The sequence below is a fragment of the Quercus lobata genome, chromosome 7 (genome assembly GCF_001633185.2).
Source record: "Quercus lobata isolate SW786 chromosome 7, ValleyOak3.0 Primary Assembly, whole genome shotgun sequence".
NCBI lineage: Eukaryota > Viridiplantae > Streptophyta > Magnoliopsida > Fagales > Fagaceae > Quercus > Quercus lobata.
Genome location: NC_044910.1, coordinates 34,317,494 through 34,374,192, shown reverse-complemented (window position 1 = coordinate 34,374,192; position 56,699 = coordinate 34,317,494). Strand labels below are relative to the sequence as shown.

General features: G+C 38.4%; 1 protein-coding gene and 2 non-coding genes across 4 annotated transcripts; 2 read left to right on the top strand and 1 right to left on the bottom strand.

Annotated features, from left to right (window-relative positions):
• Positions 1-10,797: 10,797 nt before the first annotated feature.
• On the bottom strand, positions 10,798-16,773 carry LOC115952560 (nudix hydrolase 15, mitochondrial-like). Of its 2 annotated transcripts, none has more exons than XM_031069733.1 (4): positions 16,472-16,773; positions 15,173-15,315; positions 14,962-15,081; positions 10,798-11,285 (listed from the first exon to the last, which is right to left on the bottom strand). In XM_031069733.1, the coding sequence occupies exons 1-4, from the start codon at positions 16,707-16,709 to the stop codon at positions 11,064-11,066; spliced, it is 723 nt and encodes a 240-aa protein (XP_030925593.1). In that variant the 5' UTR covers positions 16,710-16,773; the 3' UTR covers positions 10,798-11,063. The 2 variants fall into 2 exon arrangements, with proteins under 2 accessions (XP_030925593.1, XP_030925594.1); XM_031069734.1 differs by lacking the exon at positions 10,798-11,285 and adding an exon at positions 13,277-13,772.
• A 28,300-nt stretch (positions 16,774-45,073) lies between these two features.
• TRNAK-CUU lies at positions 45,074-45,146 on the top strand. The gene has a single exon. It is a non-coding gene; the product is annotated as a tRNA-Lys (tRNA).
• Positions 45,147-45,294: 148 nt separating this feature from the next.
• On the top strand, positions 45,295-45,367 carry TRNAK-CUU. The gene has a single exon. It is a non-coding gene; the product is annotated as a tRNA-Lys (tRNA).
• Positions 45,368-56,699: the final 11,332 nt, after the last annotated feature.

The window sequence follows — 56,699 nt, the reverse complement described above, 5'->3', positions numbered from 1 at the left end:
GGTCGTTTCTACTTAGCTCCCCAAAGAAAGGGTCAAGATAAAGTTGAAGAAATAGGCCATCCCGACAAACTTTTGTTTTAGTTTTGCCTTTTTTTTTTTTTTTTTTTTTATTGGAATCATTGTAATTAAACTTTTAGATTAAATGTATGAAATTCATTCTTCCCTTTTTTTTTTTTACATTATGTGTTTATTGTTATTGTTATTACTGTGAACCTCGTGTCTCATGAGTTGGTTATCCAAATGGGTAAAAATGGCTATGTACATATCATATTTGAAATTAGACCTTTAAATTCTAACTCACCGGCATTAAGGGGACGCTTAGTTTACGTCTGCCCATACTTTTAGGGGGCGAGGGCCGAGTATATGATCCGAGGTACCGAGCGTGTACTTAGACCATATTCGCAACTTTTATGAATCTTGAAATAGCTAGTTTCCCCATAGGTTTGAGTTCGAGGACCATGCAAAACTTTGGTTCTATCTAGTACTTAGATTTTTCTTGAAGTAGCTAGTTCCCTCATAGGTTTGAGTCCAAGGACCATGCAAGACCTTGGTTCTGTCTAGTACTTAAATTTTTCTTGAAGTAGCTAGCTTTCCCATAGGTTTGAGTCTGAAGACCATGTAAGACCTTGGTTCTATCTAATACTAAAACGGTTGCCAAAATATATAAAACATATAATCATGATAGACTTAAAATTTGAATTAGAGAAATGCTTTTGTTAATAATAATACATTCTCAGGTTATTTACATTCCATGGACGAGGTACAGCTTTTTCATCTAAGTCTTCTAAGTAGTATGCACCTATTCCTGCTACTAAAGTAATTCGGTATGGTCCTTCCCAATTGGGTCCCAGCTTTCCCCAAGATGGGTTCTTGGCAGCACCCACAACTTTCCTCATCACTAGGTCCCCTAGTGCTAGTGGTCTCAGCTTCACATTGGCATCATATCCCTGCTTGAGTTTTTGGTGGTAATAGGCCGACTAGATCACTGCCTTTTCTCTTCGTTCATCGATCAGATCTAGGCTATTCCCTAATAGCTTATCCTTACTACTTGGAGTGAAGGAGCTTGTCCTCAGCTTTGGGAAGCTGGCCTCCAGAAGGATAACAGCCTCGACCCCATAGGTCATGGCAAAAGGTGTCTCCCCTGTTGACCGCCGTGGTGTAGTCCGGTAAGTCTATAAGACGTGCGGCAGCTCTTCTACCCATCTTCCCTTGGCGTCATCTAGTCTCTTCTTAAGCCCATTGACTATGACCTTGTTGACAGCCTTGGCCTGCCCATTTCCTTGAGGATAAGCTGGAGTTGAGTACCTGTTAGTGATCCCCAGCTCGCAGCAGTATCTTCTGAAGGCCTTGTTGTCAAACTGGAGTCCATTATCTGAAATGAGGGTACAAGGGACCCCGAATCGTGTAATAATGTTTCTCCAGATGAATTTCTTAGCATCCACATCTCTGATGTTTGCCAATGGCTCAGCTTCGACCAATTTGGTGAAGTAATCTGTGCCAACCAACAGATATCTCTTATTTCCTGCTGCCTTGGGGAAAGGGCCTACAATGTCCAGGCCCCATTGGGCGAATGGCCATGGACTGGACAAAGGGTTGAAGACCCCTCCTAGCTGATGAATATTTGGGGCAAACTTTTGACACTGGTCACATTTCTTGGCATATTCTAGAGCTTCCTTCTACATCCCCGACCACCAATATCCTTGGGTAATGGCTCGATGCGACAGAGATCTTCCTCCTGTGTGACTCCCATAGATCCCTTTGTGCAGCTCTTCAAGCAGTAATTCTGATATTTCAAGGTGAACGCACAGTAAATATGGCCTAGAATAGGAGCGCTTATACAATTTGTGGTCTTCGGATAACTAGAACCGAAGGGCTTTTCTTCGTATTTTTTCAACCTTTAACTTCTCCTCGGGTAGGACACCATCCTTAAGGAACCTCAATATAAGGTCCATCTAGCTAGGACCCACTCTAACCTCATGAATATAGACCATGCCTTTTGCAACCTCATTTACTCTATCCAGATGCTCGACAAGAATAATTCAAGGCAAACCCCCTGCCGAGGAGGTAGCAAGCATGACCAATGAATTTACGTGAGCATTTGACTTGGCTTAAGTACTTTTGCATCGTCGTGTCTCTGGCTTCTAACTCTCCCTTTACTTGGCCCATGACTAGTCTCGAATCCGAGAACATCTTCACTGTTTTTCCTCATATTTTCTGCACCATGGTCATTCCTTGTAACAAGACCTCATACTCGGCTTTGTTATTCATGGCTGAGAACTCAAGTCTCAAGAATTTTTCTATGATAGTCTTCTCAGGAGATATTAGGACTAGCCCTACCTCGAACCCCCTTTGATTTGTTGCGCCATCGACGTACACCTTCCAACATAAGGGTCCTGGTGTAGAGATTACCCCAACCGATTTTTCATCTATGTTGCGCTCCTCTACTACTATTTCTACTGGTGGTTCAGCAAATTCAGCCACCAAGTTAGCTAGGACCTAGCCCTTTATGGAGGTTTGAGGCATGTACTTGATGTCAAAAGCTCCCAGGATTATGCTCCATATGGCAATCCTACCAGTGTAATCAGCGGTCTGAAGTACAGACTTCAAGGGTAGTTGGGTTAGAACAACCACTGTGTGGGCTTGGAAATAATGGGGAAGCTTTCGCGTAGCATGGACCACAACCAGTATGGCTTTCTCCAAGGGTAAGTATCTGACCTCAGCTTCATGTAGCTACTTGCTCACGTAATAGGCTGGTTTTTGAAGGTCATTGTCATCTCATATTAGCACCAAGCTCACAGCATGAGGGGCTACAGCAATATACGCATGTAGGACTTCATCGGCCTCAGGACTGGACATGATAGGTGGCCGTGATAGGTATTCCTTGAGTTACTGGAAGGCCACAATACAGTCCTCGGACCACTCAAATCCTTTCCACTTGTTGATCAAGAGATAGAACTGTCTGCATCTATCCGCCGAACTGGAAATGAATCGATTCAAGGCTGCGATCATTCTAGTAAGCTTTTGGACCTCCTTGGCATTTCACGGTGGTTTTAAATCATTAATAACCTTGATCTGGTCAGGTTTAACCTCAATTCCTCTATGAGTAACCATGTAGCCTAAAAATTTGCTTGACCCACGCCAAATGAGCATTTGGAAGCATTTAGGTGCAACTTGTGCTTCCTTAAGACATCAAAGGTGCTGCCGAGGTCCCCTAAATTCTCGGACACCACTTTACTCTTCACAGCCATATCATCAACATAGATTTCGATGCTCTTGCCCAATTATGGCTCGAACATTCATCATCCTTTGATAAGTGGACCCTGCGTTCTTCAAACCGAATGGCATTACCTTGTAGTGGTAGTTCCCAGTAGATGTCATGAAGGCTATCTTCTCCTAATCCTCCAAGGCTAATGGTATTTAATGATAACCTTGAAAGGCATCTAAGAAGCTCATCCAAGGATGGCCTGCTGTTGCATCCACCAGCTGTTCTATCCGAGGCATGGAGAACGGGTCTTTTGGGCAAGCTTTATTCAGGTCCGTGAAGTCCACACAAACCCGCCACTTTCCATTTTTCTTCTTGACCACCACGGTGTTGGCCAACCATTCGGGGTAAAAAACCTCTTTGATAGCCCCTGCACGCTTAAGCTTTGCCACTTCGTCCCTAATCGCATCGCCGTGCTCTCTGGATGGGCGATGGGATGGCCGCTTCTTGGGAGTGATGGATGGGTTGACATTGAGATGGTGACAGATGAAGGTTGGATCAATCCCAGGAGCATCGCAGGCATCCCATGCAAATACGTCGATATTTCTTTTAAGAAACTCAATCAACTTCTCCTTCTCCTAAAGGGGCAGTTGAGCCCCTACTCGAAAGAACTTCTCCGGGTCACCACCAATAATCACCTCCTCTAGATCTTCGCATTTCGCCTCCTCGACAGCTGTATCAGGAGGCGACACTGGGGCCCTTGATTGCTATAAATTCTTTTCAGCAGAGGCGAGGGCTCCGCATCGAGCCGGTGTGAGATGACAGACACCACGCACTGCCTTGCCGTGGACTGGCAACCTCGAATTTCGAGAACTTGGTCCCCTGACGGGAATTTCACCTTCTAATGCAATGAGGAAGCAACAACCCCTAAGGTATGGAGCCAAGGCCTACCGACGATGGCTGTATAGGGAGAGTAGGTGTCCACCACGATAAAGTTCACCTTCACTATCTTTGGGCCGGTCTGGATGGGTAGCCTGATCATGCCCTTTGGAATGACAAGCTTCCCGTCGAAGCTCATTAAAGGAGAGTTAAAGGGCATCAAATCTTCCGGTTTTAACCTCAGCCCCTTGTAGAGATCGGGGTACATAACCTCAACCCCACTGCCACCATCCACCATCACTCTTTTCACATCGTAGTCCCACATTCTGAGAGTGATCAACAGCGCATCGTCATGGGGCTGGATGGTTCCACTCTTGTCCTTTTCTGAAAAACTCAAGGTTGGGTGAAAACTGATTCTGGCCCTCTTCGACTCTAGCTGGGACTCATCGGTAGGCCGCTGGGCCACAGATAACACTCGCGAGGGGCGCGTGCCTGTTCTTCCTAGCGCAGCCAAGATTACATTGATTGTCCCTACGAGTGGCCTTAGGGCAGTATCTCTCTTGAGTTCCTGATGGGTCTGGCTTTGATGACCACTAGGATGATGCAGAAGATGCTTTAGCTTTCCTTCTCGAACTAGCTGGTCTAGATAGTTCTAGTGGTTCCTGCAGTTCTCCGTGGTATGTCCGTAGTCCTGGTGGTATTGACAATAAAAGTTCTGATTGCACCTCGTGGACTCTCTCGCCATCTTATTCAGCCACTTAAAGTATGGCTCGTTATTGATTTTCTCCAACACTCGATGTACTGGTTCTCGGAATACGGTATTGACAGTCTAGGTGTTGGTTACTCCGAATTGCCCTACGAAATCTCTCCTCGAGCGATTGCTGTTATATCTGCCCGACCTGAAATCCCTTCTCTCCTGAGGGATAACCTTCTCTTTTCTCTTACCATGCAGCTGGTCTTCCTCTACTCGTTTATACTTATCGATCCGATCCATCAGTTGGCGCACACTGGTGGCAGGCTTGCTAGTCAGAGACTTCCTCAAGCCGTGCCCTACTGAGAGACTATTTTTGAAGGTACTAATGGCGACATCGTCAAAATTGTCATCCATTTCATTATACATCTCACAATATCTGTCTAAGTAGGCCTTTAGAGTTTCTCCATCATGCATGGATAACGACAATAAAGCGCTCAAGGGCCGAGGAGCTCTGTTGTTTGTGACAAAATGGGAGCAAAAAGCTTGGGTTAGCTACCTATAAGAATCTATGGAATTCATCTTTAAGCCATTGAACTTCCTCATTGCCACTGGTACCAAGTTAGACGGAAAAATCTTGCACATCAGCGCCTCGTTTTTAGAATGGACAGTCATCCTTTGGTTGAACTAGCTCATATGCTCTATGGGGTCTGTTTTGCCGTTGTAAATGGCGAAAGTTGGCTGCTGGAATCATCGAGGAAGTGTAGCCCCTTCTATGTGGTGCGTGAAAGATGATTTGGAGAGTTGATCCAGTGCCCTGCTAATGGCATTGTTTCCTAAACCCCTAGGAGATGGGCTTTTATGCTTACACCTTTGGTAGTGCTCTTCTTCGTGAGAAAAGGTCTCACTTGGGGGAGTTCTTGATCTTTGCCTATAGTCATCGTCACTTTCATCATCGGAGGGTATGTCGGGCCTGGAATGAGATCGCCTTCATTGTGCATGGCGTAACTTTCTCTTCAAATCGTCTATCTCTCGCTGCATGGCCTGCTTATCGTTCTATCTCTGGGATACATGACTCCTAACTTCTTCTGGTTGCATGGCTCGGTTATTATTTTGTCTCTGGAGCACGTGACTGCCCACACAAGAATAGGTTTTGTTGGTTTGAGTGGTGTGCACACTTCCCTCTCGAAACCTTCCATTCTCTTCATTTCGATCACGCTCAGGGTTAGGAAAGTTACCATGTTGTTGGGATCTAGTCGGTTCAGGCTGATGGGAGCCTGCTTGATAAGGGCCTGATCCTACCATGCTTGATTGTTGCCCTTACTAGCACACAAGTTCTTCTCACAGACAGCGCCAATTGTAGGGACTAGGATTGAGCACTTCTGCTACCAGATGAGTGGACTCAAGCCCAACTAGCCCAATACAATAAATTTATAGAGAGTAGATTTAAGAACTAGGTCTTAGTCAAAATTACAACAACTAGACAAGACTATGAATGAATTGAATAATAAAGATATGGACTAAAGTATGAAATTCTGTACTCGGGCATTTCATCCAAGGAACTTAGTGTTCTTATTATTTCTTCAGTGTTAGGTTACAAAAGTTTTTAAGATCATGCAAATTGCTACCGTATTCTCATTTCCCCCCCCCCCCTCTTTCCTGGAGGATTTCTCACATTATATATCCCCCTCCAGTCGATTTTGGTCCTCCATCTGTTGATCATGCAAGTCACTACTGAGTGCTTGTCCCATCAGCCACCTTCCCAAACCTTCAGTGAGTTGCAACAACCAAGATCGCACTGTTCAGGGATCATTTCCTCATTAATGCGAAGGTGACAGTTTTTCCTTGAACTATTTCTACACCATGCTCCCGTGGTTGTCCTACAGTACTTGTCCTTTTTCTTGGGACACTTTGGGAGGCTGTCGTTGATGGCGAGCCATTCTTCCCTACTAGGATCTAGGTTGGCCGAGGATAGGATTGTCCTCGGCGAAGTTTCTGGGCCATTTGGGCTTTCTTTATTTGTCCTTGGCCATTTCTTCCTCCTCAGCGTGGGTCTTGGGCTTAGTATGAGGTGGGCCGAGGTTGTCAAATTCTTTGATCCCACAATGTTCATTTTCTTTTCTTTTCTTTTCTTTTCTTTTCTTTTCTTTTTTTTTCCATACCAAAAAAAAAAAAAAACCCATATTTGTACTACCAATAATTTACATGAGAATAAATTAATTGTTTTCATCATGGTCTCAGTATGAGATATGATTATAAAAAAATTTAAAGATTATATGAAAATTAAGGGAAATAATGCATAATAATCATAAGGTTTTGGATTCTCAACTTTATAGGATTTATCATTTGAAATGTTTACTGTCTTGTATAATTTTAATGGGGAACAATAATGATAATATCCTGTCAAACAATTGTAAATTGAAAAGATTGGGAAAAAAATGATGGTACTGTTTAAGAGGAAAATATTAATAATTCAACCATGTAAAAGACTTTTCTTTTTCTCTCATTTTCTAGTACCTCTATGATAATAGCACAACCTAATTAAAAACAATTTGTTGTATCAACATAAGATTGGAATCATGGAATAAAAGAAAGAGTTGGGCCAAAGACATATAATTCTATAAATCAATTATTGTACCAGCAAGTACCAAAATCTCCCACATCATCAACACACGCACAATATATAAATCCAAATGCAAATTAAAAATAAAAACAAATAAATTTAAAGATAAAAAATAAATAAAAGTTTCTTAATGTCAAAATCTTTTCTTATTTCTCTGAAGTGAACTTCAGGCCATTATGCTTAGTGGTGGATCAACCATCAAGCATGAAGATCAAGAAAATTACGGCTCTTGTTCTCCGTAGAATGAAGATCGAGGTGATTGCACACTTGCATCACGCCCAAAAAGATTAATCTAAATAAAACAATCAAAACACCAAAGTTTAAGAACAGTAGAAAATAATAATCAATCTTTAACAACATGATCGTTCAACCTTATCATATACAAAGAAAGCAATCTATTAAACACATGCATTAAAATAAATCAAAAATCAAGATTATATAGAAATCAAAATATGAGAGAGAGAGAGAGAGAGAGAGAGAGAGAGGTACCTTTGATAGTAGATATAAAAAACAAACATATAGGGTATGTTTGGTACACTGAATGTGGATTACAACAGGAATGATAATCTTTATTACCAGGAATAAAAGGTGTTGTAATAGAATAACTAAACTTATTCATTAGTTTGGTTGTGAGTAGTAACATTAGAATAAAACTTATGATCTATTTTAAGAAATATCTCATTCATACAAATATATTTCCTAGAAAATAATATATTTTAAATTTTAGAAAGATGAGTTATTTTTTGATGATTTTTTATTTCCATAATTGTTAGGTGGATATGGAAACTTTATTTATTTGGAAATATATTAATGTTAGAAATTATTAAATCTACTAAGGAATAACTATTACAACCCTTTTAGAGAGGAATAGTTATTTCTCATTTTAAAGAATGACTATTCATAAAGAATGACTATTCCCTATAATAAAAACATAACTAAACTATTGAATAGCTAAACCATAGGAATAATTATTACATTACAGTGTCTATTACAGTCTACTAAAAGTGCCCATAGTTATAAAAAGAGAACATATATAAATATATAAGGAAAGAGAAAAATGTATTTATGATTCAGAAGTATTTATGATTCAGATGTATTTATGATTTCAGCAACTCTCACAAATACATATATTCTCATCCAATTCAATGTGGTGGCATAATAGCAAGCCTGAATGGAGGACTTTTGGACTACAATATAGGTTTGTGGAAAATTTGAGACTTTCCATATGCATTATTTAATTTTTTACCAAAAATGCTTATGGAAAAAAAATAATTGCCTTTATAAATGATAATTATGTTTTCTATTCCATTTTTCATATTTATTGTTTAAATAATTGCCTTTAATTATGATAATTGCCTTTATAAATGAAGTTGCTTTTGGTTGATGGGTTTCCAGTTTCCCCGGGTAGTATACTACTACGGAACATGTGGAATGGAAATTTGTACGTTTGCTTATCATCCATGCGGCTCATACTTTTGACTGACTTTATTAACAATCAATTTTTAGTCGAATGTTCTTCCATACAAGATAATGCTATTTTTTTTTTTTTTATAAAGATAACGCTATTTCAATCCTTAATTAGCTAGGAAAGACGCCTTCTCTTCAGCAAGAGTTGTTGAAAACTGCATGATTAAATTATATTTCTAAACAATTTGGTCAAATTTTGAAGGGACCAAACGATGGTTAATTGATTTATTTCTCATAAAATCATTTTATCTTTGCAAATTTCCTTGCAGATACATTATAATTATGTGGAAGAATTGTTACAATGAACTATATATTATTATTTTCTTATGAGAGTGATTAGGGCTGAACTTGAGAAATAAATTAACTCATCCATAAATATATGTATCATTTCTTTTACAGTGTGTAGACTTCATATTTAATTTGGATCTATACAGAGGCGGAGCTACTTTGGCCTCCCCAAAATTTTTAAATTTTCCCTTAAGAGTATATTAAAAAAAGACGTGGGCCCCTCCAAGAATTAAATCTCCCCCCCCCCCCCAAAAAAAATTTATTTTCAACAACCAATCCAATACAACTTCAAATAAAACAAAAATATTTGTCCACATTCAACCCAGCCAGCCAGCCCAAAATCCTTAATCATACAAAATTCTTCTCCTCTAAACTAAAGGTACTTCCAGCCCAGCTCAACCTCAAATTTGAAATCCCTAATCCTAATCAAACAAAGCAAACTCTTCAGTCATCACCTCACGCCTCTGCCTAAATTCCTAGTCTGCACGCAGTCACGCTCTACGCTTTGCTTGATGGCCCCAATTCATGCTGCCTGAATTCTCAGTCCTCACGTCATTCAGTTACGCCTCTCCAGCTCATCGTGACACTGTAGCTCCACTAGCCGCTGAGCTGACCTAGCCTTCATCGCTCAACCTCAAATCCTAAAGCCCTCACCTCAATTCCTCAAGGTATCTCATTCAATCATTCTTATCTCAATTCTCTCTCTTTTTCTCTATAACTAAAACTAAATACTAAATAGCATAATAGAAATATCAAGTATGTGTATGTGATATTTTTTGCCAGTAAAGCAATTTATATTTATTTGACTTTATGTTTTTGTGTTTATTGTTATTGGATTCTTTATTCTTGACCCACTGACTCTATGACTCAGCCTTTTTGGCTTTTGTGTTGTTTGTCTCTTGAGTGGGTCCGGGTCGGGTGAGGGCCATGAGACTGTGTAAGAATGAATTTTATATAATAATTTATTATATCTCTCTTCCAAGTTAGTTTATCATTTTTTGAAATTTTTTTTGGGGGGGGGGGGGGTGGGGGGGATTGAAATTAGGTGCCAAATAATGAGCAAATGACAAAAAATCAATGCATTTTTTAAGAAAAAGTTGTATGTCATTCAAAACTTAGGTAATCTGTAGAAACATATGTTTATACTTCAATGTCTGATGAGCGTCCCTCCAAATGTTCAAGAATTCAATCTAAAGGGATAGACCATGATCCAGGATCATGTAAATAAATATATGAATTTCCTATTAACGAACAAGATGAAATTCAAATTGCTTATCTCATAACAGGTCCATATCAACCTAGAAACATAGAGTATCCATACAAAGGACCAAAAAATTATCGTCGTAGTTTTCAATTTTCGTGGTTTGAATCACATGAAAATTGGTTGAATTATATTTTAGTATACCTCTACTACAACCCGGCCCCCCCAAGTAATTATTCCTAGCTACGCCCTTGGATCTACAAGCTATGGAAGGGAATTTGAAAACATTTTATTTGTGAAAGTTGTTGTATGATTGTGTGTGATGATTGGATGATGAGCAAATAAGTATGAAAAAGAAAAGCACACACAAAAGTTTAACTGGTTCGACCACACACAAAGATTTACGTGGTTCTACCTAATGACCTACATCCACAATAAGAAAGTCATTGACAACTACATATTATATTAAGTACTTGTGTTACAATGAACTCAATGTAGAGTTTATATTTCAGAGTATATTTGACTAACCCTAGGCTAACTATAAACTAACCTGAGATTAATATGTTTGTTCTATAGGTACATAAGCCTACAATTCATGATTTAAGTCATAATATATCTAACAATATATATGAAATACCTTCTCGCTTACTGCATTTCCAGTATCACTTTTTAAGTGACATGCATATTATACTGCAACACATATATGTACATGTTATGCTAGAATATGATGCAGTGATCTTTGCAACTGTTGAAAGTCAGGGAGGTGCCCTTTGAAAAATGGAGACCGCTGGTAGATTACAGATGCGGCATGAATAAGAATGCTTACTGTTAAACCCCATATGAGAAAAACCCCTTGCTCTGATTTGAAATCAAAAAGATGAAGATTGTATTTCTCACCCATCCACTCCATTTCTTCACATCTATGATTATCTTCCTACAAAACATAGGAATACAACATTTTGTAAAATAAAAGTCAACATTTACAGCTTGTGATCAACAGGGGCGTAGCCAGGAATTTGTACATGGGGGGGCCAATTCGAAGGTTGAAATCGATGACGATGAGTATCATTACTGTATGGATAGTCTATATTTTTAAGTTGATATGGACATTTTTTGAAATAAACTCATCGGATTTCATCTTGTTTGTTGATAGGGAATTCACATATTTGTTTACGTGATCCTAGATCACGATCTATCTCTTTAGATTGAATTCTTAAACATTTGGAGGGGTATTCATAAGGCATTAAAATATCAACATTTGTTTTTACAGCCACCGTGTCCTAATTTCTGAATTGCTAACATCTTTTTTCTTAAATAATGCATCAATTGTTTTTCATTTGTTCATAATTCTTTTAGTTTTAAGAATATGACTCAAAAATTAACCTGAAAATAACTTTAAAAAATAAAATTTTAATTAGAAATTTTTACTTAGTTATATGAATGTTATTCATACTTAGGAAAAAACAAAATTTTCACTATAATTTAAACAGTCAACCCATTTTTAATACGATTTTAATTAATAATAACCCCTCAAACAAAAACAAAAATAATTTAATTAATTTGTCTTTTATTATGTATTGGTTAATTTAATTATATAGCTTTGATTATTGTTGTTTAGCGTAACAATAAATGAAGTGGGCCAACAGCTTTTTGTTTTATTTGGAGTACCTAAAACTAGTGGCGACTTTAGGAAATTTTTCTAAGGTATTCCTTACACAGTTTAATAAAAAAAAGAAATTCATATATTGACGCAAACAAAAACCAAAAAACACACAAATTCATATTTGAACGAAGATTTTCTAAGTTAAAGTTAATACAAATCTGCTTAGAAGATGAAAATGAATTTTTCACAAAAAATAAATCTTAGGTACATGGTTTCTTTGTCAAATATTTGTTAATAATAACTAGCAAAATAATAAACAATAAATTATAAATTCATTTGAAATATTAATAAAATTATTAATTATTTTTATTTAATTGTTTAATTATTTTTCTTTACTAACCACTAGTAACCTAGTACACACCTCACTGTTAGTTTTGCACAATGTAAAAAATACAAGTACACTGCATCATGATTCAACCCACTGTCTAACGTAGTTCATTTTTTATTTTTTTTATTTTGTCTTTTAATAATGTGTTGTTCTGGGTGTTGCTTTTAAGTACAGAAATACACAATTACATATTTACATATATACACTTACACAAAAAGCCAATTTAGCCAAAAGAGAACCAGAGGAAAGCCTAAGTCTAAGTCAGAGCAAAGAAAAAGAGAGATTTCAAAAGACAAAAAAATAGTCACAGTGACAAGGCAGAGCAGAGATGAGATAAAAGAAAAAGAGAGAGGGAACGCCGCTCTCAGTGAGGCTCAGAGCAGAGATGAGATAAAGAAAAAGAGACAGAACTGAAATACCTTGATGTTGCCTGAGGTTCTTATCCCGATCTCGCCGTCACGGTGTCGCCAATCTCCGATCTGCGCAACGGAATCTCTGATCTCACCGTCGACTGCTCTGGGTATGGCTGTTGTAGCGTTGCTGAGTCGCTTTTGCAGAGGACCTGAGGTTTCCGTTGCCGTTGGTTGTTGTCGTTGAGCTGTTCTGGTTTTGCTTTTTTTTTTTTTTTTTTTTTGATAAATGGTTTTGCTTTACTTGATGAATCTGTTGCCCATGCTCTGGTTTTTTTAGGTTAGGTTGTATTCGCGTATATTGGGTTTTGATTTCTTATTTTTTATTTTATTTTTATTATTATTATTATTTTTTTTGAGATTCCGTAGGTTTTCTACACTTTACCTTGTTTTTTTTTTCTTTTGATTGGGTTCCTAATATGTTGTTTAAGATTGATGATGGGCTTTTTTTTCCATGGTGGGCTTGTCCTGTTACATCTTTTTTTTTTTAGATTTTAGTTCAAAATTTTTATTTGGGCTTTTTTTTTTTTTTTTTTCGCTTGAAAGTAGAACAAATGAATTTTTTTTTTTCTTTCTGAGGGTGTTAAAGCTGGGGCTGGGCTGGGAGGATAGTTGAGAAGTGGGGAGGGGGGGCCGATTGTCCAATGTTGAGGGGGCCCATTTATTTTTTCTTCATAGTCTAGTGGAATTTTTTTTTTTTTTTTGCAGGGGCCGCGGCCCCCCCAAGCCTCTACGTGGCTCCGCCCCTGGTGATCAAGGCAATGAAGTACTCATCATTAAGATAGATAGCACACATACCTACAGTCCCCCATGGTGGGGTCACGTTCATGTATAAAGAAAAGCTTTAGTGGGAATTGGATATTTTGGTGGTTGGTATAGTATTTAGAATTTTTAAAATCTATTCATTTATTGTGTAATTAGTGTATTAATTTTTTTTTCATAGTTTGTGTGTTGTGTATCTAAGAGTTAAGTCATTTTGAATATACGCCATTATAAGTTTTTTTAAGACTTTCCTTCTCCCTGTGCGTGTGTTAAAAATATTTAGTATTCTAAAAAAAAATGCATATCATTAATATAATATATAAATAAAAACAAAATAATATTGTATTGTACTAATGAATGTCTATATATATGTGTGTGTGTGCACGTGCACCAAAATTATATTCACACATTTTACAGAAAAATAGAATTGAAAAAATTCCACAATAAAATTACCCTAATAACTCTAAAAAAATTATAAATTTATAATCCCTTTGTATAAGAATGTGAACACGTGTGAGGAACATTTTAGCTTCATGTGGAGAATCTACATGCAATTGGTTGGAGTAAATTTCTAATGTAGTGAATAGTTTTAAAGATATGGATACAAGCCCAAGCCTATCATATCATTCTAATCAAGGTCCAAATCCATTGAATTTCCTTGTCTAGATTGTACTCGGAATCCAAGTAAACAATCCTAGGTGGAGGTCATGTGGTTGATCTTTGTTCTCCTTGCCATTAGCGCTCAGGTTTGAGTCACCATTAACACTTGGGACTATGGAATCATACATTTGGAAAGTTTATCTGATTGAATAGAAAGTAACTAGCCTCAAGATCCTAATTTTTTTCAACTATTAAAAAGAATCCTACATTCCTACCTATACTACTATAAGCCTAGGGTTATGTTGCTATATACACTCTTCAATGGGTATGTGAAAGAGAGAGAGAGAGAATGTGTTAAAAATATTTAGTATTCTCAAAAGAAAAAACAATGGGTAAATCCCTCATTGGAAAATGAGTGTGAGTTAAAGAAGTTTAAAGTCTATGCTGTATATTCAAGAGTTAGGCCCTTTTGGATATACACCACTGTAAGTTTCTTTAAGACCTTCTCCCCTCTCCCCGAGTGTGTGTGTTAAAAATATTTAGTATTCTCAAAAAAAAAAAAAAGAGAGAGAGAGAGAGAGTGTCTAATTTATTCTTGCCTTTATTCTTGTATAAGGCTTGTATGACCTATTTGACACTGTTACTAGTGGTATACTATGCTCTTCACACAAAAGTTAGAATAAAACTTTTGTCCAGTATACTAGATAATTGTTTAAGACACAATCTTAACACATATTGTCACTGGGTCCTATCTAGTGCTCCAAAGCATTAGACATAAGTCAAACCCTAAAAGTTAATGACCCAAGATCAAGTAGGAAGTACAAGATTAATGAGAGTTTATAAAAACCTTGAGAAACATCTCTAGTGGAACATCAAAAATAGCATCAACTTCATCAATGTTGAGTGAAGGTTTGAAATCTCCTTTCCTAGCAAGTAGGCCTACCACAGGGACGACCTTGAGCAAGTGCTGCAGCCATATTAAAATAGTAATTAGCTTGTATTGAACATGAGAAATGTAAAATAAAATACCAAATGGGAAAGAGTGAGAATCACAGAACCTGGGAAATAAAAGTCTCCAAAGTGGCAACAACTTGAACTAGATTAGGTTCCAAGCCAATCTCTTCCTTGGCTTCTCTTAAGGCAGTAGTAGAGTCATCTGCATCTCCTTCCTCCACTTTCCCACCTGGTAATGCTACATCCCCTGTTTGCCAAATGGGAACATAAATTAACCATCAATCTTGTTTTCCTCCACATTTTTGCATAAAACAATAGAGACTTAAAGAATACAATCTGTTAAAGAATTATAAAATTATCTGACACATGGTGATGGTGTATTCAGAAAATGCCAATTTTGCCACATCAAAAAAATTTCTTTTCTTTTGGAGGAGACAGGGGAAGGGGGGCAGATCTTGTTAGTCATTACTGTTACTTAACGAGATTTGAAGTTAATCCTGTCTATTCTCATACTCAATTATTTCTCTAATCAAGTAAAGGCTCTAGTATCCTCCGAAATAGAGAAATTCTATTTTATGGTTAATCTGAAAAATGTGTAGAGTGTTACATCATTTAAAATTTTAAATTATGTGGCACTAAACACACTTTTAGATTTGTAATACTATGTAAGGGTAAATTGCTAATTACATCCTAAAGTTTAGGGGTATTTGGATTTTACATCCTAAAATTTCAAAATTTGGATTTTACCCCTTGAAGTTTAGGGGTATTTGAATTTTTATCCTGGCGTTTTAGAATTTGGATTTTACCCCCTAAAGTTTAGAGGTGCTTGAATTTTACATTCCTGAATTTTGAAACTTTATAGTATAAAATCCAAACACCTCTAAAATTCAAATTTTGAAATGTTAGGGTGTAAAATTCTAACACCTCCAAAATTTAGGGAGTAAAATCCAAATTCTAAAATTTTGGGATGTAAAATCCAAATACTCCCAAACTTTAGAGGTGTAATTTATAATTTACCCTACTATCTAATTATTAAATCTCATCAAATTAAATGATTTGTTTCAAATTGAAAGAGTCTATTCTATCATTTCTAAAAAATAGGGGACTATAAGTCATCATTCTCACACGGTCACACCATCAAACTCTCAACATGCTCCATGTGCTAAAGTTTGTATGTAAATTAATTTGTTGGGTTCCAACTACCTTACTGATAAAATCTTTTGTCATCAAATAAAGAGATTTGGAGTTCAAATATCGCTTACACCATAAACCAATAGGTTTTTTGGCCTAATGATAAAGATAAATCATTATAGAGCAGACGCCATAAAATGAAATTCTATATATCTATAAAATAAATAAAAACTAATACACACAAAAAAAAAAAAAAATTGATTTCAATTTACCTGGGTGAGATGACAATTTCATGGATCTCTTTGTAAGAATAACTCGTAATTCACCATCTTGACCTTCAAAGAGGCATATGAAAACCGTTGCTCTTCTCCCCCTCCAATTGACACAAGAAGACTGGTCATTTTTTACTTCTACAGACTTGAAAAGTCCAAAATCTGAGCCAATACCACAACAATCCTTCTCTATTTCTTCATTTACTCTAGGTAATTGGTTAAAATATTGAAGTTGCATCGCAAGTCTTTGGAGCGTTTGGCTTCCCCAGACTGCTTCTGTGAAGCATGGTTGAGTTACAAAATAAGCCATCTAATGGAATATAATTTTTGGCAAGCCATACACATCTTCTGTGACATTTATTAAGAACAACTGTAAAGGGGGAATCAATTTTAAGGGTTACCACTTACCAATTGTGATTTGTGAGAATCATTCTATAGGAATTATTCTGAAGGATTTTGTTGTGAAACCATTGAGTTTATAAGAATCTTTACTTTTCCCCTTATCATTCTTTTTCACAAATCTTTGCATCCTAGAGATTATAGTAATCTATCTCATTAAAAAAAAAAAGATAAAAATGAAAAGAAAAGAAGAGACTATAGTAATTTATTATTAACCGTATTATATAAGGATACAATGAATAGATTCACCAAAACAATAGACTAGTGAAATCTTTTGATTATGTTATATAAATTGTTAAGATAATTAAATATATCTTCTCAAATTCACCTTGAATATCACTTTCTATGTCCAAAAGATATCTATTTGGTATGACTTGATAAAATTACTATTACAATATTTCATGTTGTTTACTTCATTTTCTGGCATACTCATTATTCATTCTCGTCAACTAGGAATGTGTAACTTTTTGTTAATAACAAATGGAAGGGAAGATTTGAACCCAAATTCTTTTAAAAATTAGAGGAATCTAAGTATAACACTAAACTACAAGATTTTTGGGTTCTAAAAATGTAGCTAATTGGTTACTACAACTTAAATGCCTCCCATCACACAAGCATATTGATGGTAACAGAAGAAATTGAAATGTTAAGCCCACGAAAATGACTTGGAATACTATGCAAGTTGGAAAGTATACCATTGCATAAGGAACATGCTTATTTCTTGCTTCACTGCGACTTGTATTATCAAGATGCAGCGCAAATATTTGCAAATCATAAATATCAACGTATTTTCCAAAAGGAATCAAATCCTGTTAAGAAGGTAATAGGAAACAAAATGGTTGAATTGCTTTTCTATTCATGGTGGTGCTTTATATATACTCCAAAGCAATTTGAAAAGAAAGTTTCTTCAACTTACTACTGGCAAATCAAAAGAGCTTCTACATGTATTTTAAGTTACTTGATCTACTAAATGGTCATATTAATCGTGTGATTTAATACACGTGAATGGTCTAATAAACTACCAAGTAAAGAGTTGAAGCTTAGAGGGGATCCTTTCAACTTAGTTTGGAGGAAAATTTTGTTCGTTTATTATTAATCCTTATATAATTTATGTTTAACTTAAGAACTATTGGTAAACTCTTTAAAAAAAAAATTGTTGACAATTTAGAAAACAAAACATCTTTTGATTTTATGGCGGAATCTTCTATTCGCCCCAAAAACTTATTAAGAATCTCCAAGTAGGAGTTTTTTTTAGGTGATTTGGTTCGAAAAGAAAATTGCTAAGAATTTTGATACAAGTTTTGATACTTATTTTTTTTATTTCACTAAAATAGCATTAGTTACAATTTTAACTAGTGTATAATCCCGTGTATATGCACTGATACAATTAAAAACAATCACAATTACACATGTATATAAGTTCAAATTATACTTGGTGTAAAGAGTTACAATTTACACATTTTTTAAGTCATAGATTTTTAAAATATGTAATGGTTTCTCATTACATACATACTGATGATACCGAAAATCGTCAGTAAGCCCAAGGCCAGCTCAACAATTTTGGGGGCCTTAAGCGAAAATTTTAAGTGGGTTTTTTTAATAAATTAGTATTATTATAATACAAATAAGTTGATATGCATCAAATGATTAATTAGTGTGATAATTTATAATAATTGATAAAGTAAAAGTTTGTATTAAAAAAAAAAAAAAAAAACAGATGTGGTAACTTATTCATTGTGGGGCTGGTGGGGGCCAACTTAACTTAGGCCAATAGCCCTTGTGATGTGTTGGGCCTTGTGGACAAGACTGCACAGTGCATATAATACTGTGCAGTCTTGTCCTATCAAGTTATGTGTAGTATTTTGTACTGTGCACGGTTATTATGTAGTATTCTGCATTTTATGATACAATGTGGCCTTTTTAATGCATTTTATTTACCAATAAAAGTACTTAAAATTTTTTTGTTATTAAAATATATAGATAAATATTATATATAATTTTTTTTTTTTTAACAAATGGGGGCCTTTTTTATTTGGGAGCCTTAGGCAATTGCATCTATGATTCAGCCGGCCCTGAGTAAACCACACAATACTCACGTGCTCTAGACAATACCTATGAGACAAAAACAAAGAAAAACCCTAGGAGAGTACGGGTGTGGTACCAGCCAAAGACTCTTCAAATGTTAAGTTAGAGAACTTTTCACAACTCTAGAGTACCAGAGTTGGGAGAATTACGCGTACCTTTTTTCCTGAGGGCCTTGGGTTTTTATAGTAGTGTAAAACCAGCCTCCGTTTCTTACGTAGGAAGGTATTTCCTTACAGGGAAGATTATCATTATTGTGCATATATTAAGGAATCCTCTTCCTGTTAGAATTCTACTGATTATGGTTAATCGTGAGACGCAAGTTGTTTCTATTTAGGATTCCTTGGAGGCCACTTAAGTCATGTGGATGTCACATGGCCTTGGGATCTGTCCACCTCTTGTCCATGTGTCTCAAATCCGTCTATGTATAGAGACTGACCGTCCACTTAGTTTGGTACCGTCAGGTCTATTTAAATGGATTCGTCATCCCTGATTTATATTCTTGCATACATACATACATACATACATACATATATATATATATATATAGAATCTAATTGGATTTAGACTATTCAATTTTTACACTAAATTATTCACTTGCCACACAAAAAAAAAAAAAAAAAAAAAAAAAAATTGATGGAATACGTACAAAATTGAACTCCAGTCGAAATTCAATTTAGAATCTAATTGAATTTGGACTGTTCAATTTTTGCACCAAATAATTCACTTTGCACAAAAAAAAAAAAAAAAAAAAAAAAAAAAAAGTTAGATAGGACACGTGGCGTAAAATTTGACTGCAATTGAAATCTAATTTAGAATCTAATTAGATTTTTTCTTAGTTTTGATTTTACATATATATATATATATATATATATAGATTGGAGATATTTAATTTTTTTTATTTTATTTTATACTTACATAGTACTTTCATGATAATTGATAAAAGAAATAAAAAGTATTTATATTTTTCCTAAGTTTCATTATTAAAAAAAAAAAATTCAAACATAACAATACAACAATTAAAAATTATAAACAATTTAAATCTTAAACATAAAAATATAAATTCAATAACACAACACCGAAAAACATCATATATTTAAAATCTGAAATCTAAAGAATATATATACACACACCATATAAAAAGACTTATAAACAAATTTTAAAAAAAGAATCTTTTACATATAAATTGGGCAGGGTCCCACGACACACACTCTCACCCCAAACTTGTTTCAGGGAATGATTTAACTCCCATCCTCGTCTCATTTGTCATGTTAGGCGGCCTTAATTTTCATTTCGAACCGTAGAACATGATATAGTTCTTTTCTTTCTCTTGAAAATTCCATCACAAATTTTCTACCGTCACATAAATCGTAAATACATGAATGTGATGTACTAAAAAATCCGCGGTTCTAATCGACCAAATAAGTTGAGTTAAATCTCTCTCTCTCTCTCTCTCTCTCTCTCTCACACACACACACACACAAACATATATATATATATATATATATATATATTCCTATTAAAAAAAAGACATATAATATACGTCTATGAAATAACAAATCATGTTTCCAAAAAGAGACCTTTTAAATTGGGCTCTGTTGGAGCAATTTTCAGAAAAATGGTTGGGCCAAGAAGAAGCCTTTGTCAGACGATAAAAATCCAAGAAGATGTCCTTAGCAAAATGGGCCATTCACTGCAATCATTGTACTGCCTTCCCTTTAACATCCATTGTATCATCTTATATGACGTGTCTGGTACCAATTGTGGGCCTATCCATGAAATATCAATTGTGGGCCTGAGATTCCTCTGTCCTTGGCTAGGTGCCAGAGACATAACCAGTCAAATAAGACACATTACCCTGCAAATCCTGTAGTGGTGGAGCCATTCAAAGTAACAGAGAACTTTGAGCTTTAACCTACAGAGGAGTTTTTAATACAGGTTTTTTTTTTTTACATATCAAATATGGATTTTAATTCTCTTTCTCCTATTATTTTGAATTATATACATATATATTATGGTTTATTTTATCATAGAAAAAAAAAGTGTTATTTTTATATTTCATTTAGTACAATTACTTTGAATTAATGGAACTACTTTTTCTCTACTTTTAGCTTTTTCTATGTGATTAGGTTGAGTAAGAGCATTCACATCAAGCATTCTAAAAATTTTAACATTTAGCATTTCAAAAAGTCACTTTATAACATTTAACATCTCAATTTATAATACACTCAACATCAAAACTTCTATTTTTTTTACAACTTCATTTAAATATTATTTCTTTATTATTTTTTATTCCTTTTTTGTTTTTATTTTTTTTCATCCTCTCTCCCTCTCGGTCTCGCATCTAGCCACCATATCCACCCACCCATATCACAACCACCACATCCACCCACCATCGCCGCCACCAGCCAGATCCACCACAACCAAAAACAATAGCAGAGGAAAAAACAAAAAACCTCCACATCCACCCACCATCACCGCCACCAACTAGATCCACCGCAACCACAAACAACAACAGAAAATTTTCACATTGTTTGTACATAGATCTAATAAAATTGAGAAAAACCCAGATCACAGATAGCTCCAAACAATACAAAAATCCATTTAGTTGTGCTAAAAAAAAAAAAACCAGTGGATCAAATTAACTTACCAAATTTCTACAGATCAAGACCAATTTTGTTTAGAAAAGAATAGGCCAGAGAGAAAAAAAGGGAGAGAATAAAATTTTCAGACAAGCAAGAATTGAAATAAATAGCTCACAGAGATTTGGAAGAGAGAGGGAAGGTGAAGGAGAGGTGAGGTATGGTTTGACATACCAGAGGAAAGCTTGAGTCTAATGAGAGAGAGAGAGAGAGAGAGAGAGAGGAAAGCTTGGGGAGAAGAAACACGAGCCGCACGACACACGAGAGAGTGGGAGAGAGAAAAAGAAAAAAATATTAAAAAATTCTAGCATCTTGCTACAGTAGGGTCTCAAAAATGAGATTCTACTATAGCTCAATGCTTAAAATTTTTAAAATTTGACATATTTGATGTAGGTAGGTGGGTTTTTATCATTTGAGGTGCTAAAAATGCTAAAAAATAGCATTTATCATTTTTAGCACATTTTATAAGAATGCTCTAATGGTGTTAGGAGCCTTGTATTTCAACTGATTAAAACCTTCAAATGTTTTCAACAGAGACATTCAAGGTTCAAATCTCTTCACTCTCAATTATTGAATTATCAAAAAAAAAAAAAACAAAAAAAGTTAGGCAATGGCCCCTCATATCCAATCAATTAGACTGCATCTTCCTATTAGGTGAACCCTTCCTATCTCAATTCGACAAATTCTTTATCGCGTTTGCAAACAAAGATGGCATGGTGCCAAACTTTGTGTGTGAATGTGTTTTTTTAATGACGAAGTTATATTTACATGTGGAAAATAAGCAAGACCAAGGTCACCAAATTTTTGCAAAATATTTTACTACTACTGAGGTGGCAAGTTGAGAATGGTAGATTATAAAGTGATGTTACAAATAAGCCCAAATGAGAACCTATAAAACTTGCCAACTAAATTATTGTAAAAATTGTCGTGTCTGTAGTATTACTCTATAGAAAAAGATTTTTATGTGGTTCCACAGCATGCAGCATAAACACAAGATACCAACTTGTACACTTGGGCCTTGAACTATCAACCTCAACATTATTTTTATTTTCACATATGTCACTTAATCTAACATTCATTGGCAAGCATTTTAGTGCCCGTTTGGTTCAGCATTTGAAGCCCAAAAAGCACTTTTTCAAAAAAGCTCAACCCAGTTTTACGTTTGGTAAGCTCAAAACGCAACTTTTTTATAAAAGTTGCGTTTTGAACTTTTAGAAAAAACTGAAGGCAAAACGCGGAAGGAAAATGGTGAGGCAACGGTCCATAAATGAAAACGCGCACTGCGCGTTTTGATAGTTACCGTTGCTAATGATGAAATTCCAGAAATACCCATGAACAAACACAGAACAAACACTACAAATCATAACAATAAACAATCTTTCTCTCAAACATAATCAGATTACCAGAATACAAACTCAAAAACACAGTTTTAAAATTAATCAAATCATAACAATAAAAGCAAAAAAAAAAGACAAAGGACAGAAGCTTGCTGACCCATCTAGACTGGGTTGGGGACGAAGATGAGCAATAGCACGAAGATGAGAGCTCCTTGAAATGTTCTTAAATGACAGAGAAAATGAAATCTTTTTCTTATCGGAGAGAGTTTTGGAATCAAGTTAAAAAAGAAAAAAAAAACAACAGAGACGGAGCTGGAGAAAGAAGACCTCCTGGAATGTTCTGATGAATGAGGAGAATGAGGGAGAAAAGGAGAGTTAAAAAGAGGGGTAGAGATAGTGGAGAACATGTGGAGGAGAAAAAAAAGAAAAAAAATAAAAGAAAAAAAATAAAACTAAACGTATGGTTGGTAACTTGGTATGGGTGAACGTGAAATGGAAAAAGAAACAATAATATAAAAAATAAAAAAATCCAAATTGAGAAATACAGTAATATTTTCATAATATTTTTACAATAAATTTTAAGTAATAGATTGTTATTAGTTAATATTGGTTAGTAAAAAAATAATTTCAGTTGTGGGTTCAAATTAGAACTAGTAACAACTTTCCACATAAATTTTATTGTGAAAATATTGCAAAAAATGTTGTAAACGTAACACTTCTAATAATAAATTTTACACAGTAATTTGTTATTGGTTCTCATTTGAACCTACTAATGACATTATTATTTTTTTTATCTACCATTAACAACTTGTCATATAGACTTTATTGTGAAATTTTTGTAAAAATATTGTGTCCATAATTTGCATTAAGAGAGATAATTAAAACAAAAAATTCACTTATATATATATCTTGTCCTTTTTAGTAATTTATAACTCAAACCTCCACTTTTATAAGTGCTAGCCAAACACTCAACTTTTTCAAAAAGCACTTTTTAACAGTTTTTACCAAACACTCAGCTTTTTAAAAATGCACTTTTTCATTATGCACTTTTTCATTATGCACTTTTTAAAAACTCCACTTTTTCATTATGCACTTTTACAAAAAACTGAACCAAACTCACCCTTAATGGGGAGGGGGGATGGGTAGGGGGAGGGAATTAAAATTTTCTATATTAAAACTTCATCCAATTGATAATCCCCCAAACTATCAATTTGCTTAATTGAATACCCCAATTTGAGAGAATTGTAGCAATATATCCCTTGATGTCTAAATTGAGAGTTCAAGTTAGACATAAATTGTGATCTACCAGTTTTTTTATTGCCACTAATGATGGTAATTTCATAATCGCACTCAATTTCTCTCATTCAACACTATCCTAACCAGTAACCTTGTCATTTTGTATTACATGCATTCGGCTAATTCAAAATCATTCTCACAACATTTGAGCCCTATAATTATGAGACTTACATGTTATGAGACATAATTATGAGGCCCATATATTATGAGAGCAAGGTACATGTTAAATTTTAAACATATGAAATAATTATTCCAAGTAAATGTATAACTTATATTTTTTTACGGGAGTATAACTTATCATTGAAGAAAAATGATTGTTTAGTGTGTGTTTGACAAAAATTAAAAGTCAATTTATTTTACTATTCAATTTATTTTTGCTACTATTTAGGAGTCCTACTGTATTTTTTGGTACTATTCATAGATCCTACCATACTAACTTTTACCTTTATTTACAGTATTTTCAGTAAAAAAATTTTAGTTTCAGTAAAATAAACGGGCCAAACATACCCTTAATTAGCATATACTTACCTAGTTATCTTACTCCATAAGAAGAAATAACGACAAACTTTGAGGTCATGTAAGTGACAGGACCCAGCATACGTAGTCATCAATGATCAAACTGAATTCTAGCCATAGAATTCGTTGTTTTGCTCACAATTCACAGCCTCTGGCCCATCACACATGCTTATTTCAACTATATGAAATGCAGGTCACCCTCATCACTGATGGTTCCTACCTTGGAGTGAGGCTCAAATTCTGACAATCCCTTTGGTGGGGGTACTTTAAATTACAGAGCTGGAGTACAGTGGTTAACGTTGAATTTTTTTGGGTAGATTTAGTAACATATTCTAAGATTTTAGCTAATATCAACTAGGTTCAAGATTTTTCAAAACTTGTCATTTCAGTTCTTAAAGCTTACTTAGTTCTTAAAAACTGTTTCAGTCAGTTATTTTCCTCAAATGTTTTAGGGACTAAGTTGGCCTTAAGGATCAAATTGGTCTACTTTGAAAAGTTTTAAACCTGATTGGTATTAGGTTAAACCTCAAAGTTTGTGAATGGAATTTACCTAATGTTTTATTACAGTCGTTAATGAGAGAGAAGCATTTCGAACCCAAATTATTCTTTGTAGGCAAACTCTCAAGCATGTGGTTCATTTCTCTCCAAAAAAAGGATGTGGGTCAATATATTTTTTGTCCAATGAGGCAGTGATATTAAATTGTGAATGCACATTTATATATACGGTGTCTACAGAATCCTAAAGATTATTGGAGTGTATTTTATCGTTATTCTGAGTACAAAAGCAACTGGAGCAGTGTCTAGTAGCTGCTAACTCAACCATGACGTTGTGCATACATCCATATTCAGACTTATTTAAAAGATCAAAAATCTTAATACGGGGAATTCATTGTGAATACCTATGTTTTGTTTAGGCTAAAATTCAAATTGTACTTTTAAAAAAAATAATTTGAGTAAATTGTCATTTTCGTTCTTTAATTTTAGGTCTAATGCTAACTTGATTCTTCTGTCAAGTACTTTTTAAAATCTGCCACTAAACACCTCAAAAGGATGTAGTTTATGTAGTTTTTTTTTTAATAATTATGTACAATTTTTTTTAATAAAATGTAAGAAATAAGATTTTTTTTAAATCCCAACTTTCCTTATGGAAAAAAAAAAAAATTAATAGGTATATTTTAAGTATAAAAAATATATATTTTTAGGCCCCTCTTTCAAATAGCTTGGCTTCCTCCCCTCCAAAATCATTAGCCTACTCCAGCCTAGTCCAACCAAACCTATGTAAATCCTCAACCCAAAACATAACAAATTTTATTAAAAAACAAAACAAAATAATTAACAAAATAAAAACTAATATATGGTGTTTTGTGTCTTTTGTCTTTGTTGGTAAATAAATGCATCTTAATGTATTAAGAAACAATAATTTTGCATATTTGTTTTGGTTAATAATTTGTTAATATTATAAAAATGCTTATTTGAAGGTTTTTTTTTTTTTTTTTTTTTTCACTCTACCTCCTAACTTGAAATTCTGAGTCTGTCTTTGATATCAGGTTCTCTCACCCTTTATTTGGTTGTAGGATTAGGAGGAGAAGAAATAGTAATATATACTAAAATCAGTACTTATATTTTTAAATTAGTAATTTATACTTTTTTTAGAAGAAAATTAGTAATCTATACTTAAAGAATTTAAATACGACCCAATTTCACTAAAATAGGTGAGGTTTAATTTATTTATTTATTTTAATTTTAGATTTAACTTATTATTTTAAAAATTATAGTATTGAATATATTATTTTTTGAAATATTAATACTTAATTTATTATTTTTGAAACTATAAAATTTAATTTGTTACACCCCTGCACTATAGGGTTTAAAATATAACTTATCCTAAAATTGTACCAAGACTAATAAAATGATAAGACGTTTTTAGTTTTGGAACTACTTCTTAATTATCATCAATCCATGCTTTTGATTATAGAGTGAGGTTTGGGTCCAATGTCCAATTGCACCAAACCCGATGAGATTATAACATGGGTCCACTTTTAAACACATGTTATCATCTCAGTGCACTACATGCACTGAACCTAATCTTTATCCTCAATTATTATATATAATAATTGTATTTTTGTGTGCATTTTGCAAATGTCGGGAATTGATTTGACCCCATAACACAAACCTTTGTCATTTGTCAAACTGTTTCAATACTCAGGTCATTTAAATTGTGAAATTTGTAGAACAAATCTGCTCCAATCATAAGATAAAGCATGGATTGATGACAAGAAGTTGTGCCTAAACTGATAAAAATCCAAAAGTTCTGCCCCATCCCTGATGTCTTTTCATTAAATTATAATAGAAGGACAAATCAATATCTCTCATAATATAATAGTAAAATTAATCATTATTTCATTATTTTAAGCAACATTTATCTGTAGTTTTTCCCCTTTTCTGTGTTCATATTTGCTAAATATGGGGATGGCGGCATCTAATTAAACTGATGCTCTCGTATGAATGGGACGAGACAGACAAACATTATTATCTATCAAGCTTTCTTTTCTTATATAAATCATTTGATTCTTGTAATTATTATAGACACTTATCTGTTCTCATAACTTTATTCAACATTATCATTATTCATTTTATAAATTAAAATTTGACTTTATTAATGAATCCAATTTATTTTTTAGTACAAAGCCTTTACAATAACGGTCAGTTTGGTTCTGTTTTAAAGTGGGGTTAAACGGGTTTAGGAGTTTGCTCTTTTGATAGGAATGATGATTTTGCTGAATAGCTCTAAGTCGGAAGTTGAAGACAAATTTAAAGTTTCTCTTTAATACAATAAAAATTTCAACCTATAGTAAATTTTTTATTTGATGATAGAAGGTTTTACTAATTGAGTTAATTAGAGCATACAAAAACAAATTTAAGATTAAGCACTAATATGTCACCGTTAAAATTCTATATCACAAAATACCTCTCCTTCCAAAATTTTACTGCCAAGACAACAGTTTTGTGACATATTATTGGCGCAACACAGCCGGGTGTTTTCAGTTAAAACATTTCTTAATTAAATCTCATCTCTCCAACTATCGAATTATAAAAAAATAAATAAGTTAAATTCTATAATTAAAAGTTAAAACTCTACTTGTAGTGCCAAACAGACATCGACTCTCCGCATGGTAGAGTCCTTTGGCTAAATGCCAGAATGGTAGCATTGTGTCTTCTTGCAGACCAATATTCGCATAATTGGATGCCAATTTGCAAAACTTAATGGCTTTATGTAGGAAGGACCGCTTTCCAATTTGACTGTTCTAGATTTATAATATGTCACACATCTAAGCTGTATACATCTCTTTCCTTTTCAATTTTCATATTAATGAGCATGAATGAATGTTCTCACTGCATCTTAATTAAGAATAGACATAAAAGCTAGACCGTCATTGATTGTCTTATTCACCCGCCTTGCTCTTTTGATGTCCACGCTACATGTGACTGATTGGGGGCAAGTGGCCCATGTCCTTAGCTATTGGCTGCTACATGTAGAAACATCACATCGAACCAGCAATCATCACCATTTAGCAAGAGAATTATATTACTTTACACAGGCTCAGCTCTTTAAGCAGCTAGCTCCACCATTTTCCCAACAATCACATTTCAATGGCTAGTGCTCAATTATCACCTTTCATGGCACCTAACAATCCTCAGAGGGATGAGCTTCACTTCTCTGAGGACCCCGATTTTGCTCTCCATGGTCAGATAATGATGCTTGTTTTTGTTCTGGTTTTTGCATTGTTTCTTGTCTTTCTACTGTTCCTTCTGTATGTAAAGCGACCTCAGGATGATCTGCCCACCAAGCTTGGCGAGCCAGAGCTCAATCAGTCAGTTCCGATCAAAATTGCAGCAACAACTTGAGGAGTGAAAAGAATTTATTCACCGGTGTTAAGTAATGTTAGGATAACATTTCTCGCAACTGCTGAAATGATCTGTTATGATTGGTGCAACAGTAATCTTCGAACTTGAGAAAAAGCGGCGTTGCTTCAATCACAAGTTTTGTCAGTTGATTGCTGGCTAATTATCATGAAAAAATATTGTGAAGGATGATTTCTTCCTATGCTTACTCACCGGTGTTTAGTTTAGGCATAGCAGTATGTGCACTGTGTTTAGACAATAATTGTTACTTAGGGATGTGTTTTGTGTGTATAAGTTGCTGTGCCATATGCCTATATCTATTAATTCTCGGTAAGTTTTATTGCTTCAAGATTAGTCATATTGCTTCTGCTAGAGACAGGAGAGAGATTTATACTAATATAATTCGAATAATTCTTCCAAAAAAGTGGGGATCCTATCTGGTGTATCTCTCACACTTTGTTTATGACTCCTTAATCTTGTTTTCCCAGTTTCTTTTCTTTTATTTTTGTTGAATAATTTCTTTTCCAAACCTTTTAGTTATTCATGGCGTTTTAATAAGAGTAATCAACATTTTAAAGGAGAATCATCTCTAGAATCCATGTATATATATAGCTTAGATTTCTGGGTTTTTTTTTTTTTTTTTGGTATAAATTTTAATAGCATTGTTTTTTTTTTTTTTTTTACAGTAATCATGATCTCTTTGTCATTCACATCCAATTAATATGCATCTTTATATGTAATCAGCCAACAAGCTAATTGGCATAGCATATTCTTCAGTATTTTGAACTTGTAAGGAAGGATTTTTTTTTTTTTTTTTTTTTTTTTTTTTTTTTTTTTTTTTTTTTTTTTTAATTTCGGGGGTTTCAAATTGAGCCACCTGACCTGCATTCTCATAATACTACTGCTAGTATATACCCAAAACTTTGAACTGCATAATCTAAACCAACAATTTCTAGCAAGTTTTTGCCAGATAACTTAATAGAGTGACAAATTAGGAGTATTATATTTTTTTCTAACTGCTGGTAATGGGGGAATAAACTTAAAAGAGATAAAGCTATAATGGTATAATTTCGAAAGTTCTTACGAGCAAGTCTCCCACAATAATTGAGCAAAGTTCTAGTTTATGGACTGCTTTAGTAAATTCTAGCTTTAAGTATTTTTATTAAAAATGCATATTTTATAATAAAGTAGCCACTTGATACATATGGTAATTTTCACTGTCAAAATTGACGGAACTAAGATGAATGTGTCATTTTTGCATAGTTTAGGAATCAATAACATAAAATTCATAGGACAGAGAATCTATTTGCAATTGACTTAAACCTTGAGGGGCTTCTTCTTCTTTTTTGTACATTTTGACCTATTATAGATGAATTTCTAGTTTTCATACCTAGATTTTGTAAATTCTTATAGCATAAGTGATGATAATATAAAATATTATCATAAGTTTGTAACAAAAATAGCTTGTGTATTTATATATATTTTTTATTTAAATTTTATTAGGAGTTCGCTTATTGTATAATACGTAATATATATATATATGCTAGTTCTTACTAAAACTTCTTTATCTTTCATTTTTTTAGTGGTTTCCCTATTCTCTTATTTGGATTGAAAGAAAGACAAAAATAAAACACAAAACTTCCCTTTCTTTATCTTCTTTCTTTTTTATCCCTTCAATGAATTACGTTTTGCCAAAGATATTTTTTTAGAAAGATTCTCCACTGGATAAAAAATGAAAAAAAATAGAAATAATCTAAATAAATGCATATATACGAAAAGGGAGCCCCACTACTTCACACACTTACATAAGGACGACCTCAGAATTTCAAACAAGGAGGCCGAAGTATAAGTGAAAAAATTAAAAATTTAAAAAAACTTCAAATAAACATCCATATAGAATTAAAATGGCTTGGGTTGGGTTAAGCTAGGCTGACTAATAGGAGGGTTAAGGTTTTGAAAGAGAGGGAGCCCAACTATTAAAATAAAAAATAAAAAGACAAAATATGGCTTCTTCTTTTTTGGCCAAAGGGGCCGGGCTCTCACCTTGGTCCGTTCCTATACCTCCATAAAAAGAAATGAATACATAAAATGATTCTCCTTTTGACAAGTGTATATCTTATGAATAGAACTTAGGATTTTTTTTTTTTTCTCACTTTGGTTGTAATGATTTTACTTTATTTGACTAGAATGGTAGTAAATTATATTAATAATTGAGATATTTGGGTTTGTTTTAAAGTGCACATTTAAGGACTTTTTTTAATTTTTATTTATTGTTGGCATGTGAAAAAAAAAAACATCGAGAGAAAAAGAAAAGGAGAAAAATTGATGAAGTATTTAAAAGAGCTTATAGTGGATATTTATTATAATATAGAATTTATAGTGAATATTTATTACAAAAGATGATATATATCATTGTTTTATGTATTGTTTTATGTATTGCCAAGGGTTACGTGTCACCATTTTGTGTTAAAAAAAAAATAATAAATGATTTAAATCTAATCTAGGTAATGTTTGAACTTGGGTAACATGCTAACAGGTTGCCATTGTAAGCCCATTTTGCGTGAACTTGGGCAACTCTTGATCCAATTAAAGATCTATAATCTCGACTTCCATATGGGCCCAACCCAAAGAAAGAGTTCATTTCGGTTTATGGGATAAAGAAAGAAACGATGAGGAACACCTAAACAACAAACCGTTTATGTAAGCTTTATCCCAATAGTCAAGGGCCGTCAACGACTTGTCATTACTATCAACGGCTAAACGATTTCCTGCTGGTACTAAATGCTCATAGTCACATGAGTTAGGGATAAAAGCCATCCACATTCCAAAAACATGTAACTCAATCCACATCAAAAATTCAAATTCACTCTTTTTCATTGTAACTATCCAAAATAACTAAATAAAGAAAAAACATTGAGGATGATCAACAACTAAAATATAATTAAAGATTGACTTATCCACTCATTTTTCCCCTTAATTAATTACCTACAAAATATATATATGTAAGGACAAAAATTTGGAACCCAGGCCCGCACTATATGGAATCCTGGCTCAAAAAGTCCAAAGCAATGAAATTTGTAGAACATGGGTCAAAGAACTAGATTTGGATAAGTTAAGTAGAAGTTAGCATGAGATCAAGTAACACACAGACAAGAACAAAAACTATTATGATGAAATAACCTCCGGTCCGAGGAGACATAGAATTTCATTTATGAATATAGATCACTACTTTAGGATTCTTTTGCATGCTACAGTATTCTCCTCTCTCTCTCTCTCTCTCTCTCCCTCTCTCTATGGGGCTTCTATACATTATATAGGCTCTTCCTTATCATCTGAGCTTTACACTTGTTAATCATCCAAGTCTCCATTTGAGCACCTATCCCATCACACACCTCTTTTAGTCCTTTGTGAGTTGTAGTAGTCAAGGTAACACTGTTCAAGAATCTTCTCCACATTAATACGGCCAGGTAAGTAGTTGTAGTACATTTAATGTGGTGGTGGCAGTTTTTGCTTAGATATTTTGTATTTTCTTCCTTTTCACGTATTTAGGAGATGCGCTTTAGTGGCTTAGACATACCTCCACTTCGGATTTTCAGTGTCCGAGGAATTCCTCCTCGGACCTTTTCTCTTTGTTTCCCGTGATAAGGCTTAACATAGATCGCCTAAGCCACGTTGCCTCCTCAGACGGGCTAGCGTTCTCGAACGGACCCAAGGCCCAACTTGTTACTTTGGGCCATAGCCCCCACAATAGCCCCTCAAAACTCCGATTTTTATCTCCTTCCGAGGAGAAAAGCGGGGTTTTGACTTTTTAAAGGATAAGACCAATTAGTTTCCGGTTCGTACGTGTGGGGACAGTTGCTTTTGATGCGTTACAAGTTACGAGGCACGGCTTATTACTCTAGGTGGCTTTGTGTCTCCCCTATCCAGCGACGAAACACAGATCTAACGACTGGCATTCTTCCTAGAATTTTGTGCGGGAGTAACCTTTCCTTTTCTCTCTTGCTATATAAGGCTCTAAGGAAACTCTTTCCGCTTTTCTTTTTTATTAACACTCAAGAACGCCAGAGAATTCCAGCGCCCAGTTCCTCATTAACATTCCAGGCCCTCAAATTTCCACGACTACCTCAGTGAGAAACCTTTTCCTGAGGAAATCTATGAGAGCTTTAGAGATTGTTGTAAGGATACTCGTAAGTTCTCCTTCCTCTTCATAACCCAATTTTCACCTCGTCCTTCCTCCTCAGCCCACAAGTTCGCCTAGATGGTTAGATTCAATTGTCTAGTAGATACTCCGGCCACCATGGAGGCCTTTAAGGCAAAGTACCGCATCCTACAAGGGGTGGTTTTGGAGTACTGTCCTCCAAAACGAGTGCTGACCGATAGGGAAGTGGGTCAAGTCGTCATTCTCATGATTCCTTTTATAAAAGGAGGAATGACGCTTCCCATGCATAGGATTACCCAGGACCATTTGCATAACCATAGGTTGACACCACATCAATGCACTCCCAACCTGTTTAGGGTCTTGGGCAGCATAGATATTCTGAACGAGCGGATGGGTTTAGGTCTTACATGGCATGATATAGTTCACATGTACGAGTGCCACCATCTTGACAAAGTGGGGTACTGCCTTAAATCTCGGTCCGAGATCGTTAGGCTAATCTCTTGTCTTCCTAAATCCAATAAGAGTATGAAGAATGACTTCCTTATTGCCTCGGGAGAGTGGAGCGATGGTCTTCATTGTCCAACTCGGGTAGGAGATCCAGGTGTGGTGCCTTTAGGATCAATCCCCTGGGAAGGGGGTTTAGCCCTTTAGTTTTATTTTCCTTTTATTAAAGATTCAAAATTTGTAACTTAACTACAATTTCCTTCTCAGCTGTTTTGCAGATAGAGCACACGTCACTCCTCGGCTGAGCCACGTAAACGTTCAGGCCTTGAACTATCTTTTGAGGTCAGAAATCTATGTTAACGAGGATGGACGTGCGGTTCATTAGATTTTGGATTACCAACCCTTTTCCCGCGCTTTCCTAGACGTCGGCCAATCCATAAGAGCTAGTAGTCCAAGATTGGCTAGGATCGACGTGTCGAAGCCAAGGTTTTTGGCTTGGGACAATCTTAAGCCGGTTGTTTTGCTTGACATTCAGAATCCTCAGCCAGCTGCACAACCACTTCCACAAGATAATCCTGAAGTTGCAGCGCGTGTTGAAGAAGAGACCGAATCATCCCGTCCTTCTCTTAAGGAGGAGATAGACGAGTTCTACTTTGAGGAGGATGTTCCAAAAGCTCCACTAATCGAGCTTTCAAACGTTGAGGGAGAGCAAGATAGGAACTCCGTAATCGGCGCCCCTTTTGTTATTGCCTTCTCGGACGACTCTTTAAACAAGGAAGTGGACAACATAGCCTCCAACAAAGGAAAAAGTTTACGAGAACTAATGGCCTCTCGAGGCAAGGGCCAATCATCGAAGGTGCCTGCCAAGTCCCAAACCTCTGTCCTTCCTCCTGCTGCTCTGCAAATCCCTACTGATCTCAGCTTGAAAGTTAATCCCGATCTAAAGAAGAAAAGGCTGGTTGAGTCCCTCGAGGAAGGTGAGGTGGGTCCTCGCCAGGATGGTAAACAACAAAAAACAACTCAGAAGCATCAGGACAAAAGGGCTCCATCTGTGGAGAGCCGAGAAGAGACGGAACGGCCTGAAGTGTGCATGCCTCCGCGCACTTGGAGCCCTCGACTCGAAGTAGACAGAGTAATCATTCCCTATAATGCTTCAATCCGAGAGTACAATAGGGGTCAGGCAGGGTATATTGCTGAAGCCCTGGAGCAGCCCATGCTCCTTCCCAAGGACATGGAGGCTTACAGGCGATTCTCATAACCTAAACTCTTCCTATCCCTGAAGAGGGATCTTGCGATGATAAGGCAATTTATCCTCTCATCGGTAAGATCATTGGATCATATCATATTTTAACTTGTTATCTTGTCACTTCTTGGGCAGATCACTCAACTTGTGGCCAGGGAGTGATGCCGCAACAATCGTAAGTTAGCTGATGTCGAAGCCCTCTCTCTTGCTGAGGTGGAGAAGGCTTTAAGAGCCCTCAAGCAGGAGCACTATAAGCTATCTGAGAAGCTCAAGGAGGATAAGTCAGGTCGCAAGAGTGCTGAGGCTAGCTTGAAGACTGCCGAAAAACAAGCTGAAGATCAACGCCAGAAACTGTACGTGACTGAGACCAACCTTGCTACTGAAAAGCAAGCCATACTAGATCTCAAAGCCGTGTTACAGAAAGCCAAAGAAGAGGCCCAGCTTGCCAAGGAAGAAGCTCAGCTAGTCAAGGAAGCAGCCGAGGCCGAAAAAAGGGCTACTTACCAGCTTGGAGCGGAGGAAACTGAGGCAAGGCTTTCCGAGGAGCTGCCAGAAGTATGAAAGGATTACTACAGTATTTCATGGACTCAGGCTCTTAATGCTGCAGGGATCCCTGCAGACTCTGCCTTGAGATTGCCCGAGAATGTCTTCTTCCCTCCAGAGATCCGGGAGATCCCCACCGATGCCATTAAAGATTCTGAGCAGCCTACGGTTGTTCCTGATGCCTTTAACTGAAATTACTGGGGGGCTCTGGTCAGGTAGCCGTCCAGGTTGAGGATATGGAGGAAGAGAAAGGTAAAGGCAAGGGTAAGGGAAAGAAAACCTCCTCCAAGGCCAAGGATCTCGTTAAGGAGACAGTCACTGAGGCTAAGGATCATGAGGCAGGTCCCAAAGTCAAGGATGTTTCACCTCCTCAGCCAGAGCAAAAAGAAAATCCTCCTGTTAAGGCTTAGCTCCTAGGGTTCTTATTATTATTATTTTTTTTTTTTTTCGGACGGAAGTTGTATTGCATTTTGTTCTTTTGCAAAGACCTCTCATTGTATTATTCTTAGTTATCAATACAAATGCATTTTCTCTCATTTTTTATCTTTATGATTGATGTTGATGAAATTTTATTATATTGTTCCGAGTCAAGGTGATTGTTTTTTTTAGTTGATGCTTGCAACAACCCTACCAATATTAACAAATGAGAAAAAACAGAACTATGTAATGAACTTTGAACAATAAATGCTATCATGCAAGACTGTGAACGTACCTTAGAACTGTATATAATCCTAAGTTGTTAAGTTTCCCCTAAGTCTGTGGTCCGAGGAGCCATGCAGGACTTAGGTTCTGTTTAAAACTTGGATAGATGTCATAAGTTGTTAATTTCCCCTAAGTCTGTGGTCCGAGGAGCCATACAAGAGTTAGGTTCTGTTTAAAACTTGGATAGGTGTCATAAGTTGTTAATTTCCCCTAAGTCAGTGGTCCGAGGAGCCATGCAAGACTTAGGTTTTGTTTAAAACTTGGATAGGTGTCATAAGTTGTTAATTTTCCCTAAGTGTGTGGTCTGAGGAGCCATGCAAGACTTAGGTTCTGTTTAAAACTTGGATAGGTGTCATGAGTTGTTAATTTCCCCTAAGTCTGTGATCCAAGGAGCCATGCAGAACTTAGGTTCTGTTTAAAACTTGGATAGATGCCATAAGTTGTTAATTTCCCCTAAGTTTGTGGTCCGAGGAGCCATGCAGTACTTAGGTTCTGTTTAAAACTTGGATAGGTGTCATAAGTTGTTAATTTCCCCTAAATTTGTGGTCCGAAGAGCCATGCAGTACTTAGGTTCTGTTTAAAACTTGGATAGGTGTCATAAGTTGTTAATTTCCCCTAAGTCTATGGTCCAAGGAGCCATACAGGACTTAGGTTCTGTTTAAAACTTGGATAGGTGTCATAAGTTGTTAATTTCCCTTAAATCTGTGGTCCGAGGAACCATGCAGGACTTAGGTTCTATTTAAAACTTGGATAGTTACCATAAGTTGTTAATTTCCCCTAAGTCTATGGTCCGAGGAGCTATGCAGGACTTAGGTTCTGTTTAAAACTTGGATAGGTGTCATAAGTTGTTAATTTCCTCTAAGTCTGTGGTCCGAGGAACCATGCAGGATTTAGGTTCTGTTTAAAACTTAGATAGATGCCATAAGTTGTTAATTTCTCCTAAGTCTGTGGTCCGAGGAACCATGCAGGACTTAGGTTCTGTTTAAAACTTGGATAGATGCCATAAGTTGTTAATTTCTCCTAAGTCTGTGGTCCGAGGAGCCATGCAGGACTTAGGTTCTGTTTAAAACTTGGATAGATGCCATAAGTTGTTAATTTCTCCTAAGTCTGTGGTCCAAGGAGCCATGCAGGATTTAGGTTCTGTTTAAAATTTGGATAGATGTCATAAGTTGTCAATTTCCCCTAAGTCTATGGTCCGAGAAGTCATGTAAGACTTAGGTTCTATTTAAAACTTGGATAGAGAGAAGTGAGCCGACAAATGCGCGATGATCACGACATATAATACAGGCATAGTTGTTTTCATTAATAATAATATCTTCTCAGATTATTTACATTTCATGGGTGAGATACAATTTTCTCGTCTAGGTCTTCCAGATAATAAGCACATATTCCTGCCACTGAGGTGATGCGATATAGTCCTTCCCAGTTAGGTCTCAGCTTACCCCAGGAAGGGTTCTTGGCGTTGCCAAAGATTTTTCTCATCATAAGGTCGCCTGGCCCTAGTGGCCTTAGTTTTACATTAGTATCGTACCCCTGCTTTAACTTTTGGTGGTAATAGGCCAATTGGATCATTGCTTTTTCTCTTTTCTCCTCGGCTAAGTCTAGACTTCTCCCTAGTAACTGGTCATTATTTCTTGGGGTAAAAGTGCTGGATTTCAATGTTGGGAACCTAGTTTCCAGGGGGAGAAGAGCCTCGGCCCCATAAGTCATCAAAAAAGGAGTTTCTCCCATTGACCGTCGCGGCGTGGTTCGGTAGGTCCATAGGACGTGTGGTAGTTCTTCCACCCATCTTCCTTTTGTATCATCCAGTCTCTTCTTCAGCTCGTTCACTATGACCTTATTCATAGCTTCGGCTTGCCCGTTCCCTAGGGGTAGGCTGGAGTGGAATATCGCTTTGTGATTCCAAAGTCACAGTAGTATTTCCTCAAAGTTTTACTATCAAATTGAAGGCCGTTGTCGGAGATGAGGGTGCGAGGAGTTCCGAAGCTTGTAATGATGTTTTTCCAAATGAACTTCTTTGCATCCACGTCTCTGATGTTGGCTAAAGGCTCAGCCTCAACCCATTTGGTGAAGTAATTTGTGCCAACAATTAAGTATCGCTTGTTCCCTACTGCTTTCGAGAAAGGGCCTACAATATCCGGACCCCATTGAGCGAACGGCCAAGGACTGGAGAGGGGGTTAAGGACTCCCCCCCGGTTGGTGGATATTTGGGGTGAATCTCTAGCATTGATCGCATTTCTTTGCATATTCTTGGGCCTCTTTTTGCATGCTCGGCCACCAGTACCCTTGGGTGAGTGCTCTATGTGCTAGCGATCTTCCTCCTGTGTGACTCCCACAAATTCCCTTATGCAATTCTTTGAGCAATGATTCTGATGCCTCTGAGTGTATGCATAATAAATATGGCCCCGAGTAGGAATGCTTCTATAGCTTGTGGTCCTCTGACAATCAAAACCGAGGAGCCTTCCTCCGTATCTTCTCGATCTCCAATTTTTCTTCAAGTAACATATCATCTTTGAGGAAACTCACTATGGGATCCATCCAGCTAGGATTCACTCTAACTTGATGGATTCGAACTATATCCTTTTTTATTGTATCTATCTTGCATAAATCTTCAACAAAGATCATTCGTGGTAGATCCTGCGTCTAGGACGTGGTAAGAATGGCCAACGAATCCGCATGTGTGTTCCCGCTTCTAGAGACATGCGTCAAGTTGAAAAATTCAAAGTCTAATTGCAGTCGTTTGACTTGACCAAGGTATTCCTGCATTCTCGCATCTCTAGCCTCCAACTCACCCCTCACCTGGCCTACGACCAGTCTGGAGTTCGAGAACGCTTCTATTGTCTTTCCGCCCATTTTTTGCACCATGACCATTCCTTGCAGAAAAGCCTCATACTTGGCTTCATTGTTTGTAGCCGAGAACCCCAGTCTTAATGACTTTTTAATGGTAATCCTCTTGGGCGATATTAGAACTAGCCCTACCCCAGATCCTTTTTGGTTTGCCACACCATCAACGTAGACCTTCCATCGCGAGGCTCCTTGAGCAGAGATTGTGCCAGCCGATTTTCCATCCATGTTTTCCTCCTCCGCTACTGCTTCTATAGAGGGTTCAGCAAATTCAGCAACTAGATCCGCGAGGACTTGGCCCTTAACAGAGGTCCGAGGCATGTACTTAATATCAAAAGCTCCTAGAAGCATGCTCCACATGGCAATTCTTCCTATGTATTCGGCGCTCTGGAGCACCAATCAGAGGGGCAGTTGAGTCAGGACAATGACCATGTGTGCCTGAAAGTAGTGGGGAAGTTTTCGCGTGGCATGCACTGTCACAAGAATTTCATTTTCCAGTGGTAAGTAGTGCACTTCAACTTCATGTAACGATCTACTTACATAGTACACTAGTTGCTGTATGCCATTATTAACCCGTATTAATACCAAGCTTATAGCGTGAGAGGCCACTGCTATGTATGTGAACAGAACTTCGTCGGCCTCAAGGCTAGACATGATAGGTGGCTGTGATAGGTATTCTTTAAGTTGCTAGAAGGTCAGGGCACAATCTTTGGACCATGCAAATCCTTTCCACTTGTTCATCAAGAGGTAGAAAGGTCGGCATCGGTCTGCAGATCGAGAAATGAACTGATTTAATGTTGCGATCATTCCAATGAGTTTCTGTACTTCTTTTAGGTTTCGAGGAGCTTGTAAGCTATTAATCGGTCTGATTTGGTCCGGGCTTACCTCTATTCCCCTGTGAGTTACCATATAGCCCAGAAATTTACCAGACCCGACGCCAAATGAACACTTAGAAGCATTAAGGCGCAGCTTGTGCTCTTTTAAGATGCCAAAAATGACTTCAAGGTCTCTCAAGTGCTCGGACACCACTTTACTTTTTACTACCATATCGTCTATGTAGACTTCAATAGCCTTGCCTAGTTGTGGTTCAAACATTCTGGTCATCATCCTTTGGTAGGTTGACCCTGCATTCTTTAAACCGAAAGGCATCACCTTATAGTGGTAGTTTTCGACGGGTGTCATAAACGCTGTTTTCTCTTAATCTTCTAGAGCCAGTGGTATTTGATGGTAACTCTTAAAGGCATCCAGGAAGCTCATTCTTGGGTGGCCTACAATTGCATCTACCAATCGGTCTATCTGAGGCAACGGGAACGGGTCTTTCGGGCAGGCCTTGTTTAAGTCTGTGAAGTCTATGCATATTTGCCACTTCCTCGTCTTCTTTCTTACCACCACTGTATTTGCCAACCACTCGGGGTAAAAGACTTCTTTGATAGCCCCTGCCTTTTTCAACTTCATCTCTAACAATGTCGACATGCTCTTTCGACGGGCGCCGGGATGGCTGTTTCTTTGGAACAAAAGATGGGTTAACATTTAGGTAGTGACAAATGAGGTTAGGGTCAACCCCCGGGGCATCATAGGCGTCCCACGCAAATATGTCAACATTCCTTCTCAGAAACCTGATCAGTTTCCCTTTTTCTTGGAGAGGTAATTCCGAGCCGACTTGGAAAAATATTTCTGGATTATTATCAACAGCAACCCTTTCTAAACTCTCACATTTTATTTCCTCGGCTAATTCACCGACTAGTGCTGCCGAGGTGGTTGATTGCTATAAGTCCTTTTTCACAGATGCCGAGGATTCTACACTGGACTGGCGTGAGATGGTGGCCACCATGCATTGCCTAGCCATGGCTTGATTCCCCCAATCTCTTCCACTTGGCCCCCCGACGGGTATTTTACCTTTTGGTGAAGTGTAGAAGAAACGGCTCCTAGGGCATAGAGCCAAGGTCTAGCTACTATAGCTGTGTAGGGTAAGTAGGCTTCAACCACGATAAAATCCACCTCCACCACCTCTGATCCGGTCTGTATGGGCAATCTGATCTGCCCTTTTGTTATGATAGTCTTCCCTTCGAAACTTACAAGAGGAGAGTCATAAGTCGTTAAGTTTTCGAGTTTCAGGTTCAGCCCCTTGTATAGATCAGGGTACATCACTTCCACAGCACTGCCTAGGTCTACCAGTACTCTCTCCACGTCGAACCCTCTAATCCTTAGCATAACTATTAAAGCATCGTCATGAGGTTGGATGGTTCCAATCTTATCCTTGTCTGAAAACCCCAGCACAGGTGAGTTTCTCTTTTTGGATCTTTTGGACTGCTTCTCACCATCCTCGGCGGAAAGTCGAGCTACAGACATCACCCTGGAGGGAAAAGAGCCGATCCTTCCTGGAGCAACGAGGATGACATGTATCGTCCCCATGAAAGGTCTCAAAGATATGTCTTTCCGAGGCTCCTAAACTACCTGGCCCAGATGACCACTAGAGAGGTGTAAGAGGTGGCGTAATTTTCCTTCTCGAACTAACTGATCTAGGTGATTCCATAAATTCTAGCAATCCTCGGTGGTATGCCCATGGTCTTGATGATAATGACAATACAGGTTCTGATTACGCTTTGAGGAGTCTCCGGCCATTTTACTTGACCATTTGAAGAAAGGCTTATTTTTTACTTTCTCCAGAACCCGTTGCACCGGCTCTCTGAATATGGCATTAACCACTTGTATGTTGGTTTGTCCAGCCTGTCTCAAAAAATCCCTTCTCGACTGGTTACTGTTATATCGTTCCGACCTGTAATCATTCCCTTTATGAGGGATGATCTTCTCATTTCCTTTCCCTTATAACTGGTCCTTTTCCACCTTTTTATATTTGTCAATCCTGTCCATCAATTGGCGAACGCTGATGATGGGTTTACCAGTTAGAGACTTCCTTAAACTGTGCTCAATAGGGAGACCACTTTTGAATGTGCTGATGGCGACGTCATCATGGTTTTCATCCATCTCGTTGTACATCTCCCAATACCTATCCGAATACGCCTTTAAGGTTTCTCCTTCGTGCATAGACAATGATAATAACAAACTTAGGGGCCGAGGGACCCTGCTGTTCATAATAAAGCGAGAGCAAAAAACTTAAGTGAACTACTTATAGGAATCTATGGAGTTCGTCTTCAAACTGTTGAACCATCTTATCGCCACGGGTCCCAGGCTAGTCGGAAAAACTTTGCACATCAAAGCCTCATTTCGAGAATGGATAGCCATTCTTTGGTTAAACTGGCTCACATGCTCCACAGGGTCTGTTCGACCGTTGTAAATGGTAAACGTAGGTTGATAGAAACGTCGTGGTAGTTTAGCCCCTTCTATTCTGTGCGCGAAGGGTAATCTGGAGATCTGATCCAGTGCTTTGTTCATGGCATCTTACCCAAACCCTTACTAGATGGACTCTGATGTCTCCGTTCAGGGCGCTACTCCTTCTCATAGGAAAAGGTTTCATTTGGGGGAGTTCTTGATCTCCACCTGTAACTGACATCCTCTTCCTCATTAGAGGATGTCTCTGAGCTGGAAGGGGACCACCTTTGCTGTGCACGACGCAACTTCTTTTTCAAGTCGTCTAACTCTCGCTACATGGCCTGATAGTTATTTCGCCTTTGGGATATGCGACTGCCTACTTGGGAGTGGCTTTGGCTCGTCTGAGTAATGTGTACGCTTCCTTCTTGATTCCTTCCATTGCCTAGATTTGGCTCAGGGTTAGGAGGATTATTTTGAGGCCGAGGCCCAATAGGTTCTGTCTGCTGAGGGTCAGCTTGGCGTGGATTTTCTTGGTGTGGACCTGATCCTGTCATGCTTAACCGTCGTACTTACTAACACTCAAGTTCTTCCCACAGACGGCACCAATTGTAAGGGCAAAAATTTGGAACCCAAGCCTGCACTATATGGAATCCTGACTCAAAAAACCCAAAGTAATGAAATTTGTAGAGTATGGGTCAAAGAACTAGATTTGGATAAGTTAAGTAGAGGTTAGTATAAGATTAAGTAACACATAGACAAAAACAAAAGCTATTATGATGAAATAACCTCCAGTCCGAGGAGACGCAGAATTTCATTTATGAATATAGATCACTACTTTAGGATTCTTTTGCATGCTACAGTATTCTCTCTCTCTCTCTCTCTCTCTCTCTCTCTCTCTCTCTCTATGGGGGCTTCTATACATTATATAGGCTCTTCCTTATCATTTGGGCTTTACACTTGTTGATCATTCAAGTCTCCACTTGAGCACCTATCCCATCACACACCTCTTTCAGTCCTTTGTGAGTTGTAGTAGTCAAGGTAACACTGTTCAAGGGCCTTCTCCACATTAATGCGGCTAGAAAAGTAGTTGTAGTGCATTTAATGTGATGGTGGCAATTTTTGCTTAGATATTTTGTGTTTTCTTCCTTTTCACGTATTTAGGGGATGCGTTTCAGTGGCTTGGACATACCTCCGCTTCGAATTTTCAGAGTCCGATGAGGAATTCCTCCTCGGACCTTTTCTCTTTGTTTCCTGTGATAAGGCTTAACATAAATCGCCTAAGCCACATTGCCTCCTCGGACGGGCTGGCATTCTCGGTCTGGCCCAAGGCCCAACTCGTTACTTTGGGCCATAGCCCCCACAATATATATATATATATATATATATATATAAGCATTTAAGTTCTAATAAAAAGTCATTATTTAAAACTAATTAATTTTTAACTAGTTTTAAACATATAATTGCCTAGAATTATATGTTTAAATGCTTATGATCATAATTATGACATCTACTAGAATTAAACATCATGTCATGCTATCTTGTTTTCATATAATTGCCTTTCTAGGGTTTATTTAATTATTTTGTCAAAGCTACATACTATTGTTTAAGAAATCAATTGCATAGCAGTCTCTATGTCTTTTAGGAAAATGTTTGACTTCAAACATGTTTGAAGCCATCTATGCAAATTAATTAAGACTATGATTATTTCAACATAAAACATTTTTAAGGAAACGCGTTAGTTTTCTAACTCTTTTGAGTTTTTAAAAATACTTTAGAAAATATTTTCAAACATTTGACTCATTTGAAAAATGAACTTAAAAATTTCTCTTGGCAACCCTAACCTACCCAAATTCCAAGACCAACCATCCAACACATCCACCACCACGAACAACTATGATCTTACTAAAAACTAGAACAAAGGGCAAAGATAAAGAAAATCCAATAAATTGAACCATATGAGCCAAATTTAAGTATCAACATACATTTAAAAAAAAAATGGTAGCCATAGTCATGCCTCCCTCTTCGACGACCAATCCCAATTCGCTGACTAATGTTCAAGTTGCCACCATCATGAAGCACATCTAAACGACTAAACCACCACAAGGACAGAGGTAGACTTAGACCTTGGGGGCAATGGCCCTCCCCAGTACTTTTTTTTTTTTTTTTTTTTAGACATAGGTAATAAGTTTAGCAATTTTTTTTAATAAAATTACCATTTTACCCCCTTAACAATATTATTGATTATTTTAAGCGTAAAGTTATAGCCATAAACTTTTCTACAATATTTTTAACAAATTATTGAGGTAATAAATTCTTATTGGTTTGTATCTAAACCTACCACTTTCACCATTTTTTTTTAACTTATTAATAACCATTCACCACATCACCAATTTGTTAAAAAAAAAAAAATTGTAACTACAGCATATTCCTCCTTTAAAAGGCCATAAAAAAAATTATAGATTTAAAATCTAAAACAAAATATACAAGTCCAAAAATATTAGCCCAACAATAAAAATTACTAATAGTAATCCTAAAAGTAATTAAACTCAATCAACTAATTTTACCTAAAACAAACAACCCAACCCTTTAAATAATTTTAAATAAAATAATTTTATTCTTACCAAGCAGCAACCTGCACATCAAAAACACACTAAAAATAATAAATAAATAAAACACTTAGTGGTTAAGTAGCAGAACTGGAAACTAGACCCTTAGTTCCATTAGACACACTAGGATATGGACGCTTGTCCGCATCTCAACGTGTTCAGTAAAATTAGTCACTGGACACAAACTCAACCCGGTTTTGAGCTACCGTGTTGGAGAGGTTGAAAGCATTTTGGAAAAGGGAAAATGCTCTAGGCTTTTTTGGGCCACACCACATTTTATGCCTCTCAAAATTACAATTTTTTTTGTCAATAGAAAGTATTTTCAGTTTTATCAGGATTTTACATCATACTAAACACTTGAAAACGTTGAAAATATTTTTTCAAAAAACATTTCACAATGCACCAAACATTATCTCAATTTTGATAAGAATTTGATTGGCTTTAGAACAGATTGTCAAAGCGATGAATAAAAAAATTGTTCTAAAATGATTTTCTTCTCAAGTCAACCGAAGCTTTCTTAATATTTTGTTTGTTTTCCCCACCTCCTCTTGTATTTTTCTCGTTTCTTTTTTGGTTATTTGTAGCTATACAAGATTGTAGGCAAATTTCAGCGTGAGCCCGTCTAGCTCAGTTGGTAGAGCGCAAGGCTCTTAACCTTGTGGTCGTGGGTTCGAGCCCCACGGTGGGCGCTAATGTATGTAGCCATTCAAACCTTTTTAGTTTTTAACATTAGCACCTTTAGGCGCCACTTGTGGGTTGTGGCTACCAAAGCATGTTTGGTTCGGACTTTCTGTAGAAGTGTACAGAATAGGTTGTAATGCCGCAAGCTTGCCATAGGCCCGTCTAGCTCAGTTGGTAGAGCGCAAGGCTCTTAACCTTGTGGTCGTGGGTTCGAACCCCACGGTGGGCGTTCCTTTATTTTTTATTTATTTATTTAAACTTCAGTGACTTAACATGAGTATAAAGCCGTTGTTATATTATTACACGAGTTACATTTTAAGTTCGTCACCAAAGAACAGCATTCATTTTATGATAATTGGTTTATGATGTATAGGGGATTTAATTACAATGAGACTTAAAACATAGTTGTTATTATATCGTAACACAAGATATATTTTAGGTTCATTGTCAAAAAGATATATAGCATTCATTTTATGATAATTGGTTTATAATATATGCGGGATTTAAAGTTTAAATCTCTTAATCAATGACAAAAAGACTTTACTTAAAACAAATTTGCGTAGCAACATGACTTCAACATCTACATTGCATTGACTTATGGTTTATGGCGTAAACTCTGGCACTACTAAAGTAGATCAACTTTTTCTTCTTATCAATTTCACAACCAAATTAATAAATTTTGTTACTAAAACATTTCTCATTACAAAGCTCTCTCTCTCTCTCTCTCTCTCTCTCAAAACATAAGGTTGAGTCTTAATTCTTTTTACTCAATACATAAAAAAGAAGTGGTAAGTACTTTCAATATTGTTCACTGTAATTCAAAGGAAGATCATGTTACGTATATTTTAGGAACTCTCACTCTATTAAATTAACTATCAACCATTCCATTTTTTCCATTTTCTTTTCAAGCAATCCACAGCCATTTCAACCTTTTAAGGTAGCTACTCGCCCACAATATAGTGCTTTCGTGGAACGTTTTCATTAAGGAAATTTTAAAATTTGGCTCAGCATAATATGGATATGCCTCCTTTGACTAAAACAAAGACTGCTTTGCAGTACTCTTGTTTTCCTCTTACATTTTATACATGTTTTCTTATGTTGAATTGGAATTCCTTCCAACTTGTTCTTCTTTTGGCTAGTGAGGAATGCATTGTATCATATTTTCATGTTCTTGTAATGAACACTCACAGAGTCACAGTCCTGCTCCTTGCGTTTCCTTTATATTATCTATTTTATATTAATTTACTAGCTTGTTTGGTTTAAAATTTCCTATAAAAATCTGTGGCGTGCACTACAAACAGCTTGATTTTTTTCAACATATTTTTATCCACAGTCACTAAAAATTGTTGATAGAAGCTTTAATTTTCTACAGCTATGCACAACCATGGAGGTGTGGAGTAAATTTGAAGAAATTAGCATATACTTATTTCAACAGTTATGCACAACTGTTGAGGTAAAGAGGCTCCCTTTCCTAGTGTTTTCTTTCCCTCTAAAATTTGAAATTTCACTTTCAGCACCATAAAAAGAGTTAAAAAAAATACTAAAATTGGGAAAAAATTTATCAACTGGTTGATAAATGTAGAAAAAAAAATTAGATATTTTATCAACAGTTTTGTAAATGTAGAAAATCAATAACACCAGGAAGCTACAAGCCAAAGGATTCTCACTTTCTATCCCTCTCTCTCTAAAATTCTTTCTCTAATTCTCACACACACATACAAATGCAAAGGTTTTTCTTTTTTTCTTTTTTCACAGTGGCATTTGTTTCGCTCCCTCTCTCTCTCTCTCTCTCTAAGAAAAACCTAATTCCATTTTTCCCATTTGGTAGATTGATTTCCTTCGATTTTGGCTATTCGAATGGAAAATTTCTCGAATCTTGAGGCTTCGATAAGTGATTTTCTTTATCTATTTGGGCCAAAATGGGTAACTAACCATAATTTTCCAACTATACAGTTAGTAGGCAATATTTGCAAACTATATTTTTTACTAGCATCTCGAGTCTAAGAGACTCAATTTTGGCCTATAAATCGAGTCTCAAAGACTCGATTTCCATTGTCTAATCACATCTGATGTGGCATCTTTTTCCACGTGGCGACCACCTGAAAATCGAGTCTCTAACACTTGATTATAAACCAAAAAAATTTGAAGTCTCAAAGTGATAGAAAGAGCGACCCAAAAGCTCTCAAGCTCAAATACCCATCTTCAACCCAAACCCCAAATCTCAAAAACCCAGTCAAGCTTAGTAGCCCATCCTCCATGGATGAAGTAAGGGCTCGCGCGGCCCCTGAAACGCGTGGCCTGGGGCTCACGTGGCCCCTGGGGCTCGTGCCGCCCCAAGGCTGCACGGCCCTTGGGTCGCGCATCTGGTGGTTGTGGTGGTGGCGGCCTAGGCATCTGGTGGTTGCAGTGGTGTCTTTGTTCTTGGATTGAAGCATGAGAAAGAGAGAGCAACCTTTTTGGGTTTCTTTTTTTTTCCTGGCTCCTAGCTCTGATTTTTTTGTTGGTGTTGTTGTTCTGATTTCTTTGTTGGTGTTGTGGTATTTTATCTTATTATAAATCGAGTCTTAGATACTCGATTTCCAGGTGGACGCTACGTGGAAAACGTGCCAACTCAGACACGATCAAAACATGAAAATCGACCCTCAAAGACTCGATTTATAGATTCTAAATCGAGTCTCTTAGACTCGAGATACTAGTAAAAAATATAGTTTGCAAACATTGCCTCCTAACTATATAGTTGAAAAATTATGGTTAGTTACCCATTTTGGCCATCTATTTGTGTTTTGTAGTTCTTTTTTTTTTTTTTTTTAATGTTTGAGAGTCTTTGTATTTGATTGAGAACCTAAAGCACTTGGAGAATTTTGAATTCTGTGGTTTTTGTTTGAATTTTTTCTTGAATAGAGCATTGAATTCGAAATGCTATGCCAAACTTGGTTGTGAGAAGAATAGATTGGTGAAAATTAAGGCTTACATGAAAATTAGGGCTTAAATTGGATTTTATGGTGATGAGGTAATCAAACTTGTTGAAACTAAGATCAAACTTGGTAAAATCACCATTTTAATAGTTTTTCTTTATTTATTTCTGATACTAAGATTGAGATGCTTGATTCTGGATTTTAAAAAAATTCTTTATTTATTTTGAATGATTGTTTTAATTTTAGCCTATCACGATGCTCTTACTCAGCTCATTCTAATGATTTTTGAAATTGTACTTTGTTACAAATCAACTTGTTCTTAAGTTTCAAATCTACGTTGTTGGATTTCTCATTGGTTACATAATATAGATTTAAAATATTGGCATCATGTTCAAGAAAAAAGACAAGAAGTTTCTTTGAATCCAATATTTAAGAAGGGGTGCAATTTGACTTGTATAAAAAATAAAAAAGATGAGGTGCAATTTGTCTAGTATGTCATCCTTAGAAACTGCTAGTTGTATATATCTGTCAAATTCAAATGCTTGAATAAGTTTAAATTATAAAATGGCTTGAATGAGTATAAAATTGTTGGTATGTAGATCTGGAACTCTGGTGAATGTACAAAATTCAAGTTAAAGGCTTTAGAAGTTGATCTTGAAGCTTAAGGATGATGGGTGCTTGAGTTCATCCTCAGTAAATTGAGGTTCTTAGAAGACCCTTTTTTTTTGTATATCAAAATTTTTACACTATTTGTATTTTGCTTATTTAGTAGTGAAGGCTCTAATTGTTGCATGGTAACATTATAGTCATATTAGAAAAGTTTTTTTTTTTTTTTTTTTGGATTAGCGAAGAAGGAAAAGATTTTGGTTTTAATTTTAGCTTGATCACCATTACATGGATCAAAAGTTTGATGGGTCAAGGCCTTAGTGTTGGGATTGATGATTTGGCTAATCAATGCCTCTGTAAGGTCTCTTATATATATGTGAGAACCAAGTACGAGGCCTATGGGCCTTGTATTATTATGGGCTCACAATCTATTTGTAGTGGGCTTGAAGATTTCCTACTATGGGTCGTTCTCGGCAGAGACTCAAAGCAACGCCCAGTTTGATGTTCACTCTTTCACTCTTTTCTCTCCCAAAAAAAAATCCCATTCTTCTCCCATCTTTCTTCTATTTATAGCCAAGGTTAGTGGGAAGATCATGATTACAGCCACCGTTTGTGCCATTGAAGGTCCAATATCATTTGATTTAAGTGGATGTTTAGGTGAGAGGGCGGTGCTGCATTTATGATCTTGGAACTTGATTCCATCTGGACCGATAATGCTCGGCAGCACCGTCTCCCGTGCATACCACATTTTCCCGGGAATGACTCATGTACATGACCGGGAACGTTTGACCGAGCCCACCTTGGAACTTAATACCCTACACCTGTTTGTTATTTATGAATCCCCGGGAATGGCGTAGGACGACTGGACCTTTCGGCTGGGCCTGTGGCCAAAGCCAGTACGAGACAAGGCCCAGGGCCTGTATGGGCCTGGGATCACCGCACTGTACAATTGGGGCAGGGCCCGGGGTCTGTTTGGGCCTAAGGTCTCGGTGCCGTACAATAGCCCCCCCTTGATTCATACTCGGTCATCGAGAAGAATCAAGGAGCAGCATGGGACCTTTTGACCTCGGGAGTCTTTTAGCCTGGGACTTCTGACCGTCATTTCTCATTTAATATTCATCTCAAAAGACGCGCCGTTTCGCGGCGCCAGGCGCAGTCGTCATTATTGCTTGACGGTTCGAGGACCGAAGCGACGTGCGGATTGGTTATGCTTGGCGTTCGTTGGACTGCTCGTAGACCGCGCCCATTTAATGCTTGATTCAGACGCTTCTTCTTCCTCCATTCACTTTTCTTTCCTCTATAAATAACCTCCCTCTGAACAACATCCCATTTTTCCTCTGCCAATCTTTAGAGCTCTTTTTCTCTGCCGACCACATTTCTGTGCGCTTGCTTACCCAGTGTTCTTTTCCTCCTTAGAACCCAAAGTAAGTTTTTCTTCCCCTTCCTTTTCCTTTCAACTTTCATTTCTTTGAGTTTACTTTCGTATTTTTAGGCGTTATAGATGGGTTACTCTTACCTCCTAGAGTCCCCGGCTGCTTTGGCCACCTTTAGGAGTAAATTTAACATTCCCAATGACGTGGATGTGGCCTACTGCCATGAGAGCGATATTGAACTCCACCGAGGGCATGGTATAGCCTTCTTTCCTTTGATGTCCATTCTAGAAGGTGGGGTCAGGTTCCCCGTGGATCCCCTCTTAATAAACACACTCACTTACTACGGGCTGTGCCCGGACCAACTTCCCCCCAACTTTTACCGGGTAGTTAGTTGCGTCAGTAAGTTGAACCACACCTTTAACTTACAGTTAGACCACCATGACATTAACCAAATGTATAGGCTCTGTGGGAGCAAAGCCACCGGTTATTACCTAAAGACAAGGGATGCACGGGTACGGCTGATATCATGCCTACCTGATTCGAACAGGAATTCCGCCAATGAGTTCGTTAGGGTGAGCGGCAATTGGTTTGCCGGGGAGTTTCCTTGCCCCCTTACGCCGCGTGAAGTGGGTTCGTTCCATCCCCTTCATATAACTGCTTTCTTTCGCCTCTCTTTTTCTTCCTCTCGGTAAAAAGAATTTTTATGATTAGAGACTAATGCGTCATTTGATCTTTTGCAGACGGCAAAGTGTTTGTGCAGGACCTCAGAGTCGTCCACGCCAAAGACTTAAACTTCGTCCTCCGCTCTGAGATATACGTGCATTGGGACGGGCAACTCCGGGCTTCGCATTTGATCCTCGGTGTGGAGCCGGTTTATTCTACTTGGCAGCCGTTCAAGCAGGCCCTGATAGTTGACAGCCCCCTGCTGTCGTATATAGACGTTCGGTACGTGAACTTTTTACCGCCGAGTCTTACAACCGGGGAAGCGAGGGAATTTGGCCGGCGGGTTACTTGCGCAGACGAGCTAGCCCCTTTGAGAGACGAATCCGCGGAAAAAGCATCCCGGCGCATCAGGGAGTTAGCCCACGAAGCCGTGCAGCAAGGCCAAGCGCAAGAGCAGCCAATCCCCGAGAATCCGGCCGCCGTGAACCAACAACAAGTGATAGAAGCGGCCGCCCTTTTAGCTAGAGCTGCCCGGCCTAAGGGAAAGATGGTATCTAGAAAAGTGCTGTCGGTAGAACGGTTTGTGCCCGGTGCCCGACAATCCAATCAGCCCCCTCCTCCAGAGGGCCGGGGTCAAGTGCCGCAGCCTTCACCCCCACCGCAGGCCGGACGTGCCCGGAAGAAGCAAAAGGTCACTGATCAACCTTCCACTTGCCCGGGCGAGGTCGCTGCCCAGACTCCTCCCCGTCCAACAGGTGGTATTGTTATCCGTGAGCCGCCGACTGAAGCCGGCACGGGGGGCGCGTCCTCCTCCCAAGTGGCTCCTGCGTGGGAGCCGAAGATCCTTCTGGACGGCAAACCATTGCCGTCAACCGCCTGCATTCGGATGTGGGATAAAGGCGAGGGCGGCCGTATTGCCCAATCTTTGGCCGAAGCTCTCCAACTTCCGGAGGATGTGCATGCTTTCGAGGATGGATCCGAGGAGTCCGTAGGGCGCCGGTTAGAGTGGCACGCCATTGCGGTAATTTTTTTGTCTATCTAGTTCTTCATACAGGTTTCCTTTTGTCTTTTTTCTAACTTTTGTCCTTGCTAGGCTGCTCAAATGGCCCACATTGTGGCTGCTCGGGCAAGGGAGCTTGCTGAGGAGAGCGAGCGCGAGAAGGAGGCGCGCGAGGCGGCGGTGAAAACGGCTAAGGAAAAACTGAAGGCCGCCGAGTCTGCTGAGAAAAAGGCAGCAATTGCCGAGAAGAACCGGTCCCTTGCCGAGAAAAGGTGTGCGGAGCTCCTAACCCAGCAGAATGAGACGGAGCTTAAGCTAGCCCAAGCTATCAGCCTTAACACCTCCAATGCCGAGGAGATAGCTGACCTTAGGGCAGGCTTGGCAGCCGCGGAGCAGAAATGGTATGATGTCGGCTTTGCTGATGCCGAAAACTCTGTAGAGCCGGTGGTTGCTCGGGCTAGGAATATGGGCTTTGAGGCCGGGTGGTTTGCCGCCCTTCAGGCAATGGGCGTTCCTGAGGATTCGCATCTGAGAGACCCCGGCCAAATCCCATTCCCGAGCCCCGCCCCTGCTGCTCAGGGTACCCCGGTGGCTATTGACGAGGAAGAGACAGCCAGTATGAGGGAGCTGGTTGAGCAAATCGATGCTCACGCCGAGCCTGAGGAAATGGAAGTCACCAGTATCCCGACTGTGCAGGAGCTTCTCGGTGAGGCCCCGCCTTTTTCTTTGGCCGGCCAGCAGGAAGTGATACCACCGAACCAACCTCCCCGCTAATTTTGCTTTTATCTTGCTTGCTCACTTTCATTTTATTAGTTTTACTTGCTCACGTCACCGGGATGCGGTGACCGAACATTTGTTTTATTTTGTTGGTTTTATTTGCCTATGTCACCGGGATGTGGTGACCGAACAATTGCTCTACTTTAATTAGAAGTCCGTTTTCTTTTTCCGTTTGAATTTGTCGAATGAAATTATCTCTGTTCGTGTTTTGCTTGAACCACGCCAGTGCTATGGCGGCTTAATGTAATAGTACCCCCGAGAACCATTTACGCGGCGCTTAGTGTATTTTGAGAGCGCTTTTTGACTTAGTATTTGAAAAAGGGTCGGGTTAGGCTTTGGCTGAACCGGGAATCGAGCCGAGGGTCAGGTTTTCGTACTTAGAGAATTATTTGTAGGTTTCCACCTGCTCGGCGATAGTGATCGAGCCGAGGATCAGGTTTCTATCCTTAGATTATTATTTGTAGGTTTCCGCCTGCTCGGCGATAGTGATCGAACCGAGGGTCAGGCTTCTGTCCTTAGAGACTTATCTGTAGGTTTCCACCTGCTCGGCGATAGTGATCGAGCCGAGGATCAGGTTTCTGTCCTTAGATTATTATTTGTAGGTTTCCGCCTGCTCGGCGATAGTGATCGAACCGAGGGTCAGGCTTCTGTCCTTAGAGACTTATCTGTAGGTTTCCACCTGCTCGGCGATAGTGATCGAGCCGAGGATCAGGTTTCTGTCCTTAGATTATTATTTGTAGGTTTCCGCCTGCTCGGCGATAGTGATCGAACCGAGGGTCAGGCTTCTGTCCTTAGAGACTTATCTGTAGGTTTCCACCTGCTCGGCGATAGTGATCGAGCCGAGGATCAGGTTTCTGTCCTTAGATTATTATTTGTAGGTTTCCGCCTGCTCGGCGATAGTGATCGAACCGAGGGTCAGGCTTCTGTCCTTAGTAGTACCTGCTCGGCGATAGTGATCGAGCCGAGGATCAGGTTTCTGTCCTTAGATTATTATTTGTAGGTTTCCGCCTGCTCGGCGATAGTGATCGAACCGAGAGTTAGGCTTCTGTCCTTTGAGATTTGATGGTGATTCTTCCGGCGTACGGCTAAGGAATGAAAAATAGCTTATACAAAAGGATTCATCATGCTCTTAATTTCAATGGGATACAAGTAATGGCTTACACCGATGATTATGCGTAGAACTTCTTCAAGTTGTTGGCGTTCCATGGTCGGGGGAGTGGCCTCTCGTCAAGGTCTTCCAAGTAGTAGGCCCCTGCACCCGCAATAGCTGTGACTCTGTATGGTCCTTCCCAACTCTGAGCGAGCTTCCCTGCAGTCAAGTCCCGCATGTTTCCCACTACCCTTCTTAATACTAGTTCCCCGGCAATGAACTCCCTGCTCTTTACATTTCGGTTGTACCTTTGGGCCAGCTTCTGTTGATACTCGGCAAGACGTATGGTTGCAGCCTCCCTGCATTCTTCTAGCCAATCCAAACGCTCCATCATCAGGTCGGCGTTCTGTACGGGGTCAAACCCGGCGACCCGTGCACTGCATAAGCTCACCTCGGTTGGTATGACTGCTTCCGAGCCGTATGTCAGGGAGAACGGGGTTTCACCCGTGGATCTCCTAGGGGTCGTGCGGTACGCCCATAATACACTGGGTAGCTCTTTCGCCCATCTTCCCTTTGCTCCGTCCAACCTTCTTTTGAGCCCGTTCAAGATAGTCTTGTTTACCGCTTCAGCTTGGCCGTTGCTTTGTGGGTATGCCGGGGTTGAATACTTGTTTTTGATGCCAAGCTTACTACAAAAGCTCCGGAAAGCATTGCTGTCGAACTGCAGCCCATTGTCTGATACCAGCGAATTCGGCACCCCAAACCGTGTAACTATGTTTTTCCATACAAATTTTTTCACGTCGGAATCCCGGATATTAGCCAAGGCCTCTGCTTCAGCCCACTTTGTGAAGTAATCTACAGCCACCAATACAAAACGGCGGTTCCCCGTTGCCCGGGGGAAAGGCCCAAGGATGTCAAGCCCCCATTGTGCAAATGGCCACGGGCTGCTGACAGGATTTAGCTGTCCTGCAGGTTGATGGATCATTGGGGCGTGCTTTTGACATTGTTCGCAACTTCGTACGTATTCGGCGGCATCCTTCTGCATCTGTGGCCACCAAAACCCCTGTGTCATTGCTCGGTGTGCCAAAGATCGTCCCCCGGCATGCCCGCCGCACACTCCCTCATGCAGCTCGGTCAGGAGCTCTTTGACCCTGTCTGGATGTAGGCATAAGAGGTAAGGGCCTGCAAAGGATCTTCGGTACAATTTTCGGTCTGGAGACAGCCAGTATCTGGGAGCCATTCGCCGAATCTTGTTGGCCTCGGCCTCATTCTCCGGAACTTTATCCTCGGTAAGGAAGTCTATGATCGGGCTCATCCAACTTGGACCAGCTACTGCCACCTGCGCAATCTCTACTCCGGCTTGGTTGGGAACATTCTTCACCTGGATGCTTGGCTCCTTTACAAGTTCTACCGTGATGAGCCTTGGCGTATCCTCGGTAGCCGATGAGGCTAACGTGGCAAGAGAGTCAGCGTGCTTGTTTTGTGACCGGGCTACCTGGGATATCTTTACCGTTCCAAACTGACTGATAATCTGCTTTGCCGCGCAGAGATAAGCTTTCATTCTGGGGTCCCGAGCTTCGAAGTCCCCAGTGATCTGATAAACCACCAGTCGAGAATCAGAGTAGATCTCTATGTCCTTTGCGCCCAGATGTAATACTGCCCTCAATCCGGCCAACATGGCTTCGTATTCGGCTTCGTTGTTCGAGGCTTTGAACCCCAGTCTGAGGGAGTGTTCCAGTCGTATACCCTCCGGGGTGACAATGACAATACCGGCCCCGGCCCCCATAGCATTCGATGCACCGTCCACAAATAACCTCCATGGGCGAATCTCCGTACTACAGATTATTTTGCCTTCATCCTTGGGTGTAAACTCTGCGATGAAGTCGGCCAGAACCTGTCCCTTCACCGAGCTTCTAGGCCGGTATCTTATGTCAAACGATCCCAACCGAGTCCCCCACTTGGCAATCCGCCCTGTGAAGTCTGATCTCTTCAATAGTGACTGCAATGGATACTCGGTGAGGACGAACACTGTGTGTGCCTGGAAGTAATGTGGCAACTTTCTCGTGGCGTGCACCAGAGCCAAAACTAACTTCTCGAGAGGCAGGTACCTTGTCTTGGCATCGACCAAGGTTTTGCTCACGTAATACACCGGCATCTGCACTCCCCGGTCCCTTAGCAACACAGCACTTACCGCATGGTCGGTGACAGCGAGATACATAAACAGATCCTCTCCGGGATCCGGGGCCGTCAACCTCGGCGCCTTTGCCAAATATTCCTTTAGCTCTCGAAAGGCTTCATCGCAGCTCTCGTCCCATAGAAACCCCTTCCACTTTTTCAGAAGCTGATAAAAGGGCCGGCAACGGTCGGCAGACTTGGAGATGAATCTGTTCAGGGCCGCTAGCATTCCAGTGAGCACTTGCACCTCTTTGGGATTGCTTGGTGGTTTGAGGCGGTTCACGGCTTCTATCTGGTCGGGGTTGGCTTCTATACCCCGAGTAGAGATCAGATACCCCAGGAATTTACCAGCCCCCACTCCGAAAGTGCATTTTTCGGCATTCAAGCGCAATTTATACCGACGTAGTATCTCAAACACTCCCCGGAGATCTTCGGTGTGCTGCGACTCAATTCTGCTTTTCACCACCATATCATCGATATAAACTTCAACCGTGCATCCAATTTTTTCTCGGAACATTCTCGTCATCATTCTCTGATACGTAGCCCCGGCGTTCTTTAGTCCGAACGGCATGACCTCGTAGTGATAATTCGCATTCGGGGAGATAAATGCAGTCTTTTCTCGGTCTTCGGGCGCCAAGGCAATTTGGTGGTAGCCCTGGAAGGCATCCAGGAAGCTCATCCTCGGATGCCCGTACGTTGCATCTACTAGCTGGTCAATCTTGGGCATCGGGAATGGGTCCTTGGGACATGCCTTGTTCAAGTCTGTGAAATCCACACAAACTCTCCATTTCCCGTTCTTCTTCTTTACCACGACAGTGTTTGCCAACCACTTCGGGAAGAATATCTCCTTTATGGCTCCGGCATCCTTCAGCCGCTGTACCTCCAGGTTTACTGCCTCGACGTGTTCCCTCGACGCTCTTCTCGGTTTCTGCTTCTTTGGGGGGAATAACGGATCCACATTG

Bases quoted from the DNA above. Each gene is read 5' to 3' on its own strand.
- LOC115952560 (XM_031069733.1), bottom strand. From the start codon at position 16,709: ATGCAACTTCAATATTTTAACCAATTACCTAGAGTAAATGAAGAAATA. The intron at 15,082-15,172 runs GTTCTGTGATTC...ATATGGCTGCAG, and splicing joins TGGAGACTTTTATTTCCCAG to CACTTGCTCAAGGTCGTCCC. The intron at 11,286-14,961 runs GTTTTTATAAAC...TATGTTTTGTAG, and splicing joins CACTAGAGATGTTTCTCAAG to GAAGATAATCATAGATGTGA.